The following is a 71,057-nucleotide window of genomic DNA, read 5'->3' as shown; positions in this document are numbered from 1 at the left end:
TTCTTGGTCTCAAGCACACTACACAGTTCTACAGAACTCTACCTTGGTGACCCCGTATGTCGATGAACACAAGAACAGTCTGCGCTCCAAACACCCGGAGCAATGCGACGACTGGATTACATGTGAACACATCGGGACTTTCAGCAGTTGGTTGGAAACACGTCTCAGAGGTGACAACACTGTTTGTGATGAGTTGTACTTGTTGTCCAGGGGACCATCTTTGACTGTATTGACTTACAAAGGATACGAGATAAATGGGAATACATTTTACATGATCGCCCAAGATCAAAAGAGCACCAACCAAAACAACGGTGTCCGCTTTGATGCAGCAACCGAGAGCGGAAAGGATACATATTATGGTTACATAGTGGACATATGGGAACTTGACTACGGACCTAATTTTAAGGTCCCTTTGTTTAAGTGCAAATGGGTCAATCTGTTAGGCGTCGGGGTACAGGTAGACCCACAGTACGGAATGACAACAGTGGATATGAAAAATCTTGGGTACACTGACGAACCGTTCGTCCTAGCCAATGATGTGGCATAGGTTATCTATGTGAAGGACATGTCTACCAAACCGAGAAAAAGAAAAGATAAGGAAGCGAATACATCATACGATGAGCCAAAGCGCCATATAGTACTTTCTGGAAAAAGAGACATCCTGGGAGTGGACGGCAAGACAGACATGTCTAAAGATTATGAAAAGTTTCATGAAATTCCTCCCTTCAATGTCAAGGCTGACCCAAGCATCCTAATAAACAATGAAGATTATCCATGGTTACGGCGCAATAAGCAAATGACACAAGCGAAGAAAAAGTGAAGACTTTCTCCCGCAACTTTGCAACACACGAATATGCTACCATTGTCCGTTTTGTACATGCACATGCTATGTGGGTGAAATTATGATACCATCCTAACTTTCAACTTTTTCAGAGTTCATTTGAAATGCTTTCATGTCTTATGGTTCGGCCCTCGTAATACCATGACCATTAGTCCCTGGCCCATGCCAACTTTTAACTTTCAACTTTCAACTTTCTAAAACTAATGGCACTAACAGAAACTTTCAACTTTCATCTATTCTCATTTTTTAGTAAGTTAATCACAAACTTGTGATTCAAACAATTTTCAAAGAATTCAAATTTTAACTATTCAAATTTGAAAACTAATGGCACTAACAGAAAGTTTATAATTTTTCTAAAACTAATGGCACTAACAGAAAGTTTATAATTTTGCTGACCTAAAATCAAAAAGAATTAAAAAATAAAGCAAAAACAAAAGGAAATAAATAATGCAGAAAACAATACAAAAAAACTGGAAAAAAATTAAAAATAGCAACAATAAGTATTTTGTTGTAAGTAGAAACAAAATAAAATAAAGAAAGAAACAAAGAAAACAAAAAACAAAAAAATGTTTTCAAATTTGAAAAAATGGCACTAACAGATAGTTTATAATTTTTCTAAAACTAAAAGCAAAAAGAATTAAAAACAAAAGCAAAAAAAAGAGAAAATAAATAATGCAGAAAACAAAACAAAAAATTGGAAAAAAAATAAAAATAGCAAAAATAAGTATTTTGTTGTTAGTAGAAACAAAATAAAATAAATAAAGCAACAAAGAAAACAAAAAACAAAAAAGTGTTTTCAAATTTGAAAACTAATGGCAATAACAGAAAGTTTATAATTTTTTCTAAAACTAAAAGCAAAAAGAATTAAAAAATAAAGCAAAAAACAAAAGAAAATAAATAATGCAAAAAACAAAACAAAAAATGGAAAAAAAATATTTTTATAGTAAAGTTAATCACAAACTTGTGATTCACACAAATTTCAAAGAATTCAAATTTTAACTATTCAAATTTGAAAAGTAATGGCACTAACAGAAAGTTTATTATTTTTCTGACCTAAAAGCAAAAAGAATTAAAAAATAAAGCAAAAAACAAAAGGAAATAAATAATGCAAAAAAAAACAAAAAACTGGAAAAAATAAAAAAATTGCCACCTATTGGGCCACCACGGCCTGAATACGACTAGAAACCCAACATGGGCAGGATTCAGGCCCGCAGAAGGCCCAATAGGCCCACAGGCAAAGCAGTGTCAGATTAGGCCCATAGGCCTGCAGTTCAGAGGAGTTCGAGAGGGAGGAGGCAGCAGAGCTTATAAACAGGTGTTGGGCGCTGTCAACTAGCGAGGTGGGACTAAACTCCCACCACCACGCCGCTGTGCAAGGCCATTGGTCCCGGTTGGTGGCATGAACCGGGACCAATGCCCACCTTTGGTACCGGTTCGTGGCACCAACCGGTACCAATGCCCCCCTTTAGTCCCGGTTGGAGCCAGCAACCGGGACCAAAGGCCGCCGCTTCCCGCCCTTTGGGCTGTTGAAAATTGGCCTTTGGTGCCGGTTGGTGGCACCAACCGGGACTAAAGAGGGGCATTAGTCCCGGTTGGTTTCATGAACCGGGACTAGTGCTCTGGCTATATAAGCCAAGACTTGTGAAATTCTCGATTCAGTTCGATCCATCTCCTCGTCCTCTCCTCTGACGACGCCGCCAGGCTGCTCCTCGTCCTCGTCGCCACCGAGCCCTCTGGACCACGTCATCACCTCCCTGAGCCCGCGCCGTCCTCGTCACCGGCATCCCTGAGCCCGCCGCCCTCGTCCCCGTCGCCGCGTGCCTCCCCGAGCCCGCCTCCTTGTCCCCGTCACCGCGTGCTGCCCCGAGGCTGCCGTCCCCGTCACCGCGTGCCGCCTCGAGCCCTCCGTCCTCGTCGCCGGACTCCAGCCGTCGCCGCCCCCCTCAAAGTGAGCCCCCCTCTCAAGTGCCACTCTTGCGCCCGAGCGCCCCTTGCTCCGCCCCTGCTCCATGGTCGCCGCCGGCCCCGATGCATTGAAGAGCAGAAGGAGAGGAGAAGTAGAGGAGAGGAGAAGTGGAGCAGCAGCAACGCACTGTCCACTTTTCTGAATTTTTTGGAATTTCTGAATTTTTTTGTCCATATAGAAGGTGTTTGATGAGATGCTAGATGTTTTTTTTCATATGATGTTTTTTTTCATATATGTATTCATTTTTTATTTAGGTCGTTAATTAGTAGATATCGATTTTAGGTTAGTGTAGAGGAAAAAGTAAAATAAGGAAAAGGAAGAAAAGAGGAAGAAGGAAGAAGGAAGAAGAAGAAGAAGAAAAGGAAGGAGTGGAAAAAGGAAAATAAGAAGAGGAAGACTTCTTTTTTCTTCATGGATATATGCTAAAGAAAACGAGGGGGGTGATAGATGATGATGAGGAGTCGAGAGTGGGACGAGAGGTCGAGAGGTGTCGAGGGGAGAAAAAAAATGTTATCAGGGACGAGGGTCGTCGAGGGGTCGAGAGAGCGACGAGGGGTCGAGAGAACTAAATAAGAAGAAGAAGAGGAGAGGAAGAAGAGGATAAATAAATAAGAAGAAGAAAAAATAAGAAAAAGAAGAGGAGAAGAAGAGAGGAATAGTGGAGAAGAAGAGAAAATAGAATATATTCTATTTTTTCTTCTTCTCCACTATTCCTTTCTTCTTCTCCTCTTTTTTTTCTTCTTTTTTTTCTTCGATCTTCTCCTCTAGGATTTCAGGGTCGAGGGTTCGAGGGGTCAAGGGTCGAGGGTTTCAGGGTCGAGGGTTTGAGGGTTCTATAGGGTCGAGGGTCGAGGGTTCCAGGGTCGTCTAGGGGTCGAGGGTTCCAGGGTCGTCGAGGGTTCGAGGGGTCGAGAGAGGTTTCCTAGTGTCAAAGTATTGAAGAAATCCATGCCTTCATCATTAGCCGGAAGTAACCAGGGCATGTTGGTACGAAGTTCTGCAAAGTTGTTCTGGAATGGAGTCCCGGATAGGATAATCCGCCTTTTGGTACGAATTCAGCAAAGGCCTTCCAAATAGCGATATTCGGAAGGCTCTTGCTAAACTTTGTACCAAAAAGCGAATTATCCTATCTGGGACTCCGGTCCAGAACAACTTTGAAGAGCTTTGTACCATCATGCACATGTTACTTTCGCCTAATGATGAAGACATGGTTTTGTTGAATCCTTTGACACTACGCAACCTCCCGACCCCTCGGCGATGCTCTCGAACATGAGAGGAAGAAGAGGATCGCCGAGGGGTCGAGGGTTCCAGGGTCGTCGAGGGTTCGAGGGGTTGAGGATCGCCGAGGGGTCGAGAGAGGTTTCCTAGTGTCAAAGTATTGAAGAAATCCATGCCTTCATCATTAGCCGGAAGTAACCAGGACATGTTGGTATGAAGTTCTGCAAAGTTGTTCTGGAATGGAGTCCCGGATAGGATAATCCGCCTTTTGGTACGAATTCAGCAAAGGCCTTCCAATTAGCGATATTCGGAAGGCTCTTGCTGAACTTTGTACCAAAAAGCGAATTATCCTATCTGGGACTCCGTTCCAGAACAACTTTGAAGAGCTTCGTACCATCATGCACATGTTACTTTCGCCTAATGATGAAGACATGGTTTTGTTGAATCCTTTGACACTACGCAACCTCCCGACCCCTCGGCGATGCTCTCGAACATGAGAGGAAGAAGAGGATCGCCGAGGGGTCGAGGGTTCCAGGGTCGTCGAGGGTTCGAGGGGTTGAGGATCGCCGAGGGGTCGAGAGAGGTTTCCTAGTGTCAAAGTATTGAAGAAATCCATGCCTTCATCATTAGCCGGAAGTAACCAGGACATGTTGGTATGAAGTTCTGCAAAGTTGTTCTGGAATGGAGTCCCGGATAGGATAATCCGCCTTTTGGTACGAATTCAGCAAAGGCCTTCCAATTAGCGATATTCGGAAGGCTCTTGCTGAACTTTGTACCAAAAAGCGAATTATCCTATCTGGGACTCCGTTCCAGAACAACTTTGAAGAGCTTCGTACCATCATGCACATGTTACTTTCGCCTAATGATGAAGACATGGTTTTGTTGAATCCTTTGACACTACGCAACCTCCCGACCCCTCGGCGATGCTCCCGAACATGAGAGGAAGAAGAGGATAAAAAGAGAAGATGAAGAAGAAAAAAAAGAGGAGAAGAAAGAATAGAGGAGTTCTTCTCCTCTATTCTTTCTTCTCCTCTTTTTTTCTTCTTCTTCCTCTTTTTTTTATCGGGAACAAGGGTCGTCGAGGGACATAGATGTAGTGTCGTCGTTGTCGATATATACCCCCTCCCGATAGCTTACTATGATTAGGTAGCTAGTTCTACGTTTGGCACTAATATATCCATCTGTCATGTTTGAATAATAATTGTCATGTTGTAAATATTTGTAGAAACTATGGACACCGCCCTAGACGAAGCAACAAAAGAAGCGTTGTTGAGGAACATAATCGCAGAAGGAAGTGATGCCGTCTCGTTGTTTCTCAACGACACCGATGGTCTGGAAGGAGAGGGTGAACAAGCTGGGTACGGTGACCTAATGCCTATGCAAGAAGAAGAACATGAGGACGGCTCCGGTGACCCAATGCCGGTGCAAGAAGGAGACCGTGATGACGGCTCCGGTGACCGAACCGAGTCCGGCCAGGTATATATATTAGTTAAGCCTGTGCTGACTAGCTGATTGATGCATTCATTGTTTTGGTATGTACACATATTAATTAAGTCTTTATTCTTTTTTCTAGCCCTCCGGATCAAGCACAACTTCGGTAAAGAGACGAGGCCCGAAGAAAAAGTTGAGCTCGGATGAAAAGTTTGGGATCATAGCAATCGCGCCCGATGGCCAACCGATTGAACCCCTCCGGACAAAGAGCGCATTTGTTGCTCAGTGCGGGGTTCTGGTTAGAGACAAGATCCCGATAAGCATCCAGCAATGGTTTAAGCCGGCTACAGAAGACCCTGAGGTGTCTTATGTCAATGATATGCAGAAAAATGATCTTTGGACTGAGCTGAAGTCAAATTTCACCCTACCGCCAGAGGATAATCCAGAGAACCCAATAAAAGAGAAATTAATCAAGTCTTTTGCTCTTAAGAGGATGGCAGAACTATTCAGGAGGTGGAAGAAAGAGCTGAATAAGTTTGTCGAAAATAATGAGACACCAGAATTCAAGGGCAGATATGAGAAGATCAGAGATCACTGGCCCGCATTTTTGGCCCACAAGACATCGGAAAAGAGTAAGAAGATGTCGGCGACAAACAAGCAAAATGCTGCGAAGAAGATGCTTCACCATCGCACGGGGTCAGGTGGCTACCTCGTAGCCCGGCCTAAGTGGGCCAAGACTAAGAATGATCTGGTTCATAAAGGGATCGAACCAGAGACAATTAGCTGGCCAGACCATTGCCGGACTTGGTTCTTCGGGGCTGGCAAAACCTTGGACCCTGTAACAGGGAAGTGCATTTGGACAAACGATCAAATGGACATACCAGTCAGTAAGCTTAAGCAGTATATCGAAGCAGCGCAGCAAGGGAAGTTCTTTCCAGACAGAGAGAACGACGAGCTCACAATGGCCCTCGGGAATCCTGAGCACCCTGGACGGACACGAGGCACGCCAGGCTCCATTCCGTGGAAGGTTGGGTTTTCGGACGCAGGCGGTTACAAATCCCATGAGAGGAGGAAAAAAGTGCAGTAGACCCAAATGCAGGCGCTGCAAGCAAGGGTAGACGCGATAGAGGAACGAGAAACAAATCGCAGCAAACGTACTGCCGAAGCCTCCCCCAAAGCTACCCCGCCATCTCAGCACAGAAGCAGCGTGGCTTCCACCGAGCTGCTTCAGCCGGAGCATGCCTTGATGGCTCCTGCCAGCTATCCCGTGGATGCTATGACGGAGTCTCAAAATTGCCACCTTATGACGCAATGGATGAATTTGAAGGTCAAGGCGGCTGTTGGCTCTGTTTATCCTACTGAACCCGGTGCAACTTTTCACTGCCGGCCGATTCCAGAAGGATATGCTAGGGTGATGGTGGATGAAATAACGGAGGGATTTGAGGACCTCCAGCTTGACCACCCTACCGGTGAAGGGGAGACTCGGCTGGGGTCTGCTCTGAAGACTCCATGCCTATGGCGGAAGGAGCTCATCAACCTTCCGAACTGGACGCCTCCGCCTCCTCCTCCTTCTCCGACAAGTCAGGGGACTCCGCCTCCTCCACCGCCTCCTCCAGCGAGTGACGATCAGGGCCCTCGGCCGGCTCCTTCTCCGGCGCGTGGCGGCACTCCGCCTCCTTCTCCGCCTGCGCCGACGCGCCCGAGCAGCCAGCCTCCTCCTTCTCCGCCTCGTCAGCAAGGGCGGAAGAGACCTGCCGCCGCTCCAGCTGCTTCGGCGCGTCGTAGTCCTTCTCCTCCGCCTCGTAAGCAAGTAAAGAAGACAACCGCTTTGTCTGCTCGGTCGGCGTCTAGCAGTACAACCAGAGGCGGGAGGACATACAGATTCGGTCCTTCTCTGAAGACTCCAGAGAAGTTACCATATGAGAGGACACCGGAGGAGAACGCCGAGATCGCGCGAACCGAAGTGGATGACTGGTTTCAAGGGTTGAGAGCAAAGAGACATCCACCTCCGGAGGAGAAGGTAGATCCGGTGAAAGTGAAGCGCACTCTGGCTGCCCTGGCAAAACCACCCAAGTCTCCGCCGAAAGGCAACTATGAGCGCATTATTGCAAAGACATGGGCCGAAGCGGAGCGGTCAGGAAGTACAGTCAGTGATCAAAGGCTGAAAGAACGACGAGCAACTGGGAAACAAATTGCCCAGCTCGGCGAACAAGCGAAGCAATCGTGCCCCCCCCCTCAAGGTGCCTAGCGACATCGCCGATCCGAGGATGGAACCCGGTTATGGCAATGTTGACGATTACCTGCCCGACGATGTACATTATGATACCATGGAGGTGCAGATACACAGATACGAGTACGGGAAGCCTCTCGTCAAAGATGAAAAATCTTTAACAACGATGATGCGAAGATTACATGATTGGTACTTGAAAATCTGCAGAGAGTCTGGGGGGAGGAGTACTTTGTATGTGAGAGTTAAACCGGAGCATGACCTCGTTGGAATTGAACTGTTGCCTATTCCATTTGAGGAGTTCTATCAGTTTTTTAATCAATTGGCCCTCGATAAAACAACGATCACCTGCTACTGTCTGTAAGTACTACTACTTCTGTCATTAAGTCTCTCTATATAGCTCATCTCTTTCATTGCATGTATTTATAATTATCCTCACTATATTATGCAGAATGAAGATCGCCGAATTGAAGAAAGACAAGTCGGTGATATTGGCTTTGTTAACACATATCTCACAGATGCAACTGAGGTTGAACATCGCCCCGGAGATACCGAGGCCAACTTGCTACGATCATTCAAAAAAAATGAAAACAAAGATATAATACTCTTTCCTTACAACTTCAAGTGAGTGTTACTGTCTTGTGCATATTCGGTTTCCCTTATATATTAGTCCAGGTTATAGTAATGTAATTGATGAGTTATGCATGCGTGTGCAGTTTCCAATATATTCTCCTAGAGATTAGGCTTGAGCAGGGAGTAGTAACCGTCTTGGACTCTAAACGAAAAGATCCCCAGGAGTATGCGGACATGACTGAAATCCTCAAGAAGTAAGTTAAATCGATCATTATCCACCATATTAGCAACTTTGTTCATTTCCTGATATCAAGTAATTGTTTTCTTTGTCCAGCAGGGTTTGGAGAAAATTCACCAGAAAAGTTCCGGGACTGCCGAAGGAGCTGGAATTTAGACACCCGAAAGTAAGTACTATAGTAGCATGTTCCGCGCATCTCCTAGTGATTCAAGCGCTAGTTTCATCAATACCATTTAGCATTCTTGCTTATCAGTTTGATTGACCTCTATTTCTTGTAAAGTGGTTGTGGCAGGAAAAAGGGAATGATTTCTATGGATACTACGTCTGCGAGTCCATCCGCCACACGACCTGTGAGCGGGGCGGGTACTCTGACGAACAATATGAAGTACGTAAATAACAACATTCACAATTTTATTTTATTAACATCATTTGTATTGAGTTTCATTCATTCATATATATATATATGTATTGACCCCCTTCTTCAAATTAGATGTTTCGGAAGTGGGATGAACTCCTAGCACCAGCTCGCATGCGAGCAATTCAAGAGGAATTGGCGGCATTCTTTCTTGACCAAGTGATCGCTGAAGACGGAGAATACTATGTGGACCATGAGTCCGTATGATTATATTTGTAAGAGATAATTATTGTATATATGTAGCCGGTAGTGTCGGATAGATATACGAGAACTTGTTGTTCGACCAATCTCTCGGAGAAGGAGAGGTGGTCGATATCACTTCTCTCTGTATGCATATATGTTCATGACGATCTTCTGTTTCCTTCGTTTGCTTACTAGCTAACTAGCGTGTCTAGTCCTCTCCATACGTATGTATAGTACGTAGCGTCGAGCAAGCACGGACGTAAGAGAGGACACTTCTCTCTATTAATTATAGCTAGCTAACACAATATATGAAACACCTAAATTAACCCCCCAAAACCCCCAAACCCCCCCTTTCCAAAAAGAAAACCAAAAACCCCAGCCACAGAAATGCTGACGCGTGCTAGCTGACACGTGACACCAACCGGGACCAAAGGGTCTCCTGCCTGGGCTCTGCGCACTGCCCACGTGGAGGCCCATCAGTCCCGGTTCTGGATTGAACCGGGACTAAAGGGTTGGGGCATTAGTACCGACACTTTAGTCCCGGTTCAGGAACCGGGACTAAAGGCCCTTACGAACCGGGACTATAGGCCCTTTTTCTACCAGTGCCAGGACTCCTGCCGAGCCTACGCCTCACCTGTTGCGGCCGGCGGCTGTCGCTCCTGGCCGCGTGGCCCACGCCTGTAGGCAGTGCCCCACATGACATCTCTCCCCCCCTCGACGAGCAGCTCGTCCTCGAGCTGAAAAGCGGGGTAGCGCTCGACGAAACTGTCAAGATCCTCCCATGTAGCTGATGATGTTGCTTCACCCTTCCAGTGGACGAGTAGCTGGCGAACGCCGCGTGCTAGTCGTGCACGAGTCATGCGCTCCGGTTCTGGAACAGCCACCCCGTTGTGGATCGGAGGCAAACCCGGTGGTGCAGTTGGAGGCGTGCCGAAGAACTTCTTGAGGAGGCCCACGTGGAACACGTCATGGAGGCGTGAGCGTGCCGGAAGCTCCAGGCGGTAGGCCACGTCGTTGACGACCTCTGAAATGCGGTACGGCCCATAGAAGCGTGGCTTGAGCTTGCCCTTGGTTGGCAAGTTGAGAGAGGACGCGGCGCGCTGGCGAAGACGAAGCCAGACCCAATCGCCCACGTCATGCCGAATGTCCCGATGGCGTCTGTCGTAGTAGGACTTGTAGACCGCTTGTGCCTGCTGTAGACGATAGCGGATGTCTGCGAGTAACTCGTCGCGCTCCGCCATGCTCCTAGCTACTGCGGCCACCCGCGTGTCGCCCGGCTCGTAAGAGCGAATAGTGGGAGGGTCACGACCATACACAAGCTTGAACGGAGTTTCTTGGGTCACTGTCTGGTAGGCGGTGTTGTAAATGTACTCGGCCCAGGGAAGCCACCGGAGCCACTGCCTGGGACGATCCCCGGTGAGACAGCGGAGGTACATCACAATGATCTTGTTGGCAGCCTCCGTTTGGCCATCTTACTGGGGATGAAACGCTGACGTCATGTGCAGCTTTGTCCCGGTGAGGCGCATGAGCTCTCGCCAAAAAGCCAAGGTAAAGACGGGGTCGCGGTCAGAGACCATGGATTGCGGGACGCCATGGAGACGCACAATCTCGGCGAAGAACACCTGCGCCACTGATTCCGCCGTGTACGGGTGGGCCAGCGCCACAAAGTGGCAGTACTTGCTGAAGCGATTCACCACGGTGAGGATGACAGACTTCCCGCCCACGCGAGGGAGCGCTTCCACGAAATCGATGCCAATGTCAGTCCACACGGCCGTGGGCACCGGCAGCGGCAGTAGCAGACCGGCTGGGTGCAAGTGCTCGGACTTGTACCGCTGACAAGTACCACAGGCGCGGACATACTCCTGCACCGTCTTGCGAAGGTTAGGTGCGTGCAAGTCGCGGCGGAGATGATGCAGCGTGCGCAGGATGCCTTTGTGCCCGTCGTCGTGCACTGCGGTGAGAAGCTCCTGGAGTAGTGGAGACGTTGGCGGGATGTAGAGGCGGCCGTTGAAAGTGACGAGGCCGTCGGAGAGCGACCACGGCAGCTGCCGAGCGCCTGTCGTGATATCCTCGCGCAGCGTGACGAGCGCTGGGTCGGTGGACGAAGCTTGCCGTAGGCGATCGATGAAGTCGAAGTGAGGACCAGATATAGCCATGACCCCCGTCTCTTCCGTGTCGTGGCGGGAAAGGGCATCCACCACCGTGTTTGTACTGCCGGCCTTGTACTCCACGGTGAAGTCGAACCCCAGTAGTTTGCCGACCCAATGGTGCTGCGGAATGGTTGCCAAGCGCTGGTCAAGGAGGAATTTGAGGCTGTAGTGGTCAGTTTTTACCACAAATTGGCGCCCCCAGAGGTACGGTCTCCAATGGCGAATAGCGAGCACCAGGCCGATGAGTTCCCGTTCATAGGCCGCCGGGGAACGGTGACGAGGCGCGGCCGGCCGGCTAAAGAAAGCCACCGGGTGCTGATCCTGGAGAAGGACGGCCCCGAAACCGTATGTAGATGCGTCACACTCGACGATGAACGGCCGTGTGAAATCCGGCAACGCGAGTACAGGAGCCGTGGTGACCGCCGTCTTGAGGGCGGTAAAAGCTGCTGCCGCGTCCGGCGACCAGGAGAAGCCGTCCTTGCGAAGCAGGGCCATCGGGGGCGCGGCGACCACGCCAAACTCCTTGACAAACTTGCGGTAGTACCCCGCAAGACCGAGAAACCCCCGGACCGCGCGCGCTGAGCGAGGCTGCGGCCAGTCGGCCACGGCCTGCACCTTTTCCGGATCCATGGCCACTCCGGCCGCGGAGATGGTGTGACCCAGGTAGGAGATCGACTCGACGGCGAACAAGCATTTGGACCTCTTGACGAAGAGCCGGTGCTGGTGCAGGACGGTGAAGACGGTGCGCACATGGCGAAGATGATCGGCCCACGTCTCGCTGAATATGAGGATTTCGTCGAAGAAGACGAGCACGAAACGACGCAGGTACGGCCGTAGTAGGTCGTTCATGAGTGCCTGGAACGTCGCCGGCGCATTGCAGAGGCCGAACGGCATGACCAGGAACTCGTAGAGGCTGTCGTGGGTGCGGAAGGCGGTCTTGGGGATGTCCTCCGCACGCATCCGCACCTGATGGTAGCCGGAGCGCAAGTCGAGCTTGGTGAAGAAACGAGCGCGTCGGAGCTCGTCAAGGAGTTCGTCTACCACCGGAATTGGAAACGCATTCTTGACGGTGATGGCGTTCAGAGCGCGGTAGTCGATGCAAAAGCGCCAGGACCCGTCGGGCTTGCGGACCAGCAGGACCGGCGAGGAGAATGCCGAACAGCTCACTCGGATGATGCCTTGGGTGAGCATGGCGGCGCACTGACGCTCCAGCTCGTCCTTGTGCACGGCTGGGTAGCGGTATGGCCTGACGGCTACAGGGCCGGAACCGGGCAGCAGGGTGATGCCGTGGTCGCGGCCGCGGGGTGGTGGCATGCCGGATAGTTCGGCGAAGATGCCCTCGAACTCGGCGATGATGGCGTCGAGGAAGTCGCGGCCACTGCATGATTTCAGGACGGGCCCGGCCGGTCCCGCAAGGCCGCGCCAGCACACCTGATGGTCCTCCCGCCAGAACGTCATGGAGAGGGCGCGGAAATCCCACAAGATCAGTCCAAGCGTTGCAAGCCATTGCGTGCCGAGGACGACGTCGTAGCCTGCGAGCGGAAGGGCACGGCACGGTACGCGCCCTGGCACGGAACGCGCTCGCCGTTGGCCACCATCACGCATGTCTTCTCGGGGGTAGGGGTGGCAATGTGGCGCGGGGGGCCGCCTCCTCGGCGATGAAGTTGTGGGTGGAGCCGGAATCGATCAGGGCGAGGAGGGAGACTCCCCCAAGGGTGATATGCATCTGCATGGTCTCGCTCATGCGGACGCCGGCGATTGCATGGAGCGAGATGTGAGGGCCGGCCGGCGAGCCATCATCGGTGGCGGAGGCCGTGTCGTCGTCGTCGTTGTTTGGCGCCAGGTCGAGGAGAAAGATGCGCTGGCACACGCGGTTGTGGCCCCTGCCAAACTTCTCATTGCAATTAAAGCAGAGGCCCAGGCGATGGCGTTCCTCCATCTCCGCCTATGAGAGGCGCTTGATTGGGCGCCCTTCCGGCAGAACAGGTGCCTGCGGGGGTGTGGCTGGTGGTGCCGGTGCGGGGAGTGCGAGGCGTGGTCCGGGCGTCGGCAGGATGCCCTTCTGCTGAGAACGAACCGGGGGCGCGGGGGCGAGCGCGCACTGGTCGCGCAGCTCCAACTTGCGGGCGAGACTCATGGCGACAGCGGGGGATTGCGGGTTGTGGATCTCCACGTCGAGGCTAAGGGGTGGCTGGAGGCCCGCGTTGAAGATCTGAACTTTCTGTGTGTCCGACAAGTAGCCTGCCCGGGGAAGGAGCGCCTCAAACCGCTCCTGGAAGTCGACGACGGACGTCGTGCGCTTGCACGCCATCAGTTCGCCCAGCGGGTTAGTGCGCAGGGGCGGCCCGAAGCGGAGGTTGAGCAGCTCGGAGAAGCGGCGCCACGGCGGAGTGCCCTCGTCACGCTGGACCTGCATGTACCACAGCTGGACAGAACCCTCGAGATTGTATGACGCCATCCAGACTTTCTCCTCCTCGGCGATCCGTTGTTGATGGAAGGACTCGCATCTGTTGAGGAAAGGGAGCAGGTCGGACTTGCCGTCGAACTTGGGGAAGTCCATCTTCTGAAACCGCGGGGGTTGATCGTTGTGGTGCTGTCCGTCGTGGCCGACATCGGCGCCTGACGAGGAGGCCGACTTCTCCTTCTCCAGGGCTGCCACGGACGTCTGCAGGGACGTCACGGTAGCAGTCAGGGCCTCGATCATCGTGGCCAAATCAGCGGTGGTGGGTTCCGTCATGGCTGAAGAAACCGAGGCGGCGCCGGATGGCGGCAATGGATGTGGGCTGGGCGGCGGGTGCAGCGTGGAAGCAGACAAGGAACGCCTGGAGCCTGATACCAAGTTGTCAAGGGTCTCAGTGCCCAGGACAGCAGGGCCTCGACTACGTAGTTCATAGTCTCGGTGGATAGGAGCGCTAAGGTTTTTGCATGGCTGCTCAATGGCGCGGAAGGAGAGGATAGGAGTAGAGAAAGAGGTATTTGATAATAACTTTATTGCTTGCCCTCAAAGGGTGCTGATTATACAATATATAAAGGCCCCATGGACTGCTAACAAACTAGAAACCTATGCCTAACAAACTACTCCTTTATTCTAGGAACTAATGTATAAGGACCAGGACTCCTGCCCAGCCTACGCCTCGCCTGTTGCGGCCGGCGGCTGTCGCTCCTGGCCGCGTGGCCCACGCCTGTAAGCAGTGCCCCACATGACACAGGAAAGTGCAGAATTTAACTTATCTCGTACATGGTTTAATTCGACGAAGACCTATCAATCAAGAGTAAGATGCTCCTCCACCACATGTCCATTTGGTGCTGGCGCTCCTCCGCGGTGAGCAGATGGCCTTTTGCAACTCGCTCATCCTCATCGTGTATGTTGACGAGGCCGTTGATGACCCGCCGCTCCTTCTGACTGACCCTGGAAGAGGGCTGAGGCTCAAGTAAACCAGAGCATGGTAAAGGAAGACTAGGAATATTCAAAACACAGAAAAAAATATTGTCATTTGTAGTGTGAATTTACAGGAGTTTATATGTAGTAAAGAAACCGTGACATGATAAAGAAAACCTTAGCATCACAGGGTTTAGAGTACGTCCTTCAGAAGAATCAGTCCAAGTGATTCTGCCAAACTTCAAAAATTAATTACTAAAGATGAACAACATTTCCATTCATCTTGTATATAGCTGTGTCGGTCTAACTTTAGAAAGAAACAAACACATAGATGCAGATGGAACATGGCTGATGAAATCAGATGTACCAATATAGTTATAAGTAATATTGAACATGTTTGCATTTAGGTGGATGCATGTGTGCTAATTCTTTCTATCCTGTAGCAAATCTAAGCACGGCCATGGGCTGTGTAGACAATGAAAATTGGAAACAAACCCAGAGAATCTTGCCTGTCTATAACAACAGGTTGTGTGCAGTGAGCATCCACTATTTCTGGGTAATGAAATTTTCAACTCAATAGTTTGAACTTCCAAACATAGATTGTAACATTTACAACTGGATTCTGAAAACTTTCAAACTCAGGAAAGTACCAAATTTAACTTGAAAAAAAATAAACAGAAGAGAACACTTGACTCATAATACATGGTTTAATAAGAAAACTAAGACCTCCTTTGGTTTAGAGGAATTTCATAGGAATTCTAGAGGATAAGATTCTTATAGGATTTTTTCCTTTAGAGCCCTTTGGTTTATGGGAATGGATTCCTATTCCTACATAGGATTGGTTCCTATCCTCCACATTTCATAGGAAAATAAAAAAAAGCCTAGACTCAATGAAAAAATTCCTTTGGTGTCAACCAAATGACATCTTATTTCCTATTCCTACTCATAGGATTTGAGATACATGTCATCTCATTTCTAAGTTGAAAAAAATAAACAGAAGAGAACATTTGGCTCATAATACATGGTTTAATAAGAAAAATAACTTGGCTACATCCAGAAAGCCACAGGAGTTAAGCAAGACTCATTAAATTCATGTCCTTCGGTCATCTGGTAGGAGCGCACAGTTTGCCGCGTCGTCCTGAGCTCTCCACTTTTATCATACTTGAGACCAAACTTGGTGACGCGCAGCACACGGCGGCGTGGCCCATCACAGGGTCCGAAAGGCTCCTGATCCTTGTGCAGACGAGACTCTATGAGGCAGTTGTCGCTGATGCCGCCCAGGTAGAGAAGGGTGGCTCCCAGGTGCCTGTCGTCGTCAGCATCGAAGAGTCGGTCCTCGCTGAGCTTCCAAGCCGGCATGGTCGACGACATTGTAGCGTAATCAGACAGGGGCGGGGCATCGCAGGAGCAGACGTGGCCGACACCGCCTTTGTGGCGACAGAGCCCTACCCAGGCATCGAGCTTGCTGTCAAAGTAGGCCTGGCCTTTGAAGGGCAAGACCCACTTGCCTACGTCCATCCAGGAATAGCACTTGGTGTCCAGGAAGAAGTAGGGCTGGGCATTCGGTATAAACCAAAATTTCAGTTTCTATCATTCGGTTTTTCCTTAAATTCGGTTTGGGAAAATGAAAACCGAAAATGGTAGCCAAAAATAGGTAACCAAAAATTCGGTTAACCAAAAATTTGGTACGGTTATCGTTTTTATACCGAAGTGCACTGTTTAAATATTTCTGCTTGGACTGCAAGAGCGGTATCCTCTTATATAGGTAAAAATATCTGTCTCATCTTCTCAGTGGGGCGAGGTGGGACTAAAGGAACCAAATGACATGACCGGCTGTTCGCCTGATCGCACAAGCCCCGACCAAAAATCCACGTGAGCTGGGCCTTGTACCCTTGCATGCACTAGTCAGGTAGGCCCACTGCCCATATTACGTGAGATGTGTGACGTGCGTTGCTTGATCGTGGGCGCTTCCCTCAAGAAAAATAGTGAAGCTAGCTCGTGCGCGGCCAGGCTACAGAGTACTAGTAGCTAGTCTAGTACGTCCCTTTGCGAGCGATGTGAGCAGAGAAGCTAGCTCGGTGCTGCTTCTACACATAACTTCGGTTTTTCTTCGGTTAATCAGTATGACACCGAACTGAACTGAATTACTTCGGTTTATACATTTGAAAACCGAATTTTTCTATAATAGTGAGAAAAACCGAAAATTCGATATTTTCGGTTTCGGCATCGGTTCGGTCTTCGGTTCGTCGGTTTTTATGCCCACCCCTAGGAAGAAGGTTCTGGCTCCTTCCGAGACGAAAAGCAAATGGTCGTTCGGGTGCACTGCAAAGGACACAACACCAATGGAATTGAACGGAGCAAAGATCCTTGGGCTTTTGATCCAAGACCACTGCTTGTCTTCGTCGTCGTATGGTCCGGGGAGTGGCAAGGAGTCGAGCACAAACGTGGAGTATCCCACCGTCAAGTAAAGCTCGCCAGCGACTGTTGCGAACAAGGGCTGGGCACTGCGGCCATCCAGATGGGGGCAGAGGGTGAGCTCCAGCGTTTTTGTGTCGAATACGTGGAAGGCCCCGGTGGCGGCATCGCTGCTGCCCAGCATGGCGAGTATGTTGGTGCCGTAAGCGCCGAAATGCGACAGGCGGCAGTGGCGGCCGTAGAAGCGCACAACCGGAGGATCTGGAAGGGGCTCCGCCTCCTCATCGTCCGGGTCGGCGCCGGCGTGAGGGGGGTCCATGTCGTCGACGTCTATCTTGCGGACGCTGTATCCAGTTTCCCAGTCGTCCACCACGAGATAGACATGCTGTCGCGGTGGCGGCGGCGGCGGCGGCCGCCGCTTGGCCTTGTGGCAACATGGGTGAAGCGTCAACTGCCGCTTTGACATGTCGTCGAGTTGCTATCTTCCTCCTCTCCGGCGGTGCTGTGTTGCAACTTGCAAGCCGGCGAACAGATCGACTATGTAGAGTAAGAAATCAAGACCGCCTGGACACATATAAATAGGCGAGGCGAGTTGGTACCTGAATTCGAGTCAGATTGGCTCAGGAAAAATATTTCCCGGCCAACGAATCCACTTTCGGATCGGACTCAGGGAAACGCTTACCCCCCACCCAATCCCACTCCCAACTGGCTGACTGGCCATAGCTGAACTAGCCCAGGGCGTCCTCTCCAGCGACAGTGGTGGATCTCTGCCACGGCGGCGGCGAGGGTTTCGTCTTTCGTGCGGCGGCGGAGAGAGGGAGGTTGGGCCATGTGGAAAAACAAAAGTCATCGCTATTAGACCGGCCCACCGCGAATGCTGATTTTCTTTTTTCCTTCCTTCTTTTCTGGTTTTCTCTGTTTTGTTCTTTTTTCCTTCGATTATTTTTTCTTGCTTGCTGGATGCTGATTTTCTCGTGAGTCAAGTGTTGTCAGAAGAACATGACAGAAGAAGAACCTCCACCATTTACCATGTTTTGTTCTTTACAACTCTCTCAAAATTCAGGGTCCGGCACAACCGTCAGCACGGGTGATGGCAAGGTGAGGATATTGAAGTTGTTTTCCTGTAGAAAGAAGGCTACATGGTATACAACATACTTCCTCCGTCTGATGAAGAGTGTACGTTTGGCTTTAAAATTTGTCCACAAAAGAGTGTACTTCTATCTTTCCAATGCACTTTAAAATAAAAAAAATACTTCTCTCTCGTCACACGGTAATCAAGACCAATAACAATCTACACATGGTCTTCTTAGTTTTTACATGCACTAAGGCTGGTAATAGTGGGGAGTAACTTAGACTAGTGTCATGCATATGACACTAGTCTAAGTTACTATCTCCATAGTGCAAAGTAACATAGTACTAGTGTCATAGATTGCTTCATTTATTAGCCCATAGACTCATTTTGTCTCGGGAAGCGCTATGTTATAGTAACATATTACGTTACCACAAGCACCTCTTTCCTCATTAAATAGTTGCCACATCAGCAAAATTGTCTTGGGATGTGTTAAGTTACTACCTAAGTTACTCCCACTATGGCTAGCCTTAGCTCATTGGGGGTTGGGTAATTAAAAAGGGGAGATATGGTGTCTTGCCCATTTCCAATGCATAATTTACTTAACTTCATAATTTGTCCTAAAATTTCTAGATGTACACTCTTCACCGGACGGAGGGAGTAGATATTATGAGGTGGTCGTGGCTGCCTGTCTGATAGGTACACATTCAATTCCTAAAACATCTAGCAAAGTAACATTTAAGATCATGAATATGTTTGACAATCCCTATAGCGTATCGGCTCATAAACATGCATTTCTGTAGTTATTTGGAATATTGTATAGATTACCAAACTCAGAATTGTTTTGGGGTGTCAATATGTGTGGAACCTTGACACAAACCACTATTTGTTTTATATATTCGTATGTGATTTGCTTGATTAGAATAGGTGTGGCACTTCCTATAAACTGGTTCACCATTTATATCCTACTTGTGCAGTGGCGGATCCAGAATTTGAAGTTGCCCGGGGCGGAGTGTTAAAGCAAGCGAAAAATGGAAGCGACAATACTATCTAGGAGTAATAAGATAATCAAGAAAATTAATTGACCAACAGTACACATTCCGGCAAAACGATGAACACAATGAATTGTTAAAAGTAATTTCATGCTTAAGAACTAGGCAAAAAATAAATATAACACAAAAATAATATAAAGCCTAACTTGAACTCCTGTTGGCTGAATCTTCCATGATTTAGTCCAAAATGGTTCATCTTAAGTCCATTAGGTACTTGTAACATGTAAGAACAATCAGATTAATCTAAGTCATAGCATAATATGACACTTGTTCAAACAAAAAATAAGGCACGTTTTTACCACTAAGTTATAATTATACCTCAGGGATTTGGTAGACGGCCTCAATGGTCTATAATCTGCTCCTTGGTGCCTCTGTTGTTGTCTGGTCGCTTGCTGTTTTGAGCATGGCGCATGGTGGTGGCGCCTCCCCTTCCGTGCAGACGACATCGAAAGAAGGTGAACTCGCTTCTTCTTCTCCATCTAGCATCATCGGCTGGACAGGCCTAGATCGTGCCGCGGCAAGGCGGCAGTGCAGGGCGCCCGGCGCCGCATCAAGGCGGCGAGGCGGCAGGGCAGGGCAGGGCGGGCGTGATCGCGTGAGGCATGGGGTAGGACGATCTGGAACCACCATCGAGAAGGATTTGGGAACTTCAGTGTCAGCCTGCGTACAACAACTAACGGGCTCATGTATTTTTTTTTCATTGGGCCATCTCACACGTAGAATAACTAATGGGCTGCATACAACAACTACTAATTAAGAACTCGACTGGCCCATCTCCAGATTTTTAATGAATCGTTACCTGCCTGTCTCCCGGTGAATCGTTTCTTTCTTCTTCGCTCGTCATGCCTCGACCTCAGGAGACCTTCGAAGCTCACTCTCATGGTGGCCACCGTTCAAACTAGTATGGGGATACCCTAGGTTCACGAAATTTACCCGGGACGGCCGCCCCTACCTGACCCCACGCTGGATTGTGCTCTGTCACACAGGAAATGTGGATGCTGCTGTTCAAACCAAAACTGGAATTGACCCAGACACTTATTTCATTCATCTATGTTCCAATAGTTTGCATGATTTTTACTAGCTAATACTCCCTCCGTTCCTAAATATAAATTTTTTAGACATTTCAAATGGACTACAACATACGGATGTATGTACACATATTTTAAAATGTATATTCACTCATTTTTGCTCCGTATGTAGTCACTTGTTGGAATCTCTGGAAAGACTTATACTTGGGAACGGAGGGAGTATGTTAGTACTGCAGCACCTTTATTTTCAAGTTCAAATTTGCCAAATTATATACGAAAGTCATGTTCTGCTCCCAAGCTCATTTGAGCTCGGGATGAACAGTAAAATCGAAAAAAATGAAAAATATTTCAAAAAATTCTGAATTTTTTGGGTGGAAACATTGACAAAAATTCTCAGTGCTTGCAAAATTTCATCCAAAAATGACATTCGTACAAGTTGTAGCAAAAAAACAAAATCCGTACTCCAAAATGTTTTTGGAAATAACATTTTTGGAGCATCAATTTTTCTTTTGCTGCGACTTTCACGAATGTTATTTTGTGATGAAATTTTGTGAGCATTGAGAACTTTTATCGGTGTTTCCACCCAAAAAAATTCAGAATTTTTTGAATTATTTTTAAATTCTTTCGGGGTTACTGTTCACCCGAGCTCATTTGAGCTCGGGCTCAAATACATCACGTCCAATTATATATGCCTTTCTCACACATATTAATCCCTACAAGTATGGAGCCATCAAGCAAGCATGTCAGTACTGTTGATGTTATTCTAACCTGCCTCTCACAAATGACGTTTATTTAGTAGTTTCTGGAAGTGTATGCATGCTAGCAAATGCATTTCTACATTGAATCTGGCTGTGATAACATCACTTCTTGTTTTGTGTAGTCCAAGCAAGCAAACTGGAGATTTTGTAAGTTTGCTTTAGAGCAACTCTAGCAGACCCCGCATCCGGCGCAAACCCGCATAATTCCGGCGATTATACGGACTCGGCCCATTTTTCTGGCCAGACCAGAGCCCGCATCGGTGTCCGGCCTGTAAAATTTTTTGCCGCAGCCCGCAAATGCAACCCCTGAGCCACTATAACTGCGGGTTTGCGGTGCAGATGCGGGTCGAAACCCTATCCTCCCGCCGCCGCGTTCCCCTCCAATTCCCCACCGCGCCGCTCGATTTCTCGCCGCCGGCGAGCCTTGAACCACCATGGCCGACTCGGGGGACGAGGCGGAGCGCCGCCGCGGCGCCAGATCTGGCGCCGGGCGCAAGCGGGGGGCGCGCCGGTGGCTCAACCAGGGTGCCCGGCCGCCGCCGGCATTCGACCGGCGTGAGCTCGACGAGTTCGAGCTCGAGCGCTCCCGTCGCCGCCGCGCCTCCTCCGGCAACTGGTCCGTGGGGAGCTCATCCGGCCACATCGAAGGAGGCCGACCTGCACGTGATGAAGGAGGAGCAGGCGACGCTCTTCGTCGACCTCGACCCCGACTCCTCCGACTCTAACTGATCGCCGACGGTGGGCAGCTACCGCAGGAGCTCCGGTGAGCTCAATTTTGTCGCAGTGGTGCGGTAGCGTAGGCCCTGTCTAGCATATCTAACCTTTATGTATGTATGTGGCTTGTATGAACTTCTATGCGAAGAAGAACCATCTATGCGAGCGAGCTCCGGCGAGCTGTTGCTTAAATTTCTCGCGCGAAACAACTTTTTTTAAAATTTAGGGGTTTGTTTGCAGTTTCTAGTCTGCCGCCGCAAATTTTGGCCTGCATAACCGCCCCCGTGCGACCCGCAAACACATTTTACAGGTCGGCAAAATGCGGGGTCTGCTAGAGTTGCTCTTAGTGCACTCAGCCTACAGAAGTTACAAATAAACTCAACCTCTGCAGGTAGGAAATGAGTTTGGCATGAAAATCAGGTTGATGAATACTGACTTCCTACTTTTATCTATTTATATTTGTTGTTTGATGCACTATCATCATATTTTGTGTTGTCTCTCGATACAACGATACTAATGTGCATTTTTATGGTATACCAGCTCAACGTTTGTGGCTAGGCTCATCCATAAATCTGTGACAGAATGCTACTAAAGGATGGCCATAACTTAACTTCCAACTTCTCATCTGAGCAAGTTAGTACAAATTCTCATTTTTATTGTTTGACTTCGAATACAAGCACTTCGTTTACCCCTGCAATGTAGTCCTTGTGCTCCTAAACTCTATTTTGCTTTGGCATTGTTGTTCGTACAACTATTATCATTCCTTGGCTTATTTGTGATTTGGCAGAGCATGCATGAAAAAACTAGGTCTGCCTTATTTTGCATTAAGATATAATAACCATTGAATGTGGCTTGAGTGTTACAATTTGATAATGTAACAAGTTTTTTTTTTCGAAAAGGGGGTCTCCCCGGCCTCTGCATCAGAACGATGCATACGGCCAATAATGTAACAAGTTAGATTGTTGAATCGGTTAGTGCTTTGTTCTATGGCTCCTACATTTATTTATTTGATCTAGATACCCTTACTTTGTTGTTGTCCTAAAATTTAGTCAATTTTGGGCCCTATAGTGTTTAATAGAATGGTACATGGCTACCAAGTACGAATTGGCACATATAAAACCTCTGGCTAAGTTTCTTTGGTTCAAGTCAATACTATTCTCGACTTATTGGCAAGGAGTGGTGATTGCAATAATGTATGCTTTGGGCCTGCTTACAAGTCCTTTAATGCAGAGCTTGAAGTTAAAATCAGTATATGAGATTTCATTAATTATTTGCATAGAGGTATTTATTTTTCCATGTTTGATTTGCGTCAAAAGGTTTCTTAGCTTTTGCTTTAAGAAATTATACCATCCATCATGTTTCTTTGATTACCTGTTGTATATATCTGATATTCCTCTAGGTTTCAGAGCAGATGTGCATTGCTTTAATTCACCCGTGTGTTCCATTCTATGAGCTTTTAGTTCACAGGACACTTGGAAACATTTTAATCCTTCGAGACTATGCATCAACCGTATAGATCCCGAGGAAGTCAAGGAAAGTAAGTGTTCCAATAAAATGAAGCTTCCATAATTTTAACCGGATGAGAGAAGTGCAGCAACCTAGAGGAGAGTGTTCGCGGCTTTATGATTGACAACAGAGCATATGCGCGTTCTAGACTTCTATTACAAATCTTTACCATGGAGCGATCAATATATTTTATTTTATCATGTCTCACATGGATTATAAATTAAAAAATGAGTGCTAAGCATGTGCTCGCAGTATGGTTCTTAGTTCTCATGGTTATGTATTAATTTTCTTCCACCTGCCTTTATGTGCTCTAGGATTTAAGGCCACTTTTAACCAAACAGTGCGACCAGTGAAGAAGCGTTTTGATAAACTGATGAAATGGAAGGCAAGTATAAGAAAAGTCAGGATGGTAACAGGGTGGCTGCATCATCATCAGTGCCAGGTTCATGGAGAGAGCACAACTAATAGTGGGGAGGGGTGATCTTGAAGGGCAAAAGACAAAGTAGAGTTGTCGACTCAGTTGTTGTGGATATTTAGGGAGGTGGTGATAAGACATTTGATGCCAACCAGATAAAGTGGCAATCTGTTCCAGCAATTGTTGGTAACCTTCTGTAGGACTGGCCAGTTTTGTTGCCTATGCAAGTTCATGTTGTGCGTGTTGTAGGTAGCTACAACTCCTCAATTCCTGATGTGGTAGTCTTTGTGCATAGAATATTGTTTCTTCTTTGTAAAAAGATTGGTACAAGAAATTGATTATTACATTGGGTTGTGCTTTGTTCGAGAAATAACTTTGCTAGATTGGTGGTGCTCCGCCACTTTGGTATGTAATAATAGATATATCATCACGACAATCCACGATAAAATCATCACCACGCAGCAAAGCGCGCATATCCATCTAGTAAAAATTATGCCACACATTAATCAAGGGGAGAAAGATGCATGTAACGTCCTGGCCCTAAAGACATCTGTACATGCAACCACACAAACTGCGTATACATTCTATACATTCAATGGCAGAGCTATGTGTATCTTTGTGTGTGTGTGTGTGTGTGGGGTGGGGGAGGGGGGGGGGGGGGGGGGGAGTTTGAGCATATTATTTTTGGTTGGGCTAGATCCTGCGTGATGAATCGTCGCCAATTATTTTATTAGCTATAGGCCTAATTAGGTTGGAGAGAGAGTTGATGTCAAAAAAAGGGTGCACAGAGAGAGTCCGTTTATGATACGTATGCACAGATAGCACTTGTGTTCGGTTTAGATATGATATGAAAAGGAAAATCCTAATCTATTATTATGTATGTGTTAGGCAAAAGGTCCATCGGTTTATTCGGTGCCTGCGAGCACTATCTCTATCTCTACTTCTGACTATATCACATCTTGATGTGAGATATTATTTCACATCTAATCTAAGTGATGTCAGCATCATGTCACCACAAATGAACCACACCCACCTTATATCTTGTTTGTTTTATTAGTTATTTTGTTGTCCAGCCCAATACAAACAACCCAGCGAGCCAACCCCCTCCCCAGTGAGCATTTGTTAATGTTGTTGCATATGACAAAAAACTCAAAGAAAAAGCCTAAAAATGATTTTTGCTAACTAGTTACTGTTGTCTCATGGGCTCTACATCTGGACTTCCAAGAAAGCAAGCCTACATAGGGGAGTTTTTCTTTATCAAACAAAGCTGCAAAAAACATTAATCAATACTCTTGAATGGTACCACTAATTGTTTAAAAAAATGGCACTTTCTTTCTTTGCTCTCAATACTCTTAGAATTGTATAAGAAAAATGAATAAGGTAATTGAATGTTGTTGTGTTTTTCCGTCACAAAAAAAGAATGTTGTTGTGTTTGTTACAGGAGAAAAAAGAGAAAAATGTAAAAACCAAAAAAAATAGAAAAATGGTCTGATCTTTTTATACCATCAAACAAGAAGTTGTCTTATGCTTCTGTTTTGGTTAAATCTACATTGACACAATCATCTTCAGACTCAAACATCTTGAACAAAAAATGATCTCTGCCTTCATCAATACTAACGATATCTGATTCGCTTTGCTTGATATCCCTGTTGACACCCTTGTGCGCCAAAAGATGTGTGTTTTGTGCGGCACCCACTAACCACGAAGAGAAATGAATGGAGTTTAGATAGCTGTTTTTGCACCAATATTATAAAAATAATCTCAATAAAAATGAAAACAGCACAAGACATGCATGGCCTGTACAAGCCCCTTAGAAAAATAGAAAAAGGAACTGTGTAAGACATAACCCGTGCTAGCCCACCAAGACCAGTATGGTTTTAACAATAAGGTAATAATATTATCCACAAAAAGACTAGCTATCTGTTTACTGGAAATAGACCACCAGAGTACATGGGTCAAACCAATCAAACCCCCAGTTGATGCTACTGAGGTAAAAACAGATCACTGGTCCAATTAGAGATTACCTAAAAAAAAGTTACAAGAACGCTAAAAAGTAACTGCGTAAAAACTAGCTCCCAGAAAAACTCCCTGTGTCAAAACCATAACCTACGGACCTGTTTCATAACCTCTATAACTGAACGCTCTCTCCACCTTCTGTTTAGTGAAGAAAATTCAGAGAACATGTTATCTTTATTTTGACAAACTAGGTGTCATTTTAGACACACATCACGTACAACATTACCCCACACCCCTTGTTGAGCTACGACTGGGACAACAAAAGCAAACTGGGACGAAGTTGGACGAGTTGGGGGTTAAAGTTGCAACCAGGAGGACAAAAAAATAGCTGCGGCCTAGTTGCGAGTTGAACGTTGATTTGCAACTAGGACAACTACAATTACGGCATGTTTGCTAGTCGAGGTTGGACTTGCAATTGGGACTCCCTAAAAACTACAATCAAATCAACTCTAAGCACAGTGAAATGGAATAATAACTTGCCAGCTGCTACCCCTTATCATTTTTTAACTTATCTTCATGTTTATTCAAGCCACAAGCATGACAAAACCTACCAGATTAGACTACTTCTTGGCTAGATAATTGGGTAGCATGGACTTGGCCGCGGAGACGCACTTTCCCCTGATCGTGGTGAAGTAGGAGATGAGATGGTTTTTGTCCGGTAAGCATTCCTTGACAGCTTCATCAGCGTTGTAGTCCTTGATCCACCGGTGGATAGCAGGATACTCATCGCCAGTCATCACGCTCACCCCAGCGACCTCTTGCATCACCCTTGCCCAGCGAGACAGTAGGCTGGCACCCGCGATGTCGGCGAGGCCAATTGTGGCACCTCCGAAGAACCTCTTCTTGTTGAGCTGCGCCTCCACTACCGCGAGGTTCTCTTTTGCGTCCATAACAAAGACCTTCTGCTCCTCACCCTCCGTCCACAGCGCTAGCCACAACGACATCAAGCACTAAATGAAGAAAGTTGTCAGCAAGTATTTCAATTGGGTTACAAATATAAATATATGTCGCCTTGTCTTACTTTAACTATTGAAACATGAAAAATATATTCATATTGGTAAGCTGAAAATAATATCTTTAGACCGGTTAAAAATTACTATCTTTAGGTTGTAATGATAAATTATAATACGCATTAGTAATATATATTCTACAGTTGAGACCAATTCAATGTCCAACACAATGTGTATGATATACTTCCTCTGTACCAAAATATAAGACGTTTTTACATCTCAATTTGAACTGCAAAAACGTCTTATATTTTGGTACGGAGGGAGTATATATGAGTGGAGGAGTATCCTACCTAGCAGAACTGTTTTTTTTCGATGGTGGCAGAACTGATTTGAATTGTAAGAACAATCACTACACATGATTACCTTTTCCACAAAGAATTTGGACCAAAAGCGGGCCTCGGACCTTTCATGAGGGTCAGTCGGCAGGATGGGTGGCCCAGCAAAGGCCTCGTCGACGTACTCGACTATGAGGAGAGACTCGCAGACAGCCTTGTCCCCATGGAGAAGCACGAGGACCTTCTTGTGGACGGGATTGTGCTTCAGCAACAGGTCGCTCTTGTTGGTCATGTCCTCTAGGAGGAGCTCGTAGGGCACTCCTTTGAGACGCAAGGCGACCTCGGCACGGTGGACGAACGGGCTGCCAAAGCCTCCGATGAGCTTCACTGGTTCCACCATTATTGGCTGGCATATCAGATACACTTGCTAGGACATAGATATTTATAAGACACTGATAAGGACCAATTGGCCCAAATGGTGTGGCTGCTTGTTCTCCAAGAATGGTGGGGCCCTTCTATTAATTCTTGTTTTTCTAGTGTCATTTGGTCTTATCAGCTGCTACGGTCAAAAGGAGAAGCTTGGTTGCGAGGGAAGCTCTAATTAAAATGCTAATTGTAAGGCAGAGGATGCTCACTAAGATTGATGCAGCTGCAATCAGAGAGATTTATTTAAGCAGCTAGCTGATAATATAGTATAGAACACAGTGAGCAGATTAAAAATAGACTATAATCTAGAAGGACAATGACTTTGTTTGACTTGTGCATCGATATGTTCTAGTATATGTTTCCGAGGTGTCAAGTAGCAATGTCATCCACAATCAAGTTTCTTGATGGCAAGTTCAAAAAGAAAAAATCTTGATGGCGAAGCTGATAAAGAAAAACAGAGCAAGGAGAAACAGTCACACCATCCTTCAGTAGAAAGCAGAGCAAAAGGAGCAAAGCAGAGCAAAACACATGTGTATCGTGTTACATCGTCAGCAAAGCGGAGCAAGGAGCGTTGCCAGCATGTCGACCATACAGTCCACAGCTCGTAACCATATTTCTCTCACCGACGAGAGTGGGACCCATAGGTGGATCACTTCTGATGCACCGTCGCCATCGCCGGGAACATCTCCCGGCATGCCGAGAACATGGCGACGAGCATGCCCCTGTCCGAAGGACACCGCTTCAGGTCCTCCTCCTCAACATAGGCCTCCACTTCTGAAAATAATTGAGTATGCATATCAAACATGGCAGAATTTCGGTTACAACTAGCTCAACTTCTTTCTTTCTTTTTTTGGTAAAGAGACTGCTTGAAATTAATGAAACCCTTACAACCAATGATACAACACAACACAACCCCGAAAAAACACAAAGAACAAATTCCCGCATGATACAGTGATACAACTAGTTCGACTTACAACTCGATTTATTTTTTCTCAAACTAAGAGTTGAATTTGTGACTCAAAAGTTCTCAAATTTTGTGTATTTTAAGAACTTTTATCCTAGATTTAACGTGGTGTGCGCCGGTTGCTCAAGAACCCATGTGCGACCTTCTGCACCTCCCCCTCTATCCACGCCTTCAGCCACAGCAACAACATAGCCACTAAAGGAGAAAGTAGCTAGTGAGTACTTTAATTGGGTTCCAAATATTAAATGTTCGTCATTCTGGAAAATTTGCGCTCAAATTGTGTAACTTTAACTGTCAAAATATTCAGCGATATATTCATATTGGTAGGTCAAAATAGTATCTTATGGATTTTATGAAATAAATTTCCATACTATGTATTTATATACTATACTAAAAGATCAGATATATACATGTACTGGAGACCAATGTCAATGTCCAAGACAAGATGTATGATAAAATCATGAGCGTTGGAGCATCCTACTCCAGCAAAAATAATTTTATAAGAAACATTTCTATAGACAATTAGCTTTTCCATGAAGAACTTCGAGCAGAAGCGAGTGTCGGCCCTCTCATGGAGGTCGGTTCTCGGTTGGCAGGATGGGTGCCCGTCGAAGTGCCTGATTTTGACTAGAGGCTCGCAGAAAGCCTTTTTACTGTGGGGAAGCACATATACCTTGTGCATGGGGTTGTGCTCCAACAACAGCTCATGAAGAGTTTGTAGAGGACTCCTTTGAGGCACAACAGGACTTCTTTGATCAGCTAGACCATATATTGTATATAATGCAATGAATCATAACTCGCGGGAAGTCTCAACCCAAAAACATTGTTTGAGTTAATATCCCGATACCTCCTAATCTCTAGCGGCTCACTGACCGGCTGCCGTGCGGTCTCTTTGTGAATATTGGTGATCGATTGATCGATCTTTGTTTGATAGATGAACTGGAGCCAAGAACACTAGAAGATTGATGGTTTACACAATCTGCTCTTACTTATAATCTACTCAGGTTGCCAACATGCACATGTGTAGTTAGTCCCAGTCCATTTGGTGGACGGTTGGCGATCATGTTTGGTGGACACGTCCTGTTCACATGAATGCAGCTCATTCACTAACTGGTTGGTAGCTAACTGTGAGCAAATATTTACTTATTTAATATAAATTTTTATTTCTCTATTACCAAACATATGCACATGCACTTCCAATTAACTGGTGCTCGTGTCCTGTCCCTTTCATGAAAGGTACGAAATTTTAATTAGAATGTGATGTTACCCACAATAAAAGGTGAAAGTACTAACTAATCAAAATCCTTCACATGTAGGTTATTTTACCGTGTACCTAACTGAACAAGAGGACATAGGAAATTATTGTATATATTAGCATAAAGCCCGAGCGTTGCCATGGAACAACAGACTTGACCCTTGTTACATTAGTTAAAAACGTCCTCACACTCTGCTTTAAGCTCTGCCATTGCTAATTCATGGCCATGTTTGGTGAATGATTAGTTAGCCTTATCTACTAGCTTTTTTAGTTCTGCTCCTCTGAAACCAGCTGACTGAAAATTTGCATAGATGTGCCTGAGGCAGTATCTCTGAGGGGAATCAGGGAACACCTCATTTATAGCCTTAAGAAGACCCTGATTGTAAATTAATAACCATGGTCATGAGCAAAAACAAATAAAGCCAGTAATAACTATATTTATCTGAACTACTGGCTAAGATAGGTTGCATACCTTTTGCCTGTCAGAAATAATGGTGTAGGTTCCAAATTTTCTTCCACTTCCAATGCAACATCTTAGCTGGGTTAAGAACCATGTCCAACTTTCTGAATCTTCCTTATCAACCACACCAAAGGCTATTGGGTAGATGTTGTTGTTGCCATCTCTTCCTATGGCTGCAAGAATTTGTTGTCCAGTGGTTGGCTTGATGAAGCAACAATCAAGCCCTGCATCCATACCACTGATAGAAAAAGGGCCTATAGTCCCGGTTCGTAAGGGCCTTTAGTCCCGGTTCCTGAACCGGGACTAAAGTGTCGGTACTAATACCTCCCCCCTTTAGTCCCGGTTCAATCCAGAACCGTGACTAAAGGCCCTCCACGTGGGCAGTGCGCAGAGCCCAGTCAGGAGACCCTTTGGTCCCGGTTGGTGGCACCAACCGGGACCAATAGGCATCCATGCGTCAGCATTTCTGTGGCTGGGGTTTTTGTTTTTTTTTGAAAGGGGGGGGGTTTGGGGGTTTTGGGGGGTTAATTTAGGTGTTTCATATATTGTGTTAGCTAGCTATAATTAATATAGAGAAGTGTCCTCTCTTATGTCCGTGCTTGGTCGACGCTACGTACTATACATACGTATAGAGAGGACTAGACATGCTGGCTAGCTAGTAAAGCAAACGAAGGAAACAGAAGATCGTCATGAACATATATGCGTACAGAGAGAAGTGATATCGACCACCTCTCCTTCTCCGAGAGATTGGTCGAACAACAAGTTCTCGTATATCTATCTGACACTACCGGCTACATATATACAATAATTATCTCTTACAAATATAATCATACGGACTCAGGGTCCACATAGAATTCTCCGTCTTCAGGGATCACGTGGTCAAGAAAGAATGCCGCCAATTCCTCTTGAATTGCTCGCATGCGAGCTGGTGCTAGGAGTTCATCCCGCTTCCGAAACATCTAATTTGAAGAAGGGGGTCAATACATATATATATGAATGAATGAAACTCAACACAAATGATGGTAATAAAATAAAATTGTGAATGTTGTTATTTATGTACTTCATATTGTTCGTTAGAGTACCCGCCCCGCTCACACGTCGTGTGGCGGATGGACTCGCAGATGTAGTATCCACAGAAATCATTTCCTTGTTCCTGCCACAACCACTTTACAAGAAATAGAGGTCAATCAAACTGATAAGCAAGAATGCTAAATGGTATTGATGAAACTAGCACTTGAATCACTAGGAGATGCGCGGAACATGCTACTATAGTACTTACTTTCGGGTGTCTAAATTCTAGCTCCTTCGGCAGTCCCGGAACTTTTTTGGTGAATTTTCTCCAAACCCTGCCGGACAAAGAAAACAATTACTTGATATCAGGAAATGAACAAAGTTGCTGATATGGTGGATAATGATCTATTTAACTTACTTCTTGAGGATTTCAGTCATGTCTGCATAGTCCTGGGGATCTTTTCGTTTTGAGTCTAAGACGGTTACTAGTCCCTGCTCAAGCTTAATCTCTAGGAGAATATAGTGGAAACTGCACACGCATGCATAACTCATGAATTACATTACTATAACCTTGACTAATATATAAGGGAAACCGAATACGCACAAGACAGTAACACTCACTTGAAGTTGTAAGGAAAGAGTATTATATCTTTGTTTTGATTTATTACGAACGATTGTAGCAAGTTGGCCTCGGTAGCTGCGGCATGAAGTTTAACCTGAGTTGCATCTATGAGATATGTGTTAATGAACTCAATATCACCGACTTGTCTTTTCTTCAATTCGACGATCTTCAATCTGCATAATATAGTGAGGATGATTATAAATACATGCAATGAAAGAGCTAAGCTATATAGAGAAACTTAATGACAGAAGTAGTACTACTTACAGACAGTAGCAGGCGACCGTTGTTTTATCGAGGGCCAATTGATTGAAAAACTGATAGAACTCCTCAAATGGAACAGGCAACAGATCAATTCCAACGAGGTCATGCTCCTTTTTAACTTTCACATACAAAGTACTCCTCCCCCAGAGTCTCTGCAGATTTTCAAGTATCAATCATGCAATCTTCGCATCATCATTGATAGAGATCTTTCATCTTTGACGAGAGGCTTCCCGTACTCGTATCTTTGTATCTGCATGTCCATGGGTTCATAATGTACTCGTCGGGCAGGTAATCTGCAAGATTGCTATAACCGGGCACCATCCTCGGATCATTAGCGACGTTGTGGCTAGGCACCTTGAGCGGGGGGCATGATTGCTTCGCTTGTTTGCCGAGCTGGGCAATTTGTTTTCCAGCTCGTCGTTCTTTCAGCCTTTGATCACTGACAGTACTTCCCGACCACTCCGCTTCGGCAAATTCCTTTCCAATAATGCGGCCATAGTTTCCTTTCGGCAGATCAGACTTCGGTGGTTTTGTCAGGGCAGCCAGAGTGCGCTTCACTTTCACCCGATCTACCTTCTCCTCCAGAGGTGGATGTTTCTTTGCTTTCACCCCTTCAAAGAATTTCCTCACTTCTTCTCGCGCGATCTCGGCGTTCTCCTCCTGGGTCCTCTCGTATGGTAACTTCTCTGGAGTCTTCAGAGAAGGACCGAATCTGTATGTCCTCCCGCCTCTGGTTGTACTGCTAGACGCCGACCGAGCAGACGAAGCGGTTGTCTTCTTTACTTGCTTAAGAGGCGGAGGAGAAGGACTACGACACGCCGGAGCAGCTGGAGCGGCGGCAGGTCTCTTCCGCCCTTGCTGACGAGGCAGAGAAGGAGGAGGCTGGCTGCTCGGGCGCGTCGGCGCAGGCGGAGACGGAGGCGGAGTGCCGCCATGCGCCGGAGAAGGAGCCGGCCGAGGGCCCTGATCGTCACTCTCAGGAGGAGGAGGCGGTGGAGGAGGCGGAGTGCCCTGACTCGCCGGAGGAGGAGGAGGCGGAGGCGTCTAGTTCGGAAGGTTGATGAGCTCCTTCCGCCATAGGCATGGAGTCTTCAGAGCAGACCCCAGCCGAGTCTCCCCTTCACCGGTAGGGTGGTCAAGCTGGAGGTCCTCAAATCCCTCCGTTATCTCATCCACCATCACCCTAGCATATCCTTCTGGAATCGGCCGGCAGTGAAAAGTTGCGCCGGGTTCAGTAGGATAAACAGAGCCAACAGCCGCCTTGACCTTCAAATTCATCCATTGCGTCATAAGGTGGCAATTTTGAGACTCCATTATAGCATCCACAGGATAGCTGGCAGGAGCCGTCAAGGCATGCTCCGGCTGAAGCAGCTCGGTGGAAGCCACGCTGCTTCTGTGCTGAGATGGCGGGGTAGCTTCGGGGGAGGCTTCGGCAGTACGTTTGCTGCGATTTGCTTCTCGTTCCTCTATCGCTTGTACCCTTGCGTGCAGCGCCTGCAGTTCGGTCTGCCGCACTTTTTTCCTCCTCTCATGGGATTTGTAACCGCTTGCGTCCGGAAACCCAACCTTCCACGGAACGGAGCCTGGCGTGCCTCGTGTCCGTCCAGGATGCTCAGGATTCCCGAGGGCCATTGTGAGCTCATCGTGCTCTCTGTCTGGAAAGAACGTCCCTTCCTGCGCTGCTTCGATATACTGCTTAAGCTTGCTGACTGGTATGTCCATTTGTTCGTTCGTCCAAATGCACTTCCCTGTTTCAGGGTCCAAGGTTCCGCCAGCCCCGATGAACCAAGTCCGGCAACGGTCTGGCCAGTTATTTGTCTCTGCTTCGATCCCTTTATGAACCAGATCATTCTCAACCTTGGACCACTTAGGCTGGGCTACGAGGTAGCCACCTGACCCCGTGCGATGGTGAAGCTTCTTCTTCGCAGCATTTTGCTTGTTTGTCGCCGACATCTTCTGACTCTTTTCCGATGTCTTGTGGGCCACAAATGCGGGCCAGTGATCTCTGATCTTCTCATATCTGCCCTTGAATTCTGGTGTCTCATTATTTTCGACAAACTTATTATTCAGCTCTTTCTTCCACCTCCTGAATAGTTCTGCCATCCTCTTCAGAGAAAAAGACTTGATTAATTTCTCTTTAATTGGGTTCTCTGGATTATCCTCTGGCGGTAGGGTGAAATTTGACTTCAGCTCAGTCCAAAGATCATTTTTCTGCATATCATTGACATAAGACACCTCAGGGTCTTCTGTAGCCGGCTTAAACCATTGCTGGATGCTTATCGGGATCTTGTCCCTAACCAGAACCCCGCACTGAGCAACAAATGCGTTCTTTGTCCGGAGGGGTTCAATAGGTTGGCCGTCGGGCGCGATTGCTGTGATCTCAAGCTTTTCATCCGAGCTCAACTTTTTCTTCGGGCCTCGTCTCTTTAACGAAGTTGTGCTCGATCCAGAGGGCTAGAAAAAAGAACAAAGACTTAATTAATATGTGTACATACCAAAACAATGAATGCATCAATCAGCTAGTCAGCATAGGCTTAACTAATATATATACCTGGCCGGACTCGGTTCGGTCACCGGAGCCGTCATCACGGTCTCCTTCTTGCACCGGCATTGGGTCACCGGAGCCATCCTCATGTTCTTCTTCTTGCACCGGCATTAGGTCACCGTAGCCAGCTTGTTCACCCTCTCCTTCCAGACCATCGGTTTCGTTGAGATAGTACGAGACGGCATCACTTCCTTCTGCGATTATCTCCCTCAACAACGCTTCTTTTGTTGCTTCGTCTAGGGCGGTGTCCATAGTTTCTACAAATATTTACAACATGACAATTATTATTCAAACATGACAGATGGATATATTAGTGCCAAACGTAGAACTAGCTACCTAATCATAGTAAGCTATCGGGAGGGGGTATATATCGACAACGACGACACTACGTCTATGTCCCTCGACGACCCTCGTTCCCGATAAAAAAAAGAGGAAGAAGAAGAAAAAAAAGAGGAGAAGAAAGAATAGAGGAGTTCTTCTCCTCTATTCTTTCTTCTCCTCTTTTTTTCTTCTTCTTCCTCTTCTTTTTTTATCCTCTTCTTCCTCTCATGTTCGAGAGGATCGCCGAGGGGTCGGGAGGTTGCCTAGTGTCAAAGGATTCAACAAAACCATGTCTTCATCATTAGGCGAAAGTAACATGTGCATGATGGTACGAAGCTCTTCAAAGTTGTTCTGGAACGGAGTCCCGGATAGGATAATTCGCTTTTTGGTACAAAGTTCAGAAAGAGCCTTCCGAATATCGCTATTTGGAAGGCCTTTGCTGAATTCGTACCAAAAGGCGGATTATTCTATCCGGGACTCCATTCCAGAACAACTTTGCAGAACTTCGTACCAACATGCCCTTGTTACTTCCGGCTAATGATGAAGGCATGGATTTCTTCAATACTTTGACACTAGGAAACCTCTCTCGACCCCTCGGCGATCCTCGACCCCTCGAACCCTCGACGACCCTGGAACCCTCGACCCCTAGACGACCCTCTTCTTCCTCTCATGTTCGAGAGGATCGCCGAGGGGTCGGGAGGTTGCCTAGTGTCAAAGGAGTCAACAAAACCATGTCTTCATCATTAGGCGAAAGTAACATGTGCATGATGGTACGAAGCTCTTCAAAGTTGTTCTGGAACGGAGTCCCAGATAGGATAATTCGCTTTTTGGTACAAAGTTCAGCAAGAGCCTTCCGAATATCGCTATTTGGAAGGCCTTTGCTGAATTCGTACCAAAAGGCGGATTATTCTATCCGGGACTCCATTCCAGAACAACTTTGCAGAACTTTGTACCAACATGCCCTGGTTACTTCCGGCTAATGATGAAGTCATGGATTTCTTCAATACTTTGACACTAGGAAACCTCTCTCGACCCCTCGGCGATCCTCGACCCCTCGAACCCCCGATGGAAATTAAGAAGAAGAAGAAGAAGAAGAAGAAGAAGAAGAAGAAGAAGAAGAAGAAGAAGAAGAAGAAGAAGAAGAAAGAGGATAAGAAGAAAGGAATAGCTAGAGGAGAAGAAGAACTGGCAAAGTCTTCTCCTCTATTCCTTCTTCTTCTCCTCTTTTTTTTCTTCTTCTTCCTCTTTTTTTCCTTTTCTTTTTTTTTTCCTCTTCTTCCTCTTCTCTTCTTCTCCTTCTTCGGGTAAGCCCTAGTTTCCCGACCCTCGACCGCTCGACGACACTCTCGACATGCCCTCGTTCCCGATAAAAAAAGAAGAAGAAGAAAAAAGAAGAGAAGAATGAATAGAGGAGAAGAACTTCTTCTCCTCTATTCTTTCTTCTCCTCTTTTTATTCTTCTTCTTCCTCTTCTTTTTTTCCTCTTCTTCCTCTCCTCTTCTTCTCCCTCTTCCCCGCCTCTCTCATGAATGTTCGCCGTCCCCCCCCCCTCGACCCCTCGATGACCCTCGTTCCCGATAAAAAAAGAAGAGGAAGAAGAAGAAAAAAGAAGAGAAGAAAGAATAGAGGGGATCTTTTTTTATCCTCTTCTTCCTCTCCTCTTCTTCTCCCTCTTCTTCCCCTTCTTCCCCGCCTCTCTCCTGTTCGACGACCCTCGAACCCTCGGCGACCCTAGACCCCCTCTCGACCCCCTCATGTCATACACATAAACAAAAAATGCTATCCATCTATACATACATAGCCACATACATATATACATGGAAATAATACACATAAACAAAAAAATAAATATATGAACAAAACAAATACACATATATGAACATCTATACACATCTATACACATATATGAACATCTATACATACATATATACATACATAGCCACATACATATATACATGGAAATAATGCTATGAAAAAAAAATATGAACAAAAAAATGTTATGAACAAAAAAAATAATACACATAAACAAAAAAAATATATGAACAAAAAATGCTCTGAAAAAAACAAATACACATATATGAACATCTATACATACATATAGCGACATACATATATACATTATATATACGAACAAAAAATGAAAAAAATGATAAACCGGGGTGGCGGCGGCTCACAGCAGCGAGGTTGACCGGCGAGGGCGACGGCAGGGGCAGCGAGGGCGTCGGCGAGGGCGGCGGATGGCTCGGGGAGGAGGGCGGCGAGGGCGGTACGGGCTCGTGGAGGAGGGCTCGGGGACGACGGCGAGATCAGGGGCGGCACGGGCTCGGGGCGGCGCGGGCTTGGGGACGACGGCGACCTCGAGGGGCGGCGTGAGCTCGGGGAGGAGGGCTCGGGGACGACGGCGAGCTCCGGGGCGGCGCGGGCTCGAGGGCGGCAAGGGCTCGGGGGCGGCGCGGGCTTGAGGAGCAGGCGGCGGTGGCGACGAGGAGCGAGCGGTGACGGCGATGGTGACCTCGGGGCGGCGACGGCGAGCACGGGCAGCCTGGCGGCGTCGTCGGGGCGGGATCGAAGAACTGAACCAAAAATTTCGCAAGTGTTGGCTTATATAGCCAGAGCAATGGTCCCGGTTCATGAAACCAACCGGGACCAATGCCCCCCTTTGGTCCTGGTTGGTGCCACGAACCGGGAACAAAGGCCAATTTTCAGCAGCCCAAAGGGCGGGAAGCGGCGGCCTTTGGTCCCGGTTGGTGGCACCAACCGGGACTAAAGGGGGGCATTGGTCACGGTTGGAGCCACCAACCGGGACCAAAGGCCCCTTTAGTCCCGGTTGGTGCCACCAACCGGGACCAATGGCCTTGTGCTGCCCCGCGCCCAAAAGTTTAGTCCCACATCGCTAGCTGAAGGGCGACGGCACTTGTTTATAAGCACTGGTATGCCTCCCCATTCGAGCTCCTCTATAATGCAGGCTTTCGGGCCTAAACTTGCTACTGCCTGTGGGCCTATTGGGCCTCTGCGGGCCTGAATCCTGGCCCATGTAGGGTTTCTAGTCGTATTCAGGCCGTGGAGGCCCGGTAGGTGGCATTTTTTTTTAGTTTTTTCTTTTTTATTTCTAAATTTTTTTGGTTTTTTATTTTTTTATTTCTACTTAAAACTAAATACTTACAGTTTTTTAATGATTTATTTTTGCTTTTAGGTCACAAAAATTATAAACTTTCTGTTAGTGCCATTAGTTTTAAATTTTGAATAGTTTAAATTTGAATTTTTAAAAATTTGTGTGAATCACTAGTTTATGAATAATTTTACTATAAAAATAGAAATTTTTTTCTATTTATTTTTTATTTATACTTACAACTAAATACTTATAGTTTTTTAGTGATTTCTTTTTGATTTTAGGTCACAAAAATTATAAAGTTTCTGTTACTGCCATTAGTTTTAAAATTTTGAATATAGTTTAAATTGGAATTTTTTAAAATTTGTGTGAATCACTAGTTTATGAATAATTTTACTATAAAAATAGAAATTTTTTCTATTTATTTTTTATTTATACTTACAACTAAATACTTATAGTTTTTTAGTGATTTCTTTTTGATTTTAGGTCACAAAAATTATAAACTTTCTGTTAGTGCCATTAGTTTTAAAATTTTGAATAGTTTAAATTGGAATTTTTTAAAATTTATGTGAATCACTAGTTTATGAATAACTTTACTATAAAAATAGAAATTTTTTTCTTCTTTGCTATTTATTTTTTATTTATACTTACAGTTAAATACTTATAGTTTGATTTTAGGTCACAAAAATTATATTCTTTTTGCTATTGAAGAATATTATAGTTTTATTTTAGTTGATCATAACATAATATTTTAATTGATTGTTTTTATTTTCATAAAAGTTTTGTAGTTCATTCTGTTTGCTATTAATTCATTCTTTGAGCTAAATGACTCTGAAATTGGAAAGCATTTCAAAATGAACTCTGAAAAGGTTGAAAGTTGGCATGGTATCATCATTTCACCCACATAGCATGTTCCAAAAAGTAGAGTGGGTTACGACAAAAACTTGATGCACTTCGTGTACAAAATGGACAATCACTTTCGAAGTATCAAAGTTTCGAACCATAAGACATGAAAGCATTTCAAATGAACTCTGAAAAAGTTGAAAGTTGGGATGGTATCATAATTTCACCCACATAGCATTTGCTTATTGCGGGAGAAAGTCTTCACTTTTTCTTCGCTTGTGTCATTTGCTTATTGCGCCGTAACCATGGATAATCTTCATTGTTTATCAGGATGCTTGGGTCAGCCTTGACATTGAAGGGAGGAATTTCATGAAACTTTTCATAATCTTCAGACATGTCTGTCTTGCCGTCCACTCCCAGGATGTCCCTTTTTCCTGAAAGAACAATGTGGCGCTTTGGCTCATCATATGATATATTCGCTTCCTTATCTTTTCTTTTTCTCGGTTTGGTAGACATGTCATTCACAAAGATAACCTGTGCCACATCATTGGCTAGGACGAACGGTTCGTCAGTGTACCCAAGATTTTTCAGATCCACTGTTGTCATTCCGTACTGTGGGTCTACCTGTACCCCGCCGCCTAACAGATTGACCCATTTGCACTTAAACAAAGGGACCTTAAAATCAGATCCGTAGTCAAGTTCCCATATGTCCACTATGTAACCATAATATGTGTTCTTTCCGCTCTCGGTTGCTGCATCAAAAAGGACACCGCTGTTTTGGTTGGTGCTCTTTTGATCTTGGGCGATCGTGTAAAATGTATTCCCATTTATCTCGTATCCTTTGTAAGTCAATACAGTCAAAGATGGTCCCCTGGACAACAAGTACAACTCATCACAAACAGTGTTGTCACCTCTGAGACGTGTTTCCAACCAACTGCTGAAAGTCCTGATGTGTTCACATGTAATCCAGTCGTCGCATTGCTCCGGGTGTTTGGAGCGCAGACTGTTCTTGTGTTCATCGACATACGGGGTCACCAAGGTAGAGTTCTGTAGAACTGTGTAGTGTGCTTGAGACCAAGAATATCCGTCCCTGCATATTATTGAGTCTCTTCCAAGAGTGCCTTTTCCAGTCAGTCTCCCCTCATACCGCGATTTAGGGAGACCTATCTTGTTAAGGCCAGGAATGAAGTCAACACAAAACCCGATAACATCCTCTGTTTGATGGCCCATGGAGATGCTTCCTTCTGGCCTAGCGCGGTTACGGACATATTTCTTTAGGACTCCCATGAACCTCTCAAAGGGGAACATATTGTGTAGAAATACGGGCCCCAGGATGACAATCTCGTCGACTAGATGAACTAGGACGTGCGTCATGATATTGAAGAAGGATGGTGGGAACACCAGCTCGAAACTGATAAGACATTGCGCCACATCACTCCTTAGCCTTGGTACGATTTCTGGATCGATCACCTTCTGAGAGTTTGCATTGAGGAATGCACATAGCTTCACAATGGCTAATCAGACGTTTTCCGGTAGAAGCCCCCTCAATGCAACCGGAAGCAGTTGCGTCATAATCACGTGGCAGTCATGAGACTTTAGGTTCTGAAACTTTTTCTCTGGCATATTTATTATTCCCTTTATATTCGACGAGAAGCCAGTCGTGACCTTCATACTGAGCAGACATTCAAAGAAGATTTCTTTCTCTTCATTCATAAGAGCGTAGCTGGCAGGACCTTTATACTGCTTCGGAGGCATGCCGTCTTTTTCGTGCAAACGTTGCAGGTCCTCCCTTGCCTCAGGTGTATCTTTTGTCTTCCCATACACGCCCAAGAAGCCTAGCAGGTTCACGCAAAGGTTCTTCGTCACGTGCATCATGTCGATTGAGGAGCGGACCTCTAGGTCTTTCCAGTAGGGTAGGTCCCAAAATATAGATTTCTTCTTCCACATGGGTGCGTGTCCCTCAGCGTCATTCGGAACAGCTAGTCCACCGGGACCCTTTCCAAAGATTACGTAGTGTAAATCATTGACCATAGCAAGCACGTGATCACCGGTGCGCATGGCGGGCTTCTTCCGGTGATCTGCCTCGCCTTTGAAATGCTTGCCTTTCTTTCGACATTGATGGTTGGTCGGAAGAAATCGACGATGGCCCAGGTACACATTCTTCCTGCATTTGTCCAGGTATATACTTTCAGTGTCATCTAAACAGTGCGTGCATGCGTGGTATCCTTTGTTTGTCTGTCCTGAAAGGTTACTGAGAGCGGGCCAATTGTTGATGGTCACGAACAGCAACGCCTTAAGGTTAAATTCCTCCTGTCTGTGCTCATCCCACGTACGTACACCGTTTCCATTCCACAGCTGTAAAAGTTCTTCAACTAATGGCCTTAGCTACACATCAATTTCGTTGCCGGGTTGCTTAGGGCCTTGGATGAGAACTGGCATCATAATGAACTTCCGCTTCATGCACGTCCAAGGAGGAAGGTTATACATACATAGAGTCACGGGCCAGGTGCTGTGATTGCTGCTCTGCTCCCCGAAAGGATTAATGCCATCCGCGCTTAAAGCAAACCATACATTCCTTGGGTCCTTTGCAAACTCATCCCAGTACTTTCTCTCGATTTTTCTCCACTGCGACCCGTCAGTGGGTGCTCTCAACTTCCCATCTTTCTTTCGGTTCTCACTGTGCCATCGCATCAACTTGGCATGCTCTTCGTTTCTGAACAGACGTTTCAACCGTGGTATTATAGGAGCATACCACATCACCTTCGCAGGAACCCTCTTCCTGAGGGGCTCGCCGTCAACATCACCAGGGTCATCTCGTCTGATCTTATACCGCAACGCACCGCATACCGGGCATGCGTTCAGATCCTTGTATGCACCGCGGTAGAGGATGCAGTCATTAGGGCATGCATGTATCTTCTTCACCTCCAATCCTAGAGGACATACGACCTTCTTTGCTGCGTATGTACTGTCGTGCAATTCGTTATCCTTTGGAAGCTTCTTCTTCAATATTTTCAGTAGCTTCTCAAATCCTTTGTCAGCCACAGCATTCTCTACCTTCCACTGCAGCAATTCCAGTACGGTACCGAGCTTTGTGTTGCCATCTTCGCATTTGGGGTATAACCCTTTTTTGTGATCCTCTAACATGCGATCGAACTTCAGCTTGTCCTTTTGACTAATGCATTGCGTCCTTGCATCGACAATGACCCGGCGGAGATCATCATCATCGGGCACATCGTCTGGTTCCTCTTGATCTTCAGCAGCTTCACCCGTGGCAGCATCATTGGGCACATCGTCTGGTTCCTCTTGATCTTCACCAGCTCCCCCCGTTGCAGCATCACCGTATTCAGGGGGCACATAGTTGTCATCATACTCTTCTTCTTCGCGGTCTTCCATCATAACCCCTATTTCTCCGTGCCTTGTCCAAACATTATAGTGTGGCATGAAACCCTTGTAAAGCAGGTGGGAGTGAAGGATTTTCCGGTTAGAGTAAGACCTCGTATTCCCACATTCAGTGCATGGACAACACATAAAACCATTCTGCTTGTTTGCCTCAGCCGCATCGAGAAACTCATGTACGCCCTTAATGTACTCGCGGGTGTGTCTGTCACCGTACATCCATTGCCGGTTCATCTGCGTGCATTATATATAATTAAGTGTCCAAATTAATAGAAGTTCATCATCACATTAAAACCAAAGTGCATACATAGTTCTCATCTAATAACATATAGCTCTCCAGAGCATCTAATTAATTAAACCATACATTGAAACTATGTAAAACATTTCAATGCGAAAACAAATGCGATCATAATCGCAACCAAGGTAACAATTTATCCAACGGCATAATGATACCAAGCCTCGGTATGAATGGCATATTTTCTAATCTTTCTAATCTTCAAGCGCATTGCATCCATCTTGATCTTGTGATCATCGACGACATCCGCAACATGCAACTCCAATATCATCTTCTCCTCCTCAATTTTTTTTATTTTTTCCTTCAACAAATTGTTTTCTTCTTCAACTAAATTTAACCTCTCGACAAGGTCGGTTGGCATTTCCGATTCACATACATCCTAGATAAATAAAATCTATGTCACGTTGGTCGGCATAATTTTCATAAACAATAAATGAACCAATAGTTATAAAGATAATATACATACCAAATCCGAATCATAGACAGGACGAGGGCCGACGGGGGCGGATACCAAAACCATCGCACTATATAAGATGCAATAAAAATGTAAGAAAATGATACAAGTATCTATCTAAACATACAAGTAAGAATATTTTTCTTTTCAGAAAGAAGATAAGAACAAGAGGCTCACCACGGTGGTGTCAGTGATGAGATCGGCGCGGGTGATCGACGGCGGTGAAGACGGGGACGGGGCGTGACGGACCGCTAAATCTAGACAAATCTCGAGGAAAATGGAGCTTGGAGGTCGAGCTTCGAGAGGAGAAATCTTAAGTAGTGTGGCTCGGGCATTCCATCGAACACCTCATGTGCATAGGAGGTGAGCTAGAGCACCACAAAGCCCTCTCCCCCTCGGCCAGAGAAAAACAGAGCACTCGGGTGCTCTGCTCGCGAGCGAGGGGTATATATAGGCACCCCATTCGTCCCGGTTGGTGACATGAGTCGGGACTAAAGGGGAGCCTTTGGTCCCGGTTCAAGCCACCAACCGGGACCAATGGTGGTGGGCCAGGAGCGAGGCCCATTGGTCCCGATTCATTCCACCAACTGGGACCAAAAGGTCCAGATGAACCGAGACCAATGGCCCACGTGGCCCGGCCGGCCCCCTAGGCTTACGAACCGGGACCAATGCCCACATTGGTCCCGGTTCTAGACTGAACCGGGACTAATGGGCTGACCCGGCCTGGACCAAAACCCTGTTTTCTACTAGTGAACCCAAATTAGCTACCAAAAAATTACAACAAGATATTTTGAACAAAATGCAGTTATATATTTACCTATAAAGGGCCTGCAACCATTAAGAAATCCTTGCTTTGATGCATGCAAGCAGTAGAACATGTACTTAAATCTAGGAGTTGGGGCAGGGTTTTCTTGGTCCTCAAATGTTGTAACTACACACCTGCTACCCGGGTTTGTGTCAAGAACTGCTTGTAGGTAGTCCCTCAGTTTATAGTACTGCTCATTCTGGTCACCTTGTACAACCTTAATAGCCTTCCTCCTTGCCCTATAGGCCACACTCTTTGATACATCAACTGAAAACTTGACTTTGCTGTTTTTAATTAGTGAATCCACAGGTGCTCTAGGATCTGCTCTAAGAGAAGGCTCAACTGCTTTGGAAAGCCACTTAGTAGTAACCTTTGTGTTCTCTGCTGATGCTGGATAAGTGTGCTCCATGTTACACTTCTTAATGCAAAATGTTCTTTCATGAGCTATCCTGGAGGCACACATGTAAAATTCACATCCATGCTCTCTCTGTGAACACCAAACAATAATTCTTATTGGAGTGTTCCTGTGGTAGTGAAAAGACCTCAAAGTCCTTATATGAAAATCTCTTAATGCTTCTCTGAACTGGTAAACAGAATCAAAACACAAGCTCTTGCACAAGAGTAAATGTGAATTGGGAATTGAAGGGTCAAAATATACCCTTTCCTTCATCTTTTTCTTACTACTCTTTGTCTTTGGCTTCTTCATGATGTATGGTAGTTCAACTTCATCTTCTTCTTCCTCATCACTTATGCCTGCATCACCAGCAAAACAAAACTCATCTGCTTCAGGAAATCAATCTTCAAAACGTTTTTTCTCTACCTCATTGTGACATCTGCTTGGTGGCCCAGGGTTCTTCACATGTTTCACAATAGCAGTACTTTGCCATGTTGTTTCCTCTTGAGAGGCACACTCTATTTCCATTTGTTGAACAACTTCAGCACTCCCATCTGAATGAACTGAACCATCAGAATAAAATTCAGACACTTCAGTGTCTCCTTCAAAGTGGTTCAAATCTGCCTCTCTTTGAATCCTGCTCCTCTCAAGCTGAGCCTTTCTATCATCTATCTCATTCTGAAACTCAGTTTGCTCCACAACCTTTTGCACACAACAACTCTCTTGAGTGTTCATGTAATTCTGAATAGCCTGTGTGCTTATTCCAGGTTCAACATCTCTCACAACCTTTATGTTCACAACATTAACATGATTAAAAAACTCCAACATTTCATGAACACTAGCTTCATTACCTAAATACTTTACTCTTTTAGATCCAATTTCCTCCTCCGTCACATAGTACATGTAATCACTCTGCCCATACCCTTCACTAGCAATGAGTGATTGTAGAGTAACAAAAGATATATCTGACTCATATATACCACTTTTCACAGGGTTTCTTCCTTCTAAATGAAACCATATCTCCCACTTCTTGTCAGCAAAACTGCAGAAATAGGTGCTCATGAATTGAATTGAAAATGACAGAGCTACAAGTGCAATACAGTTTACTACACAACAATCTCTAACAAACACATCTTACTAATTTGCCAGATTGAAGCAGCTAACCAATTCATGAGCAGCTAACCAAATTGACAGATTGAAGCAGCTAACCTAGCAGATGATATTTCCATACCTGCAACCCATTGGCGATGACTGGGCCAGCTGTGCCTCCTGCTGCTGCGAGCCGTCCTGCGTCGAGAAGCTGGTGCTCCCCAACCAATTGTCGACTGAGCCCGCAGCGTCCAAACTTGTGCCACCACCGCCAGCGTCGTCGCCGCCGCCGCCACCACCCATATCGCCGATGCCCCCCTCCGGAACCACCGCCGCCATCGTCGTCGCCGCCGCCACCACCTAGTTCAGAGAGAGGGAGAGGACGGAGAGAGTGCAGCGAGAGGGGAGAGGATCAGATCTTGACCCATTGGCCGACCGACAGCCGCCGTTCCGACAGCGGACGCGCCGTTAACGGCCGTCAACGCGCGCCAGCCGCCCGTTAGCCCGCGTGGCAACTGTTCGCGGGCCCAGCCGGTCAGAAACGGGGTTAGCGCGGGCGAAGCGAGCATTTTCGTGAGTTGGTAGTTTTTTGTCACGGTTTAGGAAAATTTTGATAGTTTTTCGCACAAAAACGTAGAGTGGTAGTTTTCCGTCACGTTTCCGGCAAATGTGGTAGTTTTTGGTTAAATACTCTACTTTTTCGGATTTTTGACATGTTCTCACATAGAGAGATCTTATGAAGATTCAGATTTCACATATATTTTCCGAATGTCAAATAGTTTTGTCTTTGGGAAAACTAATAAACTGCTTTGCTTCCTTTCAAACTTCGGAGATTAAAAAAAAATTAGACACTCAGCCCGATAATTGAAAGAATCCCTAGATGGTCGTTCATGGAGAAGCTCGGGAAGGGGACGGTGTTTAAGGAGTAATAATCCAATGCCAACATAAGCAAACAACATATCTTGCCAAGAGTACTGCTACATGGACGATATTTTGCATTTGATCAGTGGGCTACGGCCGTTGATCATTAGTGACTTACGATCTTCGTAAGCAAACAACATTTGCACAGTTTCCGTCCTGCAAATCGCATTCGCGCTCAGAATATATTGTGTGCACTCTAAGTTCTTGTACAACCAGTGCACTCAATATAAAAAAACATACTCCATCCCGAAATAATTAAGTGTCGCTGATTTTAGCTATTTTAGGATGGAGGAAGTATGGACCCAAATTGAATTAGTAACTGTTCATAGCATGTTTTGTCTTTCCTTTTTCTCAAACTATAAGTTGAATTTGCGAGTTCTCAAATTTTGCGTAATTCATTTATTTTAACGTGGCGTGCAACAGTTGCTCGAGAACTCGTGTGCGCCCATGAGAAGGACCCTGTACACCTTCCCCTCTATCCATAGCTTCAGCCACAACAACATCAAGAAGGATAGTGCATACAATCTCCTTCCTTCCCATGCCAACCAAACCTCGTCCTCCGCCGCCTGCCGACACCGGCGATGATGGCTTCGGCAAAGTTCCCTTCGCTGAGGAACTAGCTACTAGCACTGCCGCCGTTGAGCGCCCTAGAGCTGCCCTCGCGCCCAATCTTCCTGGATCCAGCGACCGGCAAGCCCTCCCAACCCACTCCACCATATTCCCCTCTCGGTGCCCCTCTATGTCGCTCTAGTCGGTGGCCTGCCCACTAGCACCGCCAAAGTTGTCGACTTCAAGCTGGCGCCGGACAGCGCGAACTTCACAAGATGGTGCACCGCGTCGCGAGAAAATGATGTCACTATTAATTTATGTTTGATCGTAATTTTTTGTGTAGTTTAGTTATGTTTGATCTATGTTTGGGAGATCTTGTAACTGCAACACATCGCGCCAAAGAAAACAAAAAACAAAAAACGCAAGTACAGTAAGTAGTACTCTCTTCTCTGCCCCCAGCAAAAAAAATAGAACAGAAAAGCAGCCGTCGCGCTTTCGCCATTTCCACGCCGCCGTCGCGTCTCTCCCCTATCTGCCGCGGCGCCATGCTCCGGCTACGAAGCTCCATCCTCGCCCATCTCCTACCTTCTTCTCCAGCCACCTCTCCCGCATCCCCTCTCCGCCGCCTCCTCTCCGTCTCTGCCGTAGCGCCCGCAATCTCCCCAAGCGCCGGATTCGCCGCGGAGGACTACCTCATCGCCAACCGCGGCCTAACCCGACCTCAGGCCCTCAAGCCCTCACGGAAGCTCTCCCACCTCAAATCCCCCACCGATCCCGACGCCGTCCTCGCCTTCCTCGCCGGCCTCGGCCTCTCCGATGCCGATGTCGCTGCCGTCGTCGCCAAGGACCCGCAGCTCCTCTGCGCCAAGGTGGAGAAAACCCTGGCCCCCAATGTCGCGGAGCTCACCGGCCTCGGTCTCTCGCGCCCTGAGATCGTGCGCCTCGTCTCGCTCGCCGACGCCACTTTCCGCTGTAGATCCATCATCTCCGGCCTGCACTACTGCTTGCCCCTCTTCGGCTCCTCCGAGAACCTCCTTCGAGCCCTCAAGAGTGGCTCTGTTCTCGGCTCCGACCTCGAGCGGGTGGTCAAGCCCAATGTCACCTTCCTGCAGGAGTGAGGCGGAACCAGGATTTTCTCAAAGACTAGGGCTAAAACCAAATGGCTATAAATAATGCCAAATTTCATTATCTCACAATCAAAGCCCTTAAAAAATGTCAAATACCACACATCTTGTATTTCTTTTTTTTTCATGTAAAAAGGAAGAAAATTACTAAGGTAATTTCAAATATAACATCGCCAACTCATTGATTACAGCTGGTACGAAGAAAGTAGGGAAAAAATTGTGAGATTACCTAATTTACTCAAGCAGAACGATAGCACGAACTGGAGGGCTCGAGAAGGCTGCTCCGACTCCGACTACGCGAGATGATCCAAGATATCATAGCGCGATGATTCTATGAGTCGGATGTCTGGATGTCTGGTTTGTCGAGTAGGGAAGAAGCCTGGGGCGGCGCTAGGGGTGGACTAACGAGCAGCTCGGCTCGTTAAGCTCGTACTCGTTAAGCTCGTGCTCGTTAAGGCTCGGCTCGTTAAGCTCGTTAAGATTAACGAGCAGAAAACCCTGCTCGGCTCGGCTCGTTTGAAGCTCGTTAAGCTCGTGAGCGCTCGTTAACAGATTATAATGTTTTACGATATACAGGATGAATGTGTAGGTGTGGTTTTCAAGACGAAATATGATAACTATAAAAAGAAATGCAGTAGTTTGTTGTCTCATAGGTCGATTAGATTGAATAGATGGGCTGAGGTGCTATAAGAGTTTGTCACGTAAAATGAAAATATGTGTTGTGTTGTTACTAACGAGCTTAACGAGCTACTCGTGAAACTCGTTAGCTCGCTCGTTAAGCCCTTTAAGCTTAACGAGCTGAAATCAATGATTGGCTCTGTTCATTAAGAAGCGAGCTACGAGCTTAACGAGCCGAACTATCGAGCGCTCATTAAGCTCGCGAGTTACGAGCTTTTGGTCCAGCCCTAGGCGGCGCAGCCGGGGATCGAAGGAATTTATTTTTATCGAACGGGGCATCAGGCAAACGCTAGCGATTTGTTTCCTTGTCGTCGTGGGTGCTCAGTTGGGCCGAGACACTACCGGAATCGCACCCTATGCCGACGGCCAGGGCCGTCGGCATAGCCCTGAATGGCCGTCGGCACAGGCCTATGCCGACGGCCCCCGTCGGCATAGGGCCGTCGCCAACATATCCGTCGGCGTAGCCAGGAATGCCGTCGGCATAGAAAGGCCGTCGGCATATGACCTATCCCGACGGTGTCCGTACATCTATGCCGACGGCCACGGCCGTCGGCAACGTTATCGCCTAACGGCGGCCGCCGTCAAGTCTGCCCAACGACTGGTCGCCACGTGGCACCCCTATGCCGACGGCTAGACCGTCGGCATGGGTGTGCCACGTGCCGACCAGCTGCTGCTCGTGGGCCAGGGCTATGCGGACAGCCCAGCCGTCGGCATAGTTTGAAATTAAGCCGACGGCCAGTCCGTCGGCATAGGTGCCCACGTGTCATAGGTGCCCACGTGTCCGTCGGCATAGTCCTTCAAACAGAGATCCCAGTTGCTGACATGTGGGCACCTATGCTGACGGCCTGGCCGTCGGCACAGTTTTAAACTCGCCGTCGGCATAGGTGCCCACGTGTCAGCAACTGGGAGCTCACGCTGGCCCACGTGTCAGCAACATAGGCCATCCCGAATCCCAGTTGACCAGTAGATCTAGCCCTTTGACTTTCGCCGGACGGGCTTTGACCGGTGGACTCTTCCACCTGGTTGCGATAGGTCAGCCCATAGCAACATCCCCGAACACGGTCTGGACCCAACCCAACACTAGATTCCCTCCGGTTCCACCACACCCGCACCATCCCCCCCCCCTCTAATTGACGGCTGCTCTGCCTTCCGTGGAGGGGGGCCACACCACGGAGCCCCAAGACGGGCGTCTACGCATGCCAGAACACTTTCACACATGCATCGCGACCCATGCGATGTTTCGGTGGCATAGCTACACCCCGAAGGCCATCCCGAATCCCAGTTGACCAGTAGATCTAGCCCTTTGACTTTCGCCGGACGGGCTTTGACCGGTGGACTCTTCCACCTGGTTGCGATAGGTCAGCCCATAGCAACATCCCCGAACACGGTCTGGACCCAACCCAACACTAGATTCCCTCCGGTTCCACCGCACCCGCACCATCCCCCCCCTCTAATTGACGGCTGCTCTGCCTTCCGTGGAGGGGGGCCACACCACGGAGCCCCAAGACGGGTGTCTACGCATGCCAGAACACTTTCACACATGCATCGCGACCCATGCGATGTTTCGGTGGCATAGCTACACCCCGAAGACCATCCCGAATCCCAGTTGACCAGTAGATCTAGCCCTTTGACTTTCGCCGGACGGGCTTATATAACCGTAGGAGGGCCACCGCAACACCTGGCGGCATTGCTACCCCTAGGTACCCCGTCCCGTCTAACCCTGACACAGACGACCGCCGGGTCTATCCCTTTGACTTTCGCTGGACGTAGTTTGACCGGTGGACCTTTTCACCTTGTTGTCATAGCCCAGCCATAGGTACACCCCCCAACACAGTCCCGGCACAACCCACCCCAAGATTCCCTCTGCGTCGGCCCGACGTGGCCGTTTCACCCCCCCGGGGCACGGCGGCATCGACGCCCGTGAGGGGGGAGGGGGCACACCCCGGAGCCGCGTGCCTGCGCCTGCCACCACGTTTCCACAACCGTAGGAGGGCCCACCGCAACACCTGGCGGCATTGCTACACCCCACAGGTACCCGGCCCGTCCCGTCTAACCTCTCCGTGACACGACGGAAGAAGGCCCGTGTGGGGGGCAATCGATATATGTTTTCTGTACATTTAAGTTAATGAAATTAGTATTGGAAAAAAATAAAAAATAATAAGAGAAAATACAAAAAATATAAAAATATTAATAGAAACCTATGCCTACGGCCTAGCCGTCGGCATAGATACGGCCACGGAACGGTAGAGCCCTGGATCGATGACGTGGCGTAGGGCGGGGATCAATGACGTGGCAAAAACCATGGGCCAGGCCTATGCCGACGGCCTAGCCGTCGGCATAGAAATGCCACCCCACGGGACCGGCGAACGACGCGGATCGATGACGTGGCGGCGCGGCGGATCGATGACGTCGGCGTAGCTATGCCGACGGCCACCGTTAGCCCGTCGCCGTAGCCTGACGCCGTCAAACTGCCGTCGCCGCCCGGGTAGACGGGCCCACGTGATATGGCGACGGCCTGCTCTATGCCGACGGCCCCCGTCGGTATATTCGGAGAAACGCCGACGGCTTATCTATGCTGACGGCCCCCGTCGGCATAGATGGTTATACGCCGACGGCCTTTCTACGCCGACGGCTTTAGTTGAGCCGTCGGGGTATGCCCATATATGCCGACGGGGGCCGTCGGCATAGATATGGCCGTCGGCAACTGCCTAAATTCTGGTAGTGAGAAGCTACGTGGGCTGTGCAGGAAGCTGGGGTTGGGTTGCCACGCCTGGGGCTGGGCCCCTATAAGGCTACAAATCTGAGAAAAAATCGTATTGAATGTACAACGTTACTTGGTTTGCGATATTGCCAAGCTCTACGTAATTAGGCCATCGCCGCTCAGCATCAGCACGGAACGCATCCGGGCAGCAGTGGCCTGCGCCGAAGGTCTTAGTGTACCCCGTAGATCTCCGATGTTCAGACATGCGCTACAAGCTGTTGCATTCCTCAGCGAGGAGAAAATCGCCGCCAAAGTGGAGCACTTGAAGAAAGCGTTCAGGTGGTCGGATGCCGAGGTGGGAATTGCTTTTTCAAAGGCTCCAGCGTTGCTCATGAGGGCTAAGGAATCGCTGCAGCGCAGGTCCGAGTTCCTCATCAACGAGGTGGGCTTGCAACCAGCTTACATTGCTCAACAGCCGGCAATTGTCTGTTACAGCCTAGAGGGGCGGCTCAGGCCCCGGTACTATGTTGTAAAGTTTCTCAAGGAAAATGGATTCCTCATGCGTGACCCGAGCTACAGTTCTGTTTTCAAGGAGTCTGAGAAGGTATTCAGGGAGAAGTTCATATGCCCTTAGAAGGAAGCTGCACCACACCTCGAAGAAGTCTATGATGCTGCTTGTAAAGGGGAACTGTCGACTAATTTCAGATTCACATGAGCCAAGAACGGGCTATGATCTGGTTGTTCGCTGTTGTATGACTCTTAGGTGCTGGGTTGGTCGTTGCTAATGTGTGATGGAATTGTTAATTTGATCCCTGAATACTGATTTGTAGTGTCATCACTCAGCAGAGAAGAAACCATGGATCGGTTATGAACTTTTTTGTCCTCATTCATGTTTTTAAACACACATATTGAAACTAAGTGTGAGATCAGGCCATGGAGGAGGGCTCACTTGTACAGGTTATCTGCTAAACCTCGAACTCTCACATGGAGGAGGGTTGGCATCATTTTAAGTTTAAGTAAGTAAACCTACGTGCCTCTGTTCATTTTTATGCCAGTAATGTTATCAAGACAATGGAGAAGCACTTCCTGCTAGTAATGTTATTGAGACAAAGAAGCACTAATTTTTTATTGTGTGTATTGTGGATTTTTCGTGCTCTACACCATGGCCATAAATCATGTGTTTATTTTGGATGGCATCTTAAGATTTTTAGTTCATTATTGTGTTTTGGTCCTGTGGGTAATTCTGGGTGCCAATCACCACCAGCAGGTTCACTAGCAGTTATTTTTTTGTCTTCTATAACTGAGCTACCTCTTCTTTAGTTTGTCTAAAACCGAGTGCTTAATTTATTGCTTTGGTCAGTGTGATTGTGAATATAGCCACCAAACAGTTGGTATCATGTACATTCATTACTCTGAAGACATGGTCTGAATATCGGTAGCGACTGCAGGTTCTTAATTACAACCCCCTAGTATTCTTGTTTGTTCGAAATGCTGCACATAATCTGCTAACTTTTTAGGGAACATTACTTCCAAATGACCACATAATTTGTACTTGAATTAGTTTCTGCCACTTGGGTGTGTTCATCTAGAGAAATATATCATTGAAGTTCATTGGCGAATAGTAAAATTTGATACCTGTGTCTGTTTGATTTTCACAACCATGTTTGATCTGAAAATACAAGGAACTCCAGAACTTCTCAAATCTGAGCATCTGAATCCTTGATCGAACTTCTCAAATTACGATGATAATTCTGCAAGTCTCTTTTGTGCAACCCACAAACTCAGATCCGCCCTCGCCAATACGAAGCAATCGGAAGGCACCAGATGTGCCAATGCTAGCTGCATGGCATGTGAACAGAGTGGTCTTGGCCCTCTGACTAACTTGTCTATTTGACTTGATTAAATGTTGTTTGCTAGGTGTGACAAATTCATGTGTGTGTTCTTCATGAAAATATACTATTGAGTATATGCCACCCTGCATAAGCTTGACAGTTATCATGGCTTGGCAACCACATCTAGTAATCTTTGTCTTCTTCTGCTTACTTGGCTTATTTCCGGTCACAACCTTCTTTTCTTCCTCTGCCTTGGATCTGAAACCTGCTTTGGCACACAAAAATCGTCTCCAGACCACCAAATTATCTACAGTCCTCTTCTGACCGATTCGAACTGAAAAGCCAACGTTGTGTGCATAAGCCTTGTAGAACTCTTCGACGGCTTCCATGTTCTCGAATGTCATGCCTACAGCCGGCTTTACATTTTCATCACATTCCGGTGTACATGATGAACCCTAAAATTACAGGACGGAGTGCATCAGAAATTAATATCGGTTAGAGGAATAATACAAAAACTGAGGATAAAATATATGCTCACACAAAAAGGCCCGCTGCTAGCTCCTTTCTTGGGTGTGCTGAAGCTATCCTGGACGACTGGAGGGAGATTGATTTCTGGTTGTCTATTATTGGCACCATCGGTTTGCAATGAAAATTCACAACCGAGCCTAGGTTCCATCTGTAGTTCAACAACAGCGGGTACGGATACGTATCAAAACATCATCTTGATCACGTTTGCTCCAAGGACTAACAGAATTAATCAGGGACATGTACCACATACCTCTGCAAGGGTACGGGGAGATTGATTTGGTGCTTTATCGGAAGTTGCTGGATCCATACTCATAGAAGGGATGTTGCCGCCGCTAGGTACGGGCGGTGATGAGCGCCGCGCCGTCACACATACATGGGAGTCTAGGAGGAGGGTCGATGGCGGCGCTTTGGATGGATGGATCTCCATTATGTGTTTGGCGTGACGACCAGAAGTCTAGGCATGGAAGACTTGAGTCTTGGTTCATACGTGTAGGGGGTTATATATGTGTGAAAGTGTTATTAGTTATCTTCTGAGCCCTCCCACCTCTCACTAGATGCGTTGATTTTGGATCCAACGCACCACGGGCAAACTTTTCAGATTTTCACCACCAGTTCATTTTCACAGGATACGTTCCCTTTTTCTTTTTCTTTTGTTTGAAGCTAGATACAAGACGGCTCTGAATTGAGGAGATTCCCAAACGTGCTACACATCGTGCCGGCCAGAGCACGGTTGCGCCGCCGACTGGATAAGGATTCCTTCTCCTTCGTTTTCAGATAAGGCATATCCTGTCATCAGCGAGTATAATGCATAGAGCAGGAGTCCTTACGTCCCATCCCACATTTCCACGATAGCATGAAAATAGACCATGGGGCGTTTGGCTGCCAACCGTCCGTCTCTGCATTTGTGAACACGCCGTCATTTCATAGAGAAAAACACAAATCTTGTATCATATACGGTCCGGTCAAAATGAAGGAAACACTTGTGCGGCTATAGATGAGCGTGCGTGCTCTTCTCACTGCGTGCGTAGGCTAGCCTGCTTGGTGCGCTACCTAGCTCTAACCCATTTTGGCAAACGATTACCACACGCACACACCTTTGTTTGTGCGTGTACTGCACTTTTTCCACGGTTCGTTGGTGCGCGCCACGATATATACATGCACGAAGGCGACCTCCTGCGCCTTTTATCCATTCACATCTGCAGATCGTGTGGTCTTCTGCCAATTGAATTAACACCGGCCGTAACTCTCTCGGTTGCCACACAAACATGCACGATCGTGTCCTAGTCCACACGCATGTAGGTTCTGCTGAAGTTCAGTCTCAGTGGGGGATGTAGTGGCGTGTGTATGTTGCGTGATATATACAGTACTTTGACAGTTTGACTGATCCTGCTACCTTGACTCACCAGTGGACAATGGTGTGGTGGTGAAATTGCTGAAAGCACATCACGTCTGTACGTAGGGCTGCAAGAAAAGCTCGGGGCTCGTAAGCCGCTCGAGATCGATTCGTTTTTTGGCTTGATTCGAGATTGACTCGAAAAGAAACAATCTGAGTTTAAACACTTTATGCAGCTCGACCGAGAAACGAGTCGATCTTGTGCCAATATTGGCTCGTTAATTTTAACTCGATAGCTTGACATAATATCGTTATGTTAAATGATCATGCCATATATTAAATGAAAATAAGATAATTTGTTATCGTATATGATGTCCACGATTTTTCTCCATTTTATTTACCTGCAAACATGAAAGCTATGCACCTCCGTTTTTGTTATCATATAAGTGCATAGAAGATTTAGGCCTAATTATGGTACATGGCCAACTATATGTTAAATATCCCGTTATTTTTGACAAAAGTTCCCACCATATGCACCTTCATTTTCTTGTTTTTCGTCCACGAAGACCACCATCTATTGCTAGTTGCGCAAGAGACCAAGATGAGCTCTCCCAAGCACGACGAGATGGGGGTACAAAGTTGTGTCGTGTTACGTCCTTATCTCGTTGGAATAATTGTCATAAATTTATAATGTTTACGGTCTCATTTAGCTCGAAACTAGCTCGAGATCAACTCGAAATCGTTATAAGTTGAGCACGAGTCATGTTCTATAGCTCGATCTTGAGCTTCACTTAGTTTGAGCTCGCTCAAATTTTAATATGAGTTGAGCTGAGCCAAGTCCAGCTCGCTCGAACTCAACTCATTTGCAGCCCTAACTATACGAACGATGTGGTCCTGCACCCAGACCGGCCCGGTGGTCGCCATGAAACGGGCGACTTAGGGTGTGTTTGGTTGATGTCATCAAGTGAAATGTAATGGGTCGGTTCCGTCCCCAAAGCCCGTTCCCGTGTTTGGTCTGTCGAAGGAACGAGAACCCACCAATTCCAGAGAATGGCATATTCCTTGTTTATGCGGAACCAAGTGATACCTCCAAATCGAGCGGACGACACGGAACGGCTCTCGCTCGTCTTTCCCAGTTTCCCTCCCCGGCGCTGCATCTCCCTCCCCAACCTTGCGCACGCCGTCGCCAGCAGCCCCACCGCGCACGGCCATGAATGGCCACCGCCGCATCCGTCGCGCTCGTAGCCGCCCGGCCACACCTGCGTCTGCCCCTCCCCTGCGCCGCAGCTCCCTCCGCATCCTTGCGTCTGCTGCCGCCGACAGCCCGACCTCGTGCGGCCATGACTTGCCGCTGCCGCATCCTCGCGCCGGCGCTGCTTGCCGTCGCGCCGGCCGCGTCCCAGCCTGGCGCACCTGATGCGTCCCACCGAGTAGGAAGGTCGGGCGGCTCTCTCAATCATCATCTTCAGCCGAGCATGGAGGCCGGGCAGCCCTCTTGCTCGTCTTCTTCAGCTGGGCATGGAGACTGTGCACACCAAAGGCGCCATCGTCGGGGAGCTTTGGCCGCCGCACCAAGGAGCTTGTGGTGTGCAGCGACATTAGCCGTGGATCTTTTTTGCAGGCACTGAACTCCAGATCAATATACTGCAGCGTCAAGTACATGTGTTCTTCCGTATTCAGATTCAGTGTTCCGTGGGTATTCTTTTGTACTGCAGCGTCAAGTACATCTGCTCATTACAATCGATGTAATCAAGTGTTCAACACTCAGTTTAGGTATCTATCAAAACTCTAATTCATCATGTAATAAAGTGAGATGAACAATTCCATTCCATTCCATCTCTCAAACCAAACATTAAAATGTAATCATTTCATTCCTTGAAACCCCTCCTACCAAACATAAAAATGAAACCGACCCATTCTAGTAGAATGAAACCATGACATTCCATTCCACTTCGTTCCGAAACCAAACACACCCTTATGGAAGGGCCTAGCTCGATCGAGCGCCGGTTAATTTACTTATGGAATGGCCTAGCCAAGCTTTTGCTGAATTTTAGCCACGGCCGGGTCATTTAGGAAGCGGTGCTGTGTAGCTGGCCGGTCCTTAAACAACAAGGCAGCGGCGCAATGCGCGCATCGATTAATCAGACATGTTCTCTATTGGCACCCCGTAATTGCATGAACTGAGCGGTTGGCAGGAACGTCAGCACAAACAAGCGAGCAGTACAACAGTGTTCTTCTTCGAAATTGCACCGCTACTCGGTGGGGATTAAACACAGCATGTGGCCGGGTAGGTCCAGCTTGACCTGACCTTATGTTTGTAGCACCGAAATTGCTGTGCAGACGAAACTGCTCACACGATGTGCAGCCGACAGTCAAATCCAACGGTGGAACAGTACTGCTGCTGTGCATCACATGGCTTGAACTTTAGCGTCGTCCACAAATCGTCTGTGTGACATCGTGTGTAAGAACGCTGCTATACACACGAAGTCAAGAACACGCGTGTACGCATGTGCTTCTCTACAAAGATAGTTATTTTGCTTGACGAGGACGGCTCAACTCTTCAATTTTTTGGAAACCTCGGCATCTGCATCAATCGATGCACCACCACTCTCCAACGGGGCTCACACCTCTTTCCATTAATTGCTTAACAGAAATACAACAGTCTCAGTTTGTTTTAAGCCACAGCACGCTGAACTACTAGAGAACGACTAAGCAAAAGGAGACCGAAAGGGGAGAGCGAGTTGGGGCATCAACAGGAAACCCGCAAAAAATGACTCTAAAACGAGTCATCCACCACGGGGTAAAAACCTGTTGACACCAACCATCCCATCCTCGAACCGAACAACACGACGACACTAGAGGAAAAAACTTTAAAGCCGTGTACCCAATACACTCGGCTTATATTGATATAAGCACGGTTTATATATAAGCCGAATAAAACACCCGGCTTATATGACATGGTTTACACTCCATCGGCTTATAAGGTATAAGCCGAGTGCCAGTGCAAAAACTCTCAGTTTATGTATATGCCGTGTGTTTATAGGAGGCTCTCGGCTTACTAAAGTAACATGACGGCAGCCGGAAGATAACGGCCACGTGTCACCGTCTGTATAAACCGAGTGTTTGCTGAAGCCACACGGTTTATAAACTGAGTGCCTACAAGCGCTACACGTTTTATCTATAAACTGAGGCTCTCGGCTTACTAAAGTAATTTGAGCACATAAATATATATGAATAGAAGCATTGTAGTAAATGTTCTGTTGGAAAGATACCATTGATGCAACAAATAAAAAAACCTGAAATTCAGAAAGGTGCTTGCGTGGGACATCACGCATTAGTAATCCTTTCTTACCTTAGCCCCCTGAAACTAATCATATGATCCATGTTGTCCAAAATTATATGAGCTCATCATCCATGAATGAAGCTAAAAAGAGTAAAGTAGTGATAAGAAATCATCCTAATAATCAAACCTCTAGTCCAGTATGCACCCTGTATAAAATAGAAATCTATGAAGTCATTACCTGCACCTGCAGACACGGTTTACAGCCAAGGCGTGGATGAGAAGCTCATCCAGCAACTACACATCATCGCCGGTGGCTCTCGACTTGATTATCCTCTTCATTTTCTACGCTTCATTACGTAATCCATAACGACATGCTCAGTGAGCGTGTTTTTTGCTACAGAACGTTTCCTAGTATGTAAAAAAGAAGAATTGCATCAAAATAGGGACACACTTTCAGTATAAATCTGAAGCATACAACATGATTCTTTCTGTTAATATATATTACAGTATATGAGAACTGAGATACAACAGCATACTGCACATCTTCTTAAAGAAACAAATGGAGACTGAACTTATCTACTCATGATATGTGTCTAGTAAAGTCTGCACCTGTATGTATAACATATACTCCCTCCGTTCCAAAATAGATGACCCAACTTTGTACTAACTTTAGTGCAAAGTTGGGTCATCTATTTTGGAATGGAGGGAGTATATGAAATACAACAGCATACAATTTAGTATCATAGATTCAGTGAGCAGACACAAATTTCTAGGAAGTTTATTGGTGTTACAGAATCAGATCTTATAATTGCATAACATTTAGGCCGATCAATTCAGCCACCATTGTGCTCCTCCCGAAGAGCCCTGAAGCATCAACCCCTAGAGATTTTAGGCCGATCAGCTTGGTCAACTTCATCAGCAAACTTTTCATGAAGATCCTTGCCTCGAGATTAAGATGTAGGATGAACGACCTTGTTCAACCTTGCCAGAGTGCCTTCATCAAGGGTCGCACAATTCATGATAATTTTAAGTATGTTCAGTGCCTTGCCAAGATGTTCAAACAATCAAAGACGCCGGCCGTGATGTTGAAGCTGGACATTGAAAAGGCTTTCGATTCGGTCTCTTGGGAGTTCCTGCTGCAGGCTCTCGAGGCCAAGGGCTTTGGCACCAAGTTCCGTGAGTGGATCTCTATCATGTTGTCTACTGCCACTTCCAGAGTGCTTGTCAATGGGGTTCTCACGGACTCAATTCACCATCAGCAGGGTCTCCGGCAGGGAGACCCTATATCGCCGCTGCTTTTCGTCATTGTGATGGACTGCCTTGCTGCCCTCATTAATGCCGCCATCGAGGCCGGGGTGCTCAAACCTATAGGGCGATCTCGCATGCCTTTCCGAACCTCACTCTATGCAGATGATGTTGTGATCTTCATCAATCCGGAGCCTTCTGAAATTGCATCCATCAAGCAACTGTTGCAACTCTTTGGCAATGCGACTGGGTTACACACCAACTTCCAGAAGAGCTCTTTCACCCCAATTCGCTGTGAGGGCTTCGATCTGGCTCTGATTATGGGTACCTCAATGGGTGCATGCAAAAACTTCCCCTGCAAGTACCTCGGAATGCCACTTTCTGACTCTAGGCTGAAGATGGTTGATTATGAGGAATATATTGACAAGATACTGGCTAAAGTTCGTAGCTGGAAGTTTGGACTCATGGGTCTGGATGGGCGCCTTATACTTGTCAAGCAAATCTTGTCTGCGATGGTGGTTTTCCAAATGATTGCCCTGTCACAACCGATTTGGCTACATAAAATTGTTGACAAACTCCGAAGAGGCTTTCTTTGGGAGAGCAAGGAAGCTGCCGTTGGGGGCAAATGCTTGGTAAGCTGGAAGCTTGTGTGCCGGCCGAAGATTTATGGGGGACTTGGGATCCCCAACCTGCAAGCTCAAGGCCTAGCTCTACGCCTTCGCTGGCTTTGGCAATCCTGGAACGAGCCGGACAAGCCATGGGAATTCCTACCCATGACAATCGACAAGAAGCTTAGCAACCTCTTCAACGCATCTGTCAAGTTCAACCTCGAAAATGGAGAAAGGATTAAGTTCTGGTTAGATCCTTGGTTCAATGGGGTTGCTCTGAGTTGCGCGGCGCCTGACCTATTTGCTTGCTGCACTCGCAAGAACCTCACTGTGGCTCAAGCCCTTCATGATGGCCGTTGGATTAGACACCTGCGTCACCCTCTTGCACCAACATCCATTGTCCAATTCACAAGGCTCTGGGAGATGGTTGCCGATGTGCGCCTACTGCAGGGAACTCCGGATTCGGTGATCTGGAGATGGACGCCGAGCGGTGCTTACTCTTCCGCCACTGCATATGCCGTGCAATTCGAGGGGTGCATTCGCCTCGCCGGCCAGCGGCACATTTGGGCAGCAGATGCTCCACTAAAATGTAGAATTTTTGCTTGGCTAGCGATCCTGGGCAAATGCCTTACAGCGGACAACCTACGTAAGAGAGGATGGCCACACGACCCGATCTGTTGTCTCTGCAGGGCAGCGGACGAGTGTGCCGATCACCTCCTGGCACGCTGCTCCTTCACCCAAGCACTATGGAGTTTGATGTTGAACCACTGCAACCTTCCCACAACACTTGCACCGACAGGGGCAACCTCCAGCCTCGCTGAATGGTGGGAGTCCAACGTGGTGAGCATTAATCTGCCCAACTCAAGGGGCTGGGGTGGTCTTGCGGTGGCCATCTGGTGGTTCACTTGGCGCGAGAGGAACGCTCGGATTTTCCAAAACAAGGTGTCCACTGTTAGCAGAGTGTTCAACTCGATGATGGATGAGTTTATGCTATGGAACCAGGCTGGGCGTCACAGGATTCAGCAGATTTTAGACAGACCACGTGAGCCGGACTGACTTGGGCACTTATGTATAGTTGTTATGATGTCTGATGTTACTTTGTTCCTATTCTCGGCCTGGTACTTGTGCAGGCCACAATACCTGTAACACCTTTCTTCCTATAATTGAAAAGAAAAGCTGCTCCGTCAGCTTTCGTAAAAAAATAATAATTGCATAACAACTCTTACTAAGCAAGTCCCAGCTCCATACAACAGATGCAAAAACTGTACAACAATCAACTCACATTTGTTTTAATTATTTAGTACATCAACCTAACAAAAGAACGAAAATAAAGTTTAGCAAGAAGAAACAATATTATTAAATCCTAGCAAGAGGTTAACTTGAGCATCATTTTTTTATTTTGCGTCTTGCTTTGAATAAATATTGTTCAGGTGCCTCCTTGTTGATGCATATACACTGCACATCTGCAACAACACCATCAAAGAAATTCCATCAGAACAAAGTATAGTTTGTGCTTGTAAGATGCACAGTCAAATTGGATTACTGGATGAGAATAAATTGAAAGAATAGAAAGAAGTAAATAAAGGCATATTTTTTTGCTTGTATGGAACAGAAAGAAGTAAACTGAATAAATCGTGTGATACTCCTAAACGACTAATCCACTTCCCAAAAACTTTAGAAGAGGTTCTTGAGTTCCCTATGCAGAAGTACGCCCACATAATTAGATTGTATATAGCATCTAGAAATCCTAGCTATCCATGTAATATGTAGGTATGAAACTGAACAAGTGTGTAACAGAACATGCATGTGTTCCTGAAGATGCAACTGGGGGAGGGACGGGAACCAAGACCTGGTTGGGGGGGGGGGGGGGGGGGGGGGGAGGGGGAAACAGGGCGACAGCGCGCGGGGAGAAGAAACAGGGGCGGCGCTCGGGAGAAGTGGGGGCTGAAGGTGTTCCGCGGTGGATCTGGGCCAAAATGGCCTCTTTCGCGTGTCTATTTTCGCAAGTCCCGCGCTCACTACTAAGCCTAGAATAGACTGGTAAGCCGTGTGTCTTATAAAAACACACGGTTTACAACTTTTTTTAATATTTTTATTTTATTTCAATAGAAAAAGTTTATTATTTTTACTTCTAATAATTTCTATATTTTATTTTATTGTATCTTTACTATACATATTTTATTTTCTTCTTATTGTATTTTTATTTCATTTTTTAATAAATAATGATTATTTCGTACGATGTCGCGATATCCCCAACATTGATTATTTTGTACGATGTCGCGGCATGGAAAATCCTATGTGATGTCTTTGCGACATGTGTATGCCTTGTGCGGGCGAGGGAGGGGCAGGCCCAGCCACCGGGTGGGCGAAGGTACCTCGACGGCATGCCTGGTCCAACTGTTTTAAATCCTCGTAAAATCGTAAGATGCCGGAAATCCTCAGGAGCTAGCATGGCGTCATCACATGGCCCCTGTAGGGTGTGGTAAAAGTTTGGGCGCGTTTCGAATATGCCTCACTCGAGGATGCTTGTAAACTACACCATTTTTGAGGTAGTCTCTGGGTATCGAGAGGGAACGTGTCTAGTTTGTGAAGGCAGTGCATGTCCTGTTGCTCCGTTGGCTTCAAAACTTCTCGTGCTCTCAAAGGAGGCCATGAAAAGACATGTGCCAAGCCCCTGCATTTTTCGGACCCGCCTGCAATATTTGATACATTTATTACACTACTAGGGTTTCACCACTGAAATTTGCGGATCTGTAAGGCGCCACATGAAATCATGCCCAGAAAGTGTCATGGGAAATCATATGTGATGTCTTTGCGACAAGCGTAGGAGTTATGCGGACGAGAGAAGGGCATGTCCGGACATCGGGGGTAAAATTACCTCGGCGGCTTGCCTGATCTAACTGTTTAAAGCGTCGAAAAATCGTACGATGTCGGAAATCCTCGGGAGCTGGCATGGTGTCATCCCATGACCCCTTTAGGGTGTGGTAGAAGTTTCGACACGTTTTGAATACGCCTCATCTGGGGCCACTTGTGAACTACCGCCAGCTCCGAGGTAGTCTCTGTGTACCGAGAGGGAACGTGTCGGGTTTGTGAAGGCAGTGCGGGTCATGTTGCTCTGTTGGCCTAGAAACTTCTTATGCTCTCAAAGGAAGCCTTCGAATGACACGTGCCAGGCCCCCACATTTTTTGGACCTGCCTGCAATATTTGAGACATTTATTGCACTGCTACGGTTTCTGCGTCAGAAATTGCAGATCTGCAAGGTGACAGATGAAATCATGCCCAGAAGCGGCATGAGAAATCCTATGTGATCTCTTTGCGACATGCGTAGGCCTTGTGCAGACGAGGGTGAGGCAGGCACAACCACCTACTTACTTCGGGTTGTCGAGTGTCCAGCCGTGTTTTGGCTCCCAGCGAAGAGCCAAGCACTGGGTGTAGAGTGAATTTTCAGTAATGACTTTTGCATGTGATCATAATATGGGTAACCTAGGGGGTTGGAAGAGTACACTAGTTACTTTTGCACGTGATCATAAAGTGGCGTTAAATTGGGAGTTTCGAAAATAAGACCCATAAAACTAGTCGGGAGAAATTGGGTGAGAAAGAAATAACAATAAATAGTAAAGATAAATGCAATGAAAATCATTTTAAACCAATTTTCCATAAATTTCATGGGTTGCCAACATATAAGCCGAGTGCTATCTTAGGGCACACGGCTTACGTACTGTATAAGCCGAGTGCTATCTCAGGGCACACGGCTTACATACTGTATAAGCCGAGTGCTATCCCGCGGCACACGGCTTATAGAATGCTCCATGACGGCGCCGTCAGCTACCTCCGTTCTAGACACGTGGCAGATGTCTTTGCTGAGTGCCAGCTAGAAGCCGAGTGCTTTTTCCTGTAGATACCGTGTGCTCACTATAAGCCGAGGGCTTTTTTGCCTAGACACGGCTTAGATGCATATAAGCCGAGTACCCAAAATATAGCTCTCGGCTTATAGCCTAACACACGGGAAAACAGAATTTTCCTGTAGTGCGAACACCTCGTGCATCAGGAGTAAAGCACGAGACGCCAATACAAAAGGAGCCACAAAACATCTCAGCGGGCATCAAAACCCCAGTGAAATCATAACCTTCAAAGACTACTGGCCAAAGCAACTTCAAGCTCCCGCACCATTCCCCAGCATAAGCCTCCCCTAGGAGCGGAATGATCCGCCAATGACGCAGCCACGCGCACCATCTTCTGCACTCCAGCCTGGACGCTTTCCTTGTCGATCCCTTTCAGAAGACCTGATCAATACATCAAAAAGGAGCACGCAGTGAAAACAGCCTCCAACGGAGAGCGAATGACACATTTATCAAAGGTTGCCTTGTTGCGAGTGCACCAAATACCCCAATAGATAGCAGCAACAATAGTCATGTAATGTTTTTTATCCCCAGGAAGATATTTATAAAGCCATGCCCAACTCTGCCAAATAGTTTTAGGAGTACAGGATGCTCCCAAAGCTGTCCCAATCGCCCCCCAAACAGATCGAGCAAACACACACCCAAAGAAAAGGTGATCCGCAGTTTCAATATCATGGCAAAATGAGAAAGTTGGGTTCCGAGGCCAATTTCTTTTGCGCAGGTTATCCCTGGTAGGGATGGCATTCTGGAACAGTTGCCAAAGGAAGATTTTAATCTTCAAAAGAATCTTAGCTTTCCAGATCAACTTGTAATCAGGTCCCGATAAATCTTCTTCTAACCACTCATAAACAGATTTTATGGTGAAAGCTCCTTTGCTATTAAACTTCCAAATAACTTGGTCAGGTGAACCATTCAAAGAAAGCTTTTTAGCCCCATCCACCACATTAGCCCACTGATCAGAAAGCTCAGCAAAAAGATTACGCCAGAATCCCATCACAAAGTTATTAGCAGCAAATTTCACTAAGGTACAATGTTGCTTTTGACAGATATCAAATAGAGTAGGGTAACAGGCTTTCAAAGGGGTCTCAGTTTGCCAGGGGTCGTGCCAGACCCTAGCCAGGTTGCCCATATCTATGCGAATTCCTCTGCCCTCCATATACACCTTTTTATCCTTCATAATAGCTTTCCAACAAGGGGAGTCATTAAATCGGGTCTGTACATTAGCCACGTCTTGCGTTTAAAGTACCGGGCCCGTACAATCTTTTGCCACAACCCACCACCTGACTCCAATTTCCACCACCATTTAACAAGGAGACTAATATTCTGCTTATGAAGATCCTTAATACCCAATCCCCCTTTTTTCTTAGAGAGACAGACTCTAGCCCACCTAACCCAATGATAAGCCCGTTTATCTTTCTTCCTCCTCCAAAAGAAACGTCTATGATGTTTATTCATCTTCTCAATGAACGTTTTGTTAAGGAGGAACATAGACATAAAATAAGATGGAATCCCATCTATGCTAGAGTTAACCAAAGTTAATCTAGCACCAGACAAAGCAACATAACTAATCCAGGCAGCTAATCTTTTCAGGAGCTTAGCATCTAGGAAATCCCAGTCCACGGTTTTAAGCATAGCATATGTCACTGGGACCCCCAAATATCTCATAGGAAGCTTGCCAACCTGGCACCCAAACATCTTAGCATAAATTTGGTCAATATCGTTATCCCCGCCAATTGAAAAAACCTCACTCTTGTCAAAGTTATTTTTTAGCCCAGACATCAGTTCAAACAAATAGAGTAGCAGCTTAACATTCACTGCCTTGTCCACATCATGGGAGAAGCATATTACTGTATCGTCTGCAGTCCCCACTCCCCCTTAATAAGATCAGGAGACTGCCGCACGGTCTCGTCGGCCCTGTACGCCCTCGCCCAGCGGCACAGCGCCGGGTGGTCCTCTTCGGTGAGCAGCCGCACGCCGGCCATCTCCTCGACCACCCCCATCCAGTGCGCGAGCGCCCCGCCGACGGCGATGTCGAGGAAGCCGATGGCGTCGCCGCCGAAGAACCTCTTCCCCTCCGGCAGCTGCGCCTCCAGCAGCGTCAGGTTCGCCTTTGTCTCCCTTGCCGCCGCTGCCTGCGCCCCGCCGTCCGTCCACAGCGCAATCCACAAAGGCTTCTTGAACTGCGCAGGCCTATAGCAGAGTCGTCGAGTGTTCAAAAATGAAAGCTGGGTGCTGAATTGAATTACGGCGGTTGCTGTACCTCCTCTTCGAGGAATGTTGCCCAGAAGCGGGCGTTGGCGCGGGCGAGGGGGTCGCTGGGGAGGAGCAGCGGGCCGCCGGGGAAGGCCTCGTTGACGTACTCGACGATGACGAGCGACTCCGGGATGGAGAGGTCGCCGTGGAGGAGCACGGGGACGGTCTTGTGGACGGGGTTGTGCGTGAGCAGCAGCTCGCTCTTGTTGTTGAGGTCCTCCTCGATGAGCTGGTAGGGGACGCCCTTGAGGCGCAGGGCCAGCTCGGCGCGGTGGACCACCGGGCTGCCGAAGCAGCCGATGAGCCTCACCGGCTCCGACGACATCGCGGCGGCGTCGCTCCTCCCCTCCATGCCCGCCTGATTTTTCGCTGCACTCAAGCTCCGGCCGCCAGTTATATAATTCGTCCTAGTGCGTGTGTTTCCCTTGCGAGAAACTTCACGGCAGCTTCGCATCGAAGATTAGCGATACGTTAAATTAATCATGCCATGTTATTCCACGGCTGAAAGCCCACCTTTCACATCTCTAAGCGACAGTTATCAGCTTGTGATGATGACACGGCATTTTCATATTTTTTTCATGGTATAATATGTCCCTTATTTATACTAGCAAAAAACCCGTGCGTTGCAACGGAGACATAAATATTTTGTAGTTCAATACCAATTATATGTGACATTTCTGCTAACCTGCAGAACGTCATAAATTATAGAATAATGACGCCTATAAATAACAATGCACCAGGAGAAACAAAATCACCTTTTTAAGTAAAAAAAGCCCTGAGCCAACATTCAAGTAATTTAGGTGCTGATCTTTGTGCATAGTACTCTCTCCGTAAAAAAATAAATATAGGAACGCTTAGGTTTTTAAAAGTGATGATCTAAACGCTTTTATATTTCTTTACAGAGGGAGTACTATGCTACATTACACGGTGGTGATGATACAAGCAGGAGAAAATTGAGTATTATGAAGTGAATCTACCAAACAGCTCTGACTACTAACGATCAATCTAGATATTTATGTGACCTTCTAAATCAAGGCCCTTAAGTTTCGTTTGATGCTGGCCTTACTTCATGTAAAGGGATATCAGATTGTTGATTGATGCCAAGCTCGTTGTCGGTGTCAAAACCGGCGGATCTCGGGTAGGGGGTCCCGAACTGTGCGTCTAGGCCGGATGGTAACAGGAGGCAAGGGACACGAAGTTTTACCCAGGTTCGGGCCCTCTCGATGGAGGTAAAACCCTACGTCCTGCTTGATTAATATTGATGATATGGGTAGTACATGAGTAGATCTACCACGAGATCGGAGAGGCTAAACCCTAGAAGCTAGCCTATGGTATGATTGTTGATGTGTATGTCGTCCTACGGACTAGAACCCTCCGGTTTATATAGACACCGGAGAGGGTTAGGGTTACACAAAGTCGGTTACAATGGTAGGAGATCTGTACATCCATATCGCCAAGCTTGCCTTCCACGCCAAGGAAAGTCCCTTCCGGACACGGGACGAAGTCTTCAATCTTGTGTCTTCATAGTCCAGGAGTCCGGCTGAAGGTATAGTCCGGCCATCCGGACACCCCCTAATCTAGGACTCCCTCAGTAGCCCCTGAACCAGACTTCAATGACGACGAGTCCGGCGCGCAGTTTGTCTTCGGCATTGCAAGGCGGGTTCCTCCTCCAAGTACTTCATAAAAGATTTTGAACACAAAGATAGTGTCCGGCTCTGCAAAATAAGTTTCCACATATTGCCACAGAGAGAATAATATTTACACAAATCTAATCTGCTGACGTATTCCGTAGCGTGACACACCACGGCCAAGCCTTTATCCGAGTCATTTCATTATCCCATCTCAGCACGTTATGCGAGGCGGTTTCCTTGGCACGTCTTGTCAAAGCAGAGATCGTGTCCCCTTATTCCGGGATTCTTATCAATACGGGCGTGGGTAACCCAACCGCGCCATTGATTACGGCGCTTGGAGATAAGCGAGTTTTACCAGGCTGGTGGGGACATGTAGTTGTGTCCACCCATATAAGGGGATAAGGATCCACCCTTCTACCTACGCCTTCTTCCTCCTTTGCCTATCCATTCTTGCGCACTCGAGCTCCAGCGCCCAAGTCCGCACTCAAACCTCAACCTTCTCCAGCCATGTCCGGAGCAGGAGGCAAGTGGATGGTCTCCTCCGTCACGGAGGGACATATCAAAAAGCTGAGGAAGGCCGGATACCTGTCTAATGACATCGCGTATCGGCTTCCCGAAAAGGGGAAACTCATCCCCACCCCTAGGCCCCATGAGAGGGTGGTGTTCCTCCCCCATTTCCTCTGCGGACTGGGCTTCCCTCTTCACCCATTTGTCCGGGGGCTCATGTTCTACTACAGCCTGGATTTCCATGATCTGGCCCCGAACTTCGTCCTCAACATCTCGGTGTTTATCGTCGTGTGCGAGACTTTCCTCCGCATCCGCCCCCATTTTGGCCTATGGCTCAAGACATTCAACGTCAAGCCGAAGGTGGTGCGCGGCAACCAGGCAGAGTGCGGCGGCGCCATGGTTGGCAAGATGGCCAACGTCCTATGGCTCGAGGGTGTCACGACCGGGTTTTCCGGGTATTAAATTTCCAGAAAATGGCCGTCTTGCTCACCAGCCCCAGGATTACTGTTAGCTGATGAGGCACCAACTTGATACAGAAATTTCAAGCAAAAATACAAAATATGTAGTACAAGACCATTCTGGCCTGTGAGTACAACAATTGGATTTCTAGTGGTCGATGGCGGAAGCGGTTTGTGAGTCGTTAGTGTCTATGGGACTCCATTTCCCACAGGAACAGCTGACCAGGTCAACTCCTATCTTCGCGAGGCTGCTATCACCGTTGCTTAGTTTCCAGGGCTGTCACCGCAATGCTCCTCTCCATGCAGAATTCTGGCCAAGACAATAGCCAGGGACAAGCCAGTGAGTACTTTGAATGTACTCGCAAACATTATGAACACTGGGATAATATAATTGATAATCATGCACTGAAGTATTCCATGATCACATCGTCAGTCACAAATAAAACATCTGTTATGCATGCAAGCATGTTATTTATATGCAACATGAATAAGCAATAATGGAGTGGGAATAAAATGCCGCAGTCGGGCGTCTGTGCGACACCACATAAAGGGCTTATAAAGTAAATAAATAACAAGCAATGCCACAGTCGGGCGTCTCAGTGACACCACATAAAGGGCTTATAAAGTAAATAAATAACAAGCAATGCCACAGTCGGGCGTCTCAGCGACACCACATAAAGGGCTCATAAAATAAATAATCACAATGAATATCCAGGAGGTAGAACCATCCCAGGGATACTCGATAATACAAATGATGCAACGGGTTAGTCCATCACAAAATAGTAATCACGGTCCTCACAAGTCACCAGTCGGTATCCAAGTTTGGTTTAACAATTTCACCTCCGAAGACCGACACTAAGACCAACACTTGACCCATCCCAGACTGTAATCCTTAACCATGGACACGGCTATTCGAATAGGTTTAATCTCTGCAGAGGGTGTACTCTTTACCCACGAGTAACGGATTTCTTTAGTCCATCGGGACTAATTCCGTCTACGGCCTTTTAGTTGAAAACACGCCTAACTTGCACACACCAGCTTAACTCATCGGTGTCTGGAATCACCCACGACACTTGTTAAGGAAAACTCTAAGTGGGGAGGCTACAACCTCGCGTAGCATGGGATCAAATTTATATCGCGCGCTCTAAGGGATGGCCTCCCCTCTCGGTCCCAACGGGAAACACCCATGCCCCCTGACCAGGTGGCATGCCTACCGGCTACAACCGATATCTTCCACCATGGCCTCTCTGTACGGTGTGTGCTGGAAAGGGGTTGACAACTTACTGAACCGTACCCTACCTGCGGCAGGGACGAGTGGTAGTACGAGGCAAGTATGGGGGTTACTAGAACAAGACTCGATCTGCGGTCGACTCAGGAGGTTTATAAGTTCCCTGCATGACATGTATAATAAATATATTTCAACCAACAAAATCACGACTCAATATACCTTACCATGCCATACCGGACATAACCGTCCCGACGGAGACCGGCGATAAGCTCACGCCTACCCAAGGCAGAGGCTTTTCCGGATTCCTTTCCGGCATGCATGCAAGGCACATGAGGATGATTACCATCACAAGTATATTCATTTCCAACAGCAAGGAAATCACTAATATGCCTTCATGCAAATGATCACATCGCCACATAAAATAACGAGTTCTCCGAAATGAGATGGTGTTATAAATGAGTCAACTAACACACCAAAAATACTATGTCGGGGTTCAGAATGCTTGCCTTTATGGTGTGGAAAGGCAGGGTGCACTCCAAAGCTTTTGAAAGCTTTCCTTCCTCTCTCCAAAATCCTATTTTCAATAAATTTGAATTAACACACAAATTCAAAACAGCACAAAGAGTTGTTTGAATTTTTTTTTGAAATAAATCTTAAAATAAACTAGACAAAATTTGAGGAAGGTAGGAAAAAGAATCAACTCATTTGGAGTTTTATTTAAAAAGATATAGCCGGTCAAAGTTGTGGTCAAAATCTGTTTAAACAAATAAATCAGAAAAGAAAAACGATTCGAATATATACGTACACATCGAAAGCGTATTCTGGAAATACGCCTCCACTTATCCAGCGTGGACTGCCAGTGGGTCACCGACAGTGGGCCCGCCTGGCCCACTGGTCAGGTTTGACTGGTCCACGCGCGCGTCGTTCCCCCCTGACCGAACAGAGGCGGAGCTCCGGCGAGGCTCGCCAGCGAATGGCGGCGTCCCTCGGTGATCTGAGCGCATGGGCGTGCTCAGGAGGTCGAGACGAACTCGGGGGTACCCGCCATGGTCGCCGACGTGGACGGAGTCGCCGGCGACGAGCTTCGCGGCGGAGATGGCTTCGGGGGCGAAGTGAGTTTGGGGCTACGATGACTCCCGATCAAAATCGA

At 47.0% G+C, this 71,057-nt stretch overlaps 4 protein-coding genes across 5 annotated transcripts; 1 reads left to right on the top strand and 3 right to left on the bottom strand.

Moving 5' to 3' along the window:
- Positions 1-24,914: 24,914 nt before the first annotated feature.
- LOC125527408 (probable glutathione S-transferase) lies at positions 24,915-27,291 on the bottom strand. Of its 2 annotated transcripts, XM_048691917.1 has the most exons (3): positions 26,968-27,291; positions 26,146-26,544; positions 24,915-25,273 (listed from the first exon to the last, which is right to left on the bottom strand). In XM_048691917.1, the coding sequence occupies exons 1-2, from the start codon at positions 27,277-27,279 to the stop codon at positions 26,155-26,157; spliced, it is 702 nt and encodes a 233-aa protein (XP_048547874.1). In that variant the 5' UTR covers positions 27,280-27,291; the 3' UTR covers positions 24,915-25,273; positions 26,146-26,154. The 2 variants fall into 2 exon arrangements, with proteins under 2 accessions (XP_048547874.1, XP_048547873.1); XM_048691916.1 differs by lacking the exon at positions 24,915-25,273 and having other exon boundaries at positions 26,067-26,544.
- A 19,682-nt stretch (positions 27,292-46,973) lies between these two features.
- LOC125527403 lies at positions 46,974-52,035 on the top strand. The gene is made up of 4 exons (XM_048691912.1): positions 46,974-47,712; positions 47,859-47,874; positions 48,299-48,356; positions 51,206-52,035. Exons 1-4 carry the CDS (start codon positions 47,144-47,146, stop codon positions 51,733-51,735), a joined length of 1,173 nt encoding a protein of 390 aa, XP_048547869.1. The 5' UTR covers positions 46,974-47,143; the 3' UTR covers positions 51,736-52,035.
- Positions 52,036-52,181: 146 nt separating this feature from the next.
- On the bottom strand, positions 52,182-53,931 carry LOC125527407 (protein FAR1-RELATED SEQUENCE 5-like). Its single transcript, XM_048691915.1, has 3 exons — positions 53,712-53,931; positions 53,472-53,609; positions 52,182-53,388 (listed from the first exon to the last, which is right to left on the bottom strand). Exons 1-3 carry the CDS (start codon positions 53,886-53,888, stop codon positions 52,834-52,836), a joined length of 870 nt encoding a protein of 289 aa, XP_048547872.1. The 5' UTR covers positions 53,889-53,931; the 3' UTR covers positions 52,182-52,833.
- Positions 53,932-65,624: 11,693 nt separating this feature from the next.
- LOC125527410 (probable glutathione S-transferase) lies at positions 65,625-66,449 on the bottom strand. Its single transcript, XM_048691918.1, has 2 exons — positions 66,091-66,449; positions 65,625-66,020 (listed from the first exon to the last, which is right to left on the bottom strand). Exons 1-2 carry the CDS (start codon positions 66,433-66,435, stop codon positions 65,715-65,717), a joined length of 651 nt encoding a protein of 216 aa, XP_048547875.1. The 5' UTR covers positions 66,436-66,449; the 3' UTR covers positions 65,625-65,714.
- Positions 66,450-71,057: the final 4,608 nt, after the last annotated feature.

This window comes from Triticum urartu, unplaced genomic scaffold (genome assembly GCF_003073215.2).
Source record: "Triticum urartu cultivar G1812 unplaced genomic scaffold, Tu2.1 TuUngrouped_contig_380, whole genome shotgun sequence".
NCBI lineage: Eukaryota > Viridiplantae > Streptophyta > Magnoliopsida > Poales > Poaceae > Triticum > Triticum urartu.
This window is presented reverse-complemented; position numbering and strand designations above follow the sequence as displayed.

Bases quoted from the DNA above. Each gene is read 5' to 3' on its own strand.
- LOC125527408 (XM_048691917.1), bottom strand. From the start codon at position 27,279: ATGGTGGAACCAGTGAAGCTCATCGGAGGCTTTGGCAGCCCGTTCGTC. The intron at 26,545-26,967 runs GTAATCATGTGT...TTCTTCATTTAG, and splicing joins CCAAATTCTTTGTGGAAAAG to TGCTTGATGTCGTTGTGGCT.
- LOC125527403 (XM_048691912.1), top strand. From the start codon at position 47,144: ATGCTCCGGCTACGAAGCTCCATCCTCGCCCATCTCCTACCTTCTTCT. The intron at 48,357-51,205 runs GTAGTTTGTTGT...TACAAATCTGAG, and splicing joins TAACTATAAAAAGAAATGCA to AAAAAATCGTATTGAATGTA.
- LOC125527407 (XM_048691915.1), bottom strand. From the start codon at position 53,888: ATGGAGATCCATCCATCCAAAGCGCCGCCATCGACCCTCCTCCTAGAC. The intron at 53,610-53,711 runs GTATGTGGTACA...GTTGAACTACAG, and splicing joins CTCCCCGTACCCTTGCAGAG to ATGGAACCTAGGCTCGGTTG. The intron at 53,389-53,471 runs GTGAGCATATAT...CTGTAATTTTAG, and splicing joins CTAGCAGCGGGCCTTTTTGT to GGTTCATCATGTACACCGGA.
- LOC125527410 (XM_048691918.1), bottom strand. From the start codon at position 66,435: ATGGAGGGGAGGAGCGACGCCGCCGCGATGTCGTCGGAGCCGGTGAGG. The intron at 66,021-66,090 runs GTACAGCAACCG...ACTCTGCTATAG, and splicing joins CAACATTCCTCGAAGAGGAG to GCCTGCGCAGTTCAAGAAGC.